The following is a 60343-nucleotide window of genomic DNA, read 5'->3' on the forward strand; positions in this document are numbered from 1 at the left end:
CTTCCCCCATGTTCCATTTATAGCTTCTCGTTCCATAATGTCGTTAGCCATGTTGAAGGAGAATGTTGGCAATGCTCGTATTTCACCCAATAAGTCAGACAATTTACAGCTGGAAGAGTTAAAAAGAGAGCTGGAGCACTTAAAGAATGAGTTGGAAAATGGAAAAATCAAATTGCAGGAGTCCCGGAAAAAATACAACTCAGAACTGAAACGCTACAAAGAAACAGCAGAAAGGGATAAGAGGAAGTTGCTGGACAACTCGAAGTCCAAGTGGGAGCAGCAGAAGATACACGAGCTTCAGCAGCTGAAGGACGCAGTGCTTCGAGAGCGGGAGGTAGAAATAAGGCAGCTGCTACGATGGAAAGATGAGGAGTTAAAGGAACTTCAAGCATCTCTAGAGAGAGAACGTGACGTGGCGGTGCGTCAAGCCAGGGATCTACAAAAACAACTGGTTGATGAATTGTTAAGCAAGGGTTACGTTGGGAAGTCCAGTCCCATAAAAAAAGAGGACAGTTCTTCAAGTGGGGGTGATTGCCAGTGTAAACTTCAAGATATTTTATCCAAAGTCAGGTGGGAATATGATGGGGAACAAGCTTCCTGTATACGGCACCTGAGAAAGGAGCTTGATGTAGAGAGAAGTCTCTTTCTAAAGTACATTTTGGCCAACTCCAAAAGCAATTACTCTGCCATTTTGAATAGGAAACCAAACTCATCGAATTGCGGACGGGTAAAATATGGACGCCACTCTCTTGGTAGCGCTGTTTCCAGAGCATGGTCTGTAGAGGAAACATCCCAACCTGGAACTCCTGAAAGCCTTGACACCAGACGTTGGTCAGAAGAGATAACATCTTCTGAGACTGGGATAGCTGACTGCCTGTTGCCGCAAACGAGCTCACCCCAAAGTCCTGCTGAACAAGGGTGGTACAAGTACTCAGATAATGAACCCTTAGAAGCTTGTTCCCTACGCTTTCAGGAAGATACCTTCTCTGAGATGAGTATTTCGCTTACCGGGGCCAACAGCGACATAACTTCATGGAAGAGTTCCAGCAATGAGATGCATCAGCTTTATCTTAAGACAGATGATGAAAAGCAAGAGTCGTACGGGATGGAGAATGGGATCTGCAATCATCTGCAATCCTTTGGGACCCTAGAAAACGATACTTTGCAGCAGTGGTCTGTAAGTTGCTGTTTTGATTTTTTTCATAATACTTTTTGCTGGAAATATAATGTTGTAGAATATGCTCAGAATTTTTATGCTGGAATATGAATTTTGTCTGTAGGGTTTTTTCGCTAAAGCTAGACTTGTGGATTTAACGTCTTAATCCCTAGATAGGTATAAACATTTCTTGTGTTTAATGTCATGGAAGCCAGCAGTCTTTAGCTGGGATCTCTGGCTATCGTGTTGATGGCCTTATCGGGTCCTCTAGAAATGAAGCAATGATATTCAGAGCCAGTCAAAAGACGGCTCGGACAGGCATTCACCAGAACATGCATAGATATCATACTTTTATGGAAGTCCCCTACTTGGAATGCAGCTAAAATACTTATTACCCTTTATTAAGCTCCACTAAATTACACAAAGATGTACAATTTAATTGGAGCAGTTTAACACATACATAACAAATATACATTAATACATACAGACACATCACAAGCTGCCCGTAAACTTCCAGCCTTGGTACTTTAACACAAAGCTCCTGGTGGAAATGGGTTTATGAGGGCCCACTCAAGAGCTTACAATCTAAAGGAATAGCATGGATGACCGAAACAAGGGGCTGAGAGTAGCTCTGCTGTATCAGTAATTAGGGCTTGGTAAATAAGTGATTTTGGCATTCAAAATAGGATGTGTAAATAAAATGATCAGACGGGTGGTTGGGTGTGCTTGGTTCCAGATGGTGGTCTGCAGAGGGCATGTAAAGGGGGAAAGAGAGCGATGAATAAGTGAAGCTTAGAAAAAGGGGCGGGGTTATGGCTGTAGCATGCCAGAGGGGGAGGGGATCAAGACAGAGCAATGTACACTCCCGTTTGGCCAAAAAAAAGGGAACAATCTCCCCCCAAATACATACTTGGTACATACATGAAAGCATACATAATACAAAATATGACTTGGTAAACTTGTTTGCTGATCTGTCAAAGTCCAAATGAGGGTGAATTTATTTATTATTATTTTATTTTTTTATTGTTGCGAGGGCCTCTCTTCTGATGGCTTCAGATCTGAGCCATAGACGCAAACTGTCATTCCCCAACAGAGGTCCGACAGATCTAAAAAAAAAAGTTTCCTATAGGCTCCAGCTAATTGTCTGGGATTGTATTTTTGTTTCCCCCCATATGCCAACCAAAAGACTGGGGCAAGTGGGAAGATTTAAAACAAATGTGCACTTAACACTGGCGTACCCCAGCACTGTATCACAACGTCGGCGTGCACCCAGTTGGAACATTAGCGGGAAAAAAAACGATTATCAACTTTGTCAAATTTGTGCATAAATGCCGGTAATTCCATGGGATTCACTTGTTTTTTCTTGCCACTGTATTTGGCTTCCCTTTCTGCTGAGACTAATAGCACAATTAGTGATATGTTGGCATATGGCGGTAAATTATATGTTTTACAGGGAAAGCTATTTTTAACGTATAATGGGGCTGGCTTGCAGATGAAGCTCATGCAACAAGAGTATGCTGAGTATATAAAGTCATACGGGTGAATCTTGCTTATTGTACATGGTGCCTACGGGATGAAAGTACTTGCTATAGCCAGGGCATGCAGTTAATACTTTGCGTTATTTGACTTTTTTTTTAGATTTTCTAAAACACAGTTTACATTTTAATCGTTTATGCTGTATGGGCGGCAAAGTGGACCCTCAGGATCCAACCACATATTCCAGCCTTCTCCTTCCTTCTCAGTATACATTTTGTTAAAGTACATAAAGAATTCCGCTAAAGATTTCTACCTTGTTTTTGCACTTAAGTGTTGGGGCTTGCCCTCTATGTATGTTAAGGGATCGTGGCATAGAGCGAACAGCCTGATATAGCTGCCAGCTACCTTGGCAACCGTATTAGAAGAAAATGTGTCTGTGTGGTGGCAGCTGATCTCCATTTAGATACCATGCAGGGGTCAGACATTGTGATGAAATAATAATAATAATAAAAATACATTTAAAAAAATCTCAGGACGCTGTCATTTTATTTAAGTACAAGTATTAAAATAAAAGTAGGCAGATACAAGTTGTAGGCCACAAAAGCTTATTAGTGATGGGGGGTTATGAGAGTTGTAGTCCACAAAGCCAAGAGTACCAGAAGTGCATAAAGGTTATCATTCTTTAGATTATATATATAATATGCGCACATTTACTATGGTGCCATATCTTTTCAGAAATAAACTGGGCTTTTGGCTTATATGGAAAAAAAATTGTGAGAAAAACAATTTAAAAAACCCTTTGCATTAGTGAAATTTTATCATGTTATGTGATGTCTCAAGCTAGAGATCTGTGAATTGCCTAACTTGTCCTAAAATGTGTGTTCCCTGGGTAAAGTGTAAACTGTTTTTCCGTTATACACACACAAATACTGTGTGTGTGTGTATGTGTATATATATATATATATATATATATAATATACATATATATATATATATATATATATATATATATACATATACATACACACACAGTATTTGTGTGTGTATAACGGAAATATATATATATATTATAATCAGGAGTCAGACAAAAAATGTAGGCACTAAATAGTAATGTATTTCTTTCTTTTATTACCCCCTGGTCTGCAATAAGACATACAACACACCTTTCATCAGTGCTGCACCACTTTTTACTGTACTGCAGTTAACCCTTTCACAACAGCGGGTATTTAACACCAGAAAGACTCATGCTTGTATGTTTAACCATTATTCTTATTCTTACTCTTACACATTAACACCATAAACTAACAGACAGGCTAATGTGTTATACTCGCAAACACTAACATGCTAACACCATGCACATTCATGCTAACGCTATACTAGAACATACACAGCACCATATATACACCTACTCGCTATCCAACCACTTATACAAATATATATGTTAAATCACACTGAATCTGGCACTATACATTTTATACACACACACACAGGCTATAGACACACTGACTATGACAGTATAGTATACATGCACACACACTGACTCCAGCGCTATTCATTCACACACATTCACACTCTGACACTGCAGTACACATACCCCTACCACCACCACCTTGTAGAGACCAGCCATCTGCGTGAACCCCCCCACCAAAGTGTGACAGCGACCTGGCGCCCTCATATACACACATGCTGTATATGCTGTAAGTATCAGAGAAACTATGAAATGTCACCTTGTGACCTGGACCCCCGGGGGGGGGGGGATATGTCCTCACCTGTGACACTCAATGGGTTAATGCCAGATGTTTCTCCAAACTGACAACCAGAACCTACAGGACTTCTCTAGATTTGCTCACATTTTATGAGACCCTACCTCATGGAGAAAAGACTTGGTAACAGACATGAAGGCCATTTTGGTTCTTGAAACAGATGACCACGGATTGTTACGGGCATTTATCTTATTCCAGCAGCAGTTTAGCAGAAAAAAACCTTTCTGTTCAGTTTTTCCCCTACTTTGTGTAACTTTGGATGTCTTGATGTTGCTGACAAATCCTCGAGCTACACCTGCAGTGCTAATAAGGTTTGATGCAACACGGATACTTATGACATTTTTCAAAAGCCTCCAGCTCTTTATAATGAAGACAAATGAAGCAAGAAAGAGAGCCCTGTCTGAAATACTACTTCTTGGCATACAAATAGAAGCCATTACAGCTCCCACTGACCATTAGAATTCTTATGCAGTCTAGGTATTGCTCCATTAAGCTCTGTCAGTGTCTCTGCCTCTATCTCACGCTCTTTCGCTCATTTTCAATATTTCTCTCTGTATTTCCACAGAGATATTGGAAACAAATCAATGAGGGTAGAGATTTCTCACACCTGGAGCAAAAATGCTGCGATGTTTCTGGCCGCGTCGCGGGAGAAAACCTCTCGTAATTTTATTCACGATAATGAATGTACTTGATCGTATTGTACAATCTAGGCTTGGTCCAGCATGATTGCTGTAAAGCGCAGTGTATATCGCGATGTAATGACAATTTCCCTGTGGAAGCGAGAGCCGTCGCTGTCTGGCTGCAGCAGGTGATGTGACTGGAAGGCAGATGAGATGCGGGGAGGGGATGTCTGGCCGGATGCTGCGAGTATCGGGACCACGTACCTGGAGATGTTTGTTTTTATTATGTGTGATGGTGACTTATGTTCACCTTCTAAATACATGAATTCATGGTTTGTGTGACTAATGTTTTATTTTTGTATTTATGTATATCAAACTAATATGTGTGTGTGTGTGTGTGTATATGTGTGTGTATGTATATATATATATATATATATATATATATATATATATATATGAGTATGTTACCGCATACAGCTGTAACATAAATAATATGCTGAATAAAACATCTAATATGCGCAGCTAGCATTGAGCTGTATGTTTTGTAAATATTGGGTTTTAAATATGGTTTTTGTACACGTCTATAATGCATATTATTAAAAGAACACCTAGCTGTGATATTGTTTACTGTTTTTGGCCGGGGGCAATGCCTTGCGAGGGGCCATTTAAGAATTGTCTGTGTTGCAGCACCCTAACCTTTTATCGTTAGGCAGCAAACACTCCATTCCAGCACAGTTTCTATGGCAACCATCTGTCTCTCTTTTCATTGGTTGCCTAGCGCAAGCTATACGGATCTGGTAGGTTTAACTCCTCTATTAATATTGATGACTTCTGAAGCTAGAAGAGGTAGAATGAATTTAACTTTAAGCAGAACACCATCTCTTCCCTAATCCGAATGGCTCATGAGGGCTGATGGGGCCTTTAGACAGTAACTAATGGTAACGACGACAGTCCTGTGACTCAGGGAACGCTGCGGACATACTATGCTGTTTCCACACGTAGAACCAGGATCTCATATTGTCTCCCTCTCAGACTGGTTGCCGGATGTGTTTGAAATATGTTCTGCGGGGAAGCACGGAGAAAGATTCCACATTCTCTGCCCGAGCGAAGCGTGACAGCCCAGCAGTCTTCTATCTCATGAATATGCGGGGTCTTTTGGGGATTTTTTTCCGCTGCGCCAAAATCCACGCTCTCGGCTGTCAAGAAAACATTGACTTTATGATATTTTAATTTCACTTCAATGGAATCCAAACCGCAGGACGCTTCGTATGAGAGCTGATGGCTAGCATCATGAGCAGAGCTAGAGACGGCTCAGACGAGCCATGGGTCTTGGAGGAAGCGGCAAGATGCAGTCTCCTGCGCAAACATCTGTCGGCGGGTGCTGTCCAAAGCCAGGAGAATGACTCTGCTTCTCCCAAGGAATTACCTAGCCATGTATTTCGTCGTGTCATGGCCCATTCCCCACCAGAGTTGGACGTAGAGCCTCCTGTGGTACAGGTGCTACAATGTGCCCATCCAGTGAACCATTTAACAAACATTGGAGATTCTGGGCTCGAGTTGAAGTTGTCCGTGCTTTCTAGGAGAGATTTGTCGATGGACCCCACAAGCTCCTCAGTGGATATCCCCAAGGATATAACATGGGTTGAAGAACACGCAGGAGATCTTCCTGCCGTCCCTGCAAGCTTTGAGCTTCCCGTTACAAAGTTATCAAGGACTAAGCTGCAGGGTATTAAATGTGTTTCCGTGCCAACAGATAATCAGGAAGTGCCAGTCTGCCCTCAAGAAAATGAGATTAGGTCTCGTACTGCTGAACAGCTGCTGAAAACCTTACACGCGGTGTGCGAGCAGGACGACAAATGTGTAGCAATTAATACGGTAAGAAGCGATACATTATCCTTACATTAAATGATATAGTTCTCTACAATGTGTGTCTGCACCAGCGGCCACGCATCAGCACCACGGACAGCTCAGCAATGAGTTGCTTAACATCTTCCAGCCTGCTATTCTGTAGGAGAAGACACGTTTACGTTTCCCAGAGGAACATGCTCATCTTCATTGGGGTTATTTATTGTGTCTGTATTCTGTGCAGTTCGTGCTCCGTTCTGTCCTTTTTATCGTGTTTGTTCGAGAAGATCCGTATAATGTCTAGATCGCAAAATACTGGAATGCATCTGTGAATACGAGAGTACGTGATCCCGACTGCCTGCTACAGATTGCATTTAATATTCAGTTACATGCGAAATCCTGTGGAGAAATGGACATCATGTAGCTGTAAATCTCCCTTTTAGGTAACGCATCGTTACATCATGCCTATTACAAATACAACGCGTACGGTTCGTTATAGGTTTTAGGTAATTAAAATATATTTTGGGTAATGTGGACGCGTGCTGTATCATGAGTATCGTCTTTATCCAGTGCTGTCTACCGTTCCGGCTGTTGGGTCCTGATATCGCCAGTGATTCTGTCATCGCTTTATTTCTGTTTTAGTCGTCCTAGTTGGGCTAAACGTGCATATATCACACGGTAATGTCCGTGAATACAAAATTATTTTATTTAGGTTTTTTATTCTCTGTGTTTAATAACGTAGCTGTTTGTCCAGCGGTTTAACGCATGAGTTCAGGCCCTGTTATCTGGGTAGGATATTTATTTCTTATTGGAAGTCTTCCGCCCCATAAGTTAGTTTAGTTCAGTCTGTAACAACCTTTGTTTTATAAATATCATTTAAATACATTTAACCTCCGGTATAATGCATGCCCTAGCCAAAGTAATAGTCAAGTGCATTGTATGTTCCAGTTTATAATGGGGGAGGTTAATGGTGATGACTCAGCTGGCACCACAGGCCAAACTTTTGTTTAAATGAGTTTGAGCCCAAATTACCTTTTCTGATTCTCTGCTTGTCCGGATACCAGACTCTACATCCTTTAAATAGATCTTCCTGCTAGAATGAGTTTCATCTGAGGGCAAAGTATCTGTTGCTGGTCTTTATTTTAAACGGAAGCTGAGATGATCGATCAGCGTTTACAGTCCTAGTTTGGTTCGTAGTGAACGGTGAAACGTGGCTACCAGCACCGAGTACTTTACATCAGGAAAAATGGGCAGACCAGGCGGGAGGAATGGTTCTTATCTGCCGTCTAATTCCACGGGTCTGTGTAACAAACGGAACGCTTGGTGCGGTTTCCTTTGGGTGAAGATAAGTCTGTTCTTAATAAGTCTTTTCTCTTTTGACGTAGTTGTTGCAGGGCTAGAATGCCTGTTTCTGAGTATGGGATTCGGCCAGTTTTGTTTGTTGTCGATGAATGTACCGCCATCAAAAATATTTAATTGTTGGCCAAGACCCAAAAGCAGTGATGTTTTCTGCGTTTTGGGCACTTTGGCTCCTGTATAGTTAGCTGTGTGAATTGCTGCCCAATGCGTATTTTCTCTTCCCTTTTTACATCTTTATTAAATAAAATATATCACAGCGGCTTGCCAAGCCTTGGGAAAGTCTCCTTATTTTTCCGTTCTGCTCATTTGTCTTTAAAACACGGACTAATGTGCATCCTCCTGTCTGTATGCATTAAATGCCTCTTTCATCTGTGCAACAGTAATCGGTAACCATAGTGATTTGTACTCTTGTACTATTATTTTTTTCTTCTGTAACTAATCTTGACTGAGTTTTTGTTTTGTTTTGTTTTGTCACCAAATTGCTACCAATTAGAACATACTTTTTTTTTTTTTTTTTTTTTTTTTTCTTGGTGCTGCACTTTTGATTCATTAAATGCCAATCATACAAACATGTTTGCTTTCCCTGCGGTGTGAAATCCGTTCTATTATTTCCTGGGCCGTTCAGTTCCTTCAGTATTACACGCCAGACGTATTGGCCTTCAGGGAATAGAGCAAGGAATGTAATGGACCCCGCAGTGTTTAATAAATAGGAAAGCGGCTTCATTATCAGTAAATATTTTATGAGAGCTGCTCAGTGTGGTCGGTCTGGAGTTTCACGGTCCCTGTGGATTTCCGCCTTAACAGAACGACTCCTTCAAGCCGTTTATTTTGTTTTAATCTCACACAAATCAAGAAGGCCTGTGTGTTCCGTGACAGATAATGTCACTTCCTTTGTTATTACTCTGCTGTAGGTTTATAACGCCTTGGTCCATGTACAGAATTCACAGGGTGGCATATATGGAATTCATATAAAGATGGTGTTGTGGCTGGGGGTCTTATTCACTCTTAAAGTGGGGCTTTGCTGCTGCGTCAAACATTTTCTGAGTGGTCATCTACTTCAAAGAACATAGATGTGTGGCCCCTGTGGCCACCCTACCTTACTCTGTCCAGCATAATACACATAGTATCTAACACACATTTTAAGGACTCCCCCCCCCCCCCCCCACCTTCATAATTGTCTAAACGTTTACCAGCCTGCTCAAAGCAACCATTCACCAGCGCTTCTCCCACTGAGATGGGGAGCGCTTTTCCGGGAGACCCGCTGGAACTCTTGCGCAAGCCGCGTCCTTTATTTTTTATAGTTTTCTCTTAAGGTTGTAATCCTCCGTTTTATGTTTGGGAATCCGGAAGCAAAATCGTTGTACTAAAAACGTGCCCATTTGTTTCCAGCGGCGGAGAATGATAATCGCTGCGCGCTATTTCACAAAATGCGGGGCTCGGGTTTCTGTAATCAAACTGCTAGATCATTGGAATCTGTAATAAATGTAATTTAGGGAACATTCCACTTTATTATTCTGGCATGTATACATTTCAGATGTTACATTATCCTAATTAATCCAGCAGAGGACTGCCAGATCTGCCTTAACATAGAACGCACTTCATAGTCATTTTATCTGCTCTTAATATAAAGGGAAATCTACTCTGGTAGATATATATATAAATAGATATAGATATATATAGATATAGGTGTGTGTATGTGTATATATATAAAAAAAAAAATATATATATATGTGTGTGTGTGTTTTAATATTTATTATGTACACAGACATTTGCAGCCAAATAGTTCTAATCTGCCATCAAATTCTCTGTAAAAATCAAGGAAAGCCCATAATGGAGCCCAGCACTGTAAAGCATCCATCGCTTCTTTATTTGCTGTTGTCAGATTATTCAGGTTTGCGGGTGCCGATCCTTATATCATACCTGCCTAATTTTAATTCCGGACTGGGGGTTTAGTCTGAGAGGTAATTAACCGCAGGGCAAACTAATTAAGCGTTGTCTGTTTTTTGACTGAGGTACATAAAGTAATGTTCATGGCTTCCTTACCTGGATAATCTACTCTGTATGTTAATGAATCAGGCAATGGGCCGAATATGTGATAAATAATTATCATGCAGAGTTTTGTTTCCCATTCTTTGCCGACACACAAAGCTGCCGGTAGTTACCCCGGGATTAAATTACTTTACAGATCAGATGTGCTTGAGACGTGCCGTTCATTGTGGATACTGCTAATAAAAATCCACATAAGTATTTTCATGCTGAGGTATGTAGTGCGTTCGGATTCGTACCGATCTAATGAAACTAGCAAATGTTGTCAATTCATGCAAATCTCTGAACACGAGGAGGGAGCCTCAAGGAAACAAACAAAAATGAAGCAAAGGTCTCCGTTTGACTTTCGTTCTTTTACTCTCTCTCCTGCGCGCTCTCTCGCTCTCTCTCTCCCTCCCTACTTCCTCTGCTGACCGCTTCCATGTCCCGTCGCCTTGCCGTGCAGCTCTACTTATCTTGCATTTTCTTGGTCTTCTGTCTTTCTTTTTGGAGAAAAGGTGTAGAGGCTGTGTGTCGATGTGGGCAATTGAGATCATTTCAGCACCTCTCTCTCTCTCTCTCTCTCTCCGCGAATCTGTATTATTCTGGCCTCTGTGGACTTCTTCAAAAGGGCAGAGCCGCGGGGATAGCCTTTCCGCCAATCCGCCTTTCACCAGGAGACCGTGTCCAGTTGTCAACAGAGAAAGGGACAAAGGAAGAAGACAGAAGAAGTGGAACAGACGTAACCCTTTCAATGCTAGGATTTGGTGACTTGACAAATGTGGCGATAACTGCCCCCTCCCCACGATCAAGAAGGAAGTGCCCACGATTGCGCTACATTTACCGTGGGTCGGGGGGGGGGGGATATTGTCACTTAAACCGGTTGTCTTAAAACATATTCGCTTCTCATAAAGACACATTTAAAGTGGAAGCTTTTTCATAAAAACAGAGAAGCCATCATTTTCATCCGCCGTCACTACATCTTCTGCTGTCAATTTAGGTTATGTTCTTTAAACAGTGTCTAGTATACGTTAAAACACACTCCCTAGTTTGGGGGGCCGACAGATAACTACTTCTAAGGCATGACCAAAGGGACCTTAGATGGACTTGTGAGCTGTCCAATGCATGTTAGCTGCGAGGTCCCTTTAAATTTACTTTGTGTCCCTTCAAATGCTTGCGAAAAAGAATTTCTCTTCCACGCCTCCTGGCTATTTACCATGCAGGAGACATGTCTGACCGAACACTTATCCTTGTACCGGATATAACTATCGGCTCCGGCTCCGGCGCTGGCGCGGTGAGGGCTGTTCAGATCCCTCTGCGTGTGTGGACGGTGCTGCCGTTGATCGGCCGCTGATTGTCGGCTTCGGGCAGCCATTTGGCTGAATTGGCAAAGGGCGCATTCTTTATTGAAGCTTGCCCTTTAAAAGCTGGGTTTCCATTACTGTGGCTGGTCACGGTGCTGTGTACATGTACACATGGCATCCCATTTCTTATGACATTATTTAAAGGTAAATATCCAGGCTTTACGAACTGTATTTAAGGTTACAAGCAGTGAATGGACTTTTAAATGGACAACACGGGAGATAGCTGGGTAACCTGCTTATACCAAGCTGATGTCCTATTGCTTTTAAAATGAATGCAAATATAAGAACATGTGGTTTTCTTCAGTCAAATAACGCTAGATTTTTTTTCTTCTCAAAAACATGCATAGATAATGTAAAAATATGTCTAACAGGCTTCTTCTCCGGGGATATTGTCGTATAGATTTATGGTGGCAGCCAGGGGCTGAGTGTTGATTTGTATTGGATCTGAACAACACGAGTCCAGAGTTCTAGGTGACCATCATACAGAACTACTTATGCAATGCGACAGTAACCAGAAATGCTTTCCAGGGAAGCCTGGTCTAGGTAGGCAGCCATCTTCATATAGCAACCCAATAAGGGTGTAAAGGTGGCATTTGCGGGTACATTATGCCTCTTTCCAGTCTTTTGTAGGGTACCTCGTTTTCTCACTGTGACCGTCACATCTTCGCGTGACCAGTCCGTTTGGATAGAACGGATCCCCAAATCATGGTCTGACATTTTGGATCTCTTTGCAAACTTAAATCAAGGTCTACGCCGTGTGTATGCAAGCATCGATATTGCCATGGGCCATGACAAGCCCTAAAGAGACCCCAGGTTGTTTTGTGGTGGTCGTAATATTTGTAGGCCTGCTTCCATGATAATATAATCTTTTCCCACTTTCACCTGATTTGCCGTGTCATGTGGTGTTCACCAATGCTGCTCCCCAGTTGACACAACTGCAAGGAAAAATTTGTGAGCCCTCCCTTGTGTTTTCCTTTTGTTATTTTGTGTATAATCAATGTTTGCAGAACAAAAACAAATGTTTTGTTAATATTCTTCTTATGGCTTAAATACCTGTAATAGAAAAGTAAGGACTGGTAAAGATTTAATTGTCTCAATGTCTTGTGCAGAATGGAAGCGACCCCCCTCAATCCAAACAAGATGCCGAATTGCTAAATACATTGCAGGTTTTGGAGCAACGATATAACGATTTAAAAGCAGAAAATATCTTATTGGTGAGTCTGTTTAACTTTTTACCTCATGACAAATTATTATTTTACATAAGACTAGTGTCCATTCAGGCATGTGCTAACCATGTCATTTTAGTTTTTTAAGCACAAAAAACTTCTTATATTTGTGCGTTTTAGTCTTTACCGTACTCGCTGAAGGTTTGGGCCGCCCCTCTGTACCCGAAAGCTGAAATTCCCTGAGTAACACAATCCTTATAATACTTGGATATGTTTCGGTTGCTGATCTGACAAGTTTGCTGACCTATTTTCTCTCCAACGTTGCAGAGAAAGAACATTTTTCCAGAAACAGAAGAGAAGGTGAAAAGGCTGAAAAGGAAGAATGCAGAGCTAGCAGTCGTAGCCAAACGCTTAGAGGAGAGAGCCCAAAGGCTCCAAGAAGCAAATCTAAAAATGGTGCCTGACTCCAAATCCAGCTATAATCATATATTTCATCAGGCAAACCGTGAAACAGAAGTTTTTGTTAATTATGATTTGCTTTGATTTACAGGTTAACACTCCAGTACATCTAAAAGGAACAAACTTGGAGCTCTGTAAAAAGGCATTTGCACGCCAGCGAGCACGGGACATGAGCGAACAGGCCAGCGCTCTTTTGGCTAAAGATAAACAAATCGAAACATTAAAACAAGAATGCCACCAACTGCAGGCCAAGCTTTCGGCCGGGAAGGTAAGAGCAAATGTTTTGGGTGCTGCATAGTTTTATACTGGAGTTCTATACCACTACCTTTTTATCTGATTTTTCACTCCCTGTTATGCTCACGCTTATATATTCTTACAAATGACTGATATGCCACTGCCTGAAAACTTTATATTATGCATTAACAAGAACCAATCTATTTTAGGAGTCTTGTTATAAAAGTGCTGTACATTTGCATACATCATGTTCCGATTTAACTTCATAAAATGGTAATGATTTTAATTAAGGTGGCTGTAGTAACATTTTGGCAAATAATTTAGGAGAAATGTTCAAGTCCCTCAACAACATAATGGATCTGCTAGAATAGTTTTTTGTTTTTTAACTCCTTTCTAGCTATCAGATTCCAGTATTTTTTAACAGAGACTGCTTGTGGAGACAAACATTATGTTTCTTCTATTTACTGAAAGTAATTTGCACAAACCCATGCTTCTGTTATTTATAATTTCCCTCGATACACAGCAGGGCGTTTCACATTCCGCACATCCAATTTTCCCATCGTCTTTAGCTGCTTTGTGAAACAGATGAAACGGGTGTATGACTCGAGGCATCTGATGTCAGCTACAGGAGCTTTATTTGTCTAAAAGCCAATGTACCTATGAGACGCTTATTTTACAAATGTATAGGACTACATCTATACTCCGTGATTATATCATAAATGTAAACGCTATGCTGCATTCTTTACCATGCAATATCTAGTCTCTTCAGAAGTGTTCATTCACCTTCCATCCTGGGAACAATCCTAGGCCTGAGTGATCTGGTCCGTCAGTGGCTCAGTATAACGGCACACAGAATATACTCCGTTTAAAAAGCAATACTGGACCTACGTCTATACCTATCGATTACATACATGTAGCTTTATCACTGGCTATTGGATGTTTTTCTTCATTACAAGTAAAGAAAAATTCAATTAAAAATAGTAAAAAAAAAAGCGGAATTGTGTCCCAGTTTTTTCTTTCATTGACCCGTTTTATATATTTATCTTTGTAGCTTGCGATTATCGTATGTATCTACAACGCTATATTTCTGCATGAATGAGATAATTTTTGGTTCTATGCAGGCCAGCCAGTCCTTTTTTTTTTTTTTCTCTTTCCTTTCATAATAATTATATTAAACAGAGAATTTAGGTATTTTAATGTTATAAAACATGACCGCAACATTACATTTGCACATACTCCAGAAGCAAAGTCCCCATAACATAGTTGCAGTTTATAGAAAATACACCACCTTGCATTTAGCAGGTAAGTATCATTAATGAGATGTATAATGCATTGATATAATCAGATGTGTTATAAAAGTTTAACACACAGTCTCCACATTTTTTTACCAATGCAGCTTAATTTCTTTGATTTTGCTGCTACAAGTAATTGTAGACCACAACAAACATCAAAGCATCATAGAAAGCTATAGAAGTGACAGTGGGACTAACTGTGATTTGGATCCCTGTGTATGTACACAAGCTAAATCACGCTGATAAAATCTTTAGGATCCCTTGTTTTATTTAATGCTCTGCCAATAACTATTAATACATTGAACGTGCTCGCTGTGCATTAATTGTGTGTGTGTTTTATTTTTATTGTAATGCAGGATTTTCCGACTGGATTGAAGCTGAACGATTTAGACCGTCTATTGCATGAGTCTCAGAAGGAAGTGTTACGATTACAGAGGCAAATAGCTGTGAAACATTTAAAGGACTCTCTGCATGCATCCAGTTCAGATTCCCACGTCTCTCCTCCTCGCCCTTCCCCTCCCCTACCTGATGCCGTGTACGTTGAGACCTTAAATGGTTCCGATGAACCCATGGAGTGTGGCGACAAATCGATGAGGACAACCTCAGGAGATGTAATGAAGGTGAGAGAAGTATTTGTAGCTCTCATACTTGCATACAACTACAATTGGTGTGTGGCGGCTTTAATACCATGCTCTGACTTCTGTCTTCTAAGTGTGGTATAGTCTTATTCTCTAATGGTGCATTAATAGCTTTTATTACTACCTTTTGAAATAGGCACCCAGTTACATTTCACACGTTTAACATTATGGTAGCTTTACACCATCCATTTGGTAAATGGCGGAGATTGTGCAAAATATAAGAACTTTGGAATGTCCGAATGAGCAAGGAAAGACGTGGCATGTTTTAAATTATAAAAATAAAAAAAATATTTATTACCTCATTTGGAAATATATGCATGGATGTAAGCAAGCAGTTAGTTGCACTCCCAATAACCTCTTTACTTGTCGGCATATTCCTATTCCTGCTTGGGAAATCTAAAACCGTACTAGCGCAACCAAAAAAAGTACATCCCGCTGTACAGAGGATGCTGCCCTTTGAACTCATGAATCCAAGCATACTAGATACTGGACTTGTGCGTTCAGATTCATGCGAATTGCAATTTTAACGAAACTTCCCAATTTTGTCGATTAGTCTGAATCTTGGAAAACGAGCAGGGACCCCCAGCAAAACGAAGCAAAGAGCTCCAGATTTTCATTTGAATGTCTTTGGTTCTCTCACTCCTGCTCTCTCTCATGCTCTCTGGCATGTCTAGCTACGTGCTCGGCCAACCGCTTCCATGTCCCTGTCTTGGTGCCGCGCAGCTCCCCTGGTCGTGATCTTGGGTGAACATCCGCACAATGGTGGAGGTTCTGGGCAAATCCTCTGCCCGATTGGATGTGCGTGTAGAGGGTATGCCCGGAGGCTCCGTCCTTTGTGGACAGTGGGGCATGACCTCCCGGGTGTTCTTCCGCAGAGAAGCGGACGAAGAAAGAAGACGATATATGCCAGAGAAGAACCGGAGCTGCGAGGGACAGGGAAGTGGTCAGCGGAGAAGATAGGAAGACATTCAGAGACAGTATGAGAGAACATAAATGAAACGGTGTAAGAAAACATAGATGACGACACATTTTGTTTCTGAATCTAAATAGCCTTCCGTTTTTTGTCTAAAACGAATGGGCAGGAAATGGAATTTATTGTCTGAAAACGAATTGACCGAAAAATAAATGAAAAATTTGTTTAAATCATTTTTGGTTTATTTGCACAAGTCTACCAGATACCTTTTAATACGGCATACATGGAAGTGTATTACACCGTTTATTTAATAACTGACACTATTCAGATTCTGTAGAAAAATGGGATGGCTCCTTCTGCCTGGCTGCGTTTCACTGAGGATTAAAGATGCAATGGAATCAACGAAGGGATCTAATAAGGAAACGAGGCAAAGGAGAAGCTTTTGGTGGATTTGTTTAAGCAGGTTTAAACCTGGCATGTATTTTTCCCATTGGATGATCCCAGCACTAGTTTTGCTTGTATAGAAGGGAAATATCCACTCGCTCTTAATTGATGGATCTGGTTAGATCCTTTGGGACACAATAAGGAAAAACTCCTTTCCATGAATGTTTTCACAGAAAAATAATATACCCTGATAAGGAACGTTGTAGACGGTAAACAAGGCGTAGTCGGTGAGCGCGATATTGACCCCTCTGTTTTTACACTCTCGTAATTGTGTTAATTATTTGAAAAGTGAGTCAAATGCTAGATACCAATATTTAATTTCCCTGTGGCAATCTACAGACGGCAAAGGTTTCACCCAAAAATTGGTTGGTTTATTGTGCGGGGCAGGGCTCTGATTTCATGTTAATCCGCTGGCATAAACACTGTCGATTATTCACATTCATGCACCTTGCTTCAAGTATCACACCTTGCAATGCAAATCTTTGGTTTCTTTACACTTGGTTATTATATGTCTGAGATGTCGCACACATTTCCTCTTCTCTAGTGCTATGTTAGCATCGTATCGGTGCAAGTTTTAAAATAAAAATATAAAATCGTCAACATTACCATAGCAGCCAAGAGAATGATCCAATCTGTATGATCATTCTGTTTGGTTGTCATGGTGATGAGACTAAATAGATTTACATTATTGTTGAGGCACCGGACTTATAATGCGTTATTCGGTAAGGGGAGTACGATAATTAGTATCTGAAACCGGAATATTCTCTGCAGAACGCCACGTTTTCCTTTCCCTTGTGCCTTAAATGATTGTGGGAAGTATATTTTTAATGACTTTCCCCTTTCCTGATTTTGTTATACACTGTAGTATGGGTTTGGAAGGCACCGAGGCATGAAAAGGTTTTACCATGGAAACTAACAGATTAATTGTGAATAATTAGCGCATATGAACGTATAATTCATAATATAGGTCGATTTTCTCAATGTGCTGCTCAGGAGAGATTTATTATGAATCAAAGCTCATGTTTTATGTCTGACGTAGTGATTTTTGACCATACATCAAAACTACGGTGGCGAGATCGGCATAAATTGCTGTTAATGTGATTTTGTTCATATTTGTACCTAGCGTTTAATCTTATTTGTTCCACAAATCGCATCGGCATGTGTTTATTTTATTATTTAACCCTCTATGTAGCAAAGGGAAGCTTAGGATTTTTTTTTTATATCTATTCATTATGAGGAGCCAACAGATTTCTCAAACAGGAAGAGTTGTGTTGGCCCTGTATACTTAATTGTCCGAGGATAGTTTGGAGATACCTAATCGTTTTTCTATACATTATACAGGGCCAGCCAAGCTCTTCCTTTAGCAGAAGCCCACAGAGTTGGTCCTTCATACTGAAGCCAAGGACCTCAATCCACAACTATCCCTAGTGAATAACCCCCATTGTTTTCTGTCCCTGACTACGCCTTTGGTGGAGATTGCCACAAAACAAGCTCTCAGTTCCTCATGATTTTGTGTAAACCGAGATACCGTTATCTCTTTTTCCTTCCCGTTCATCTTCCTGTGACGGTTAATAGAGGAACTGTAGAACTTCATTGCAAAAATGGGCCATTTGAGTCTTCCCTTGTTTTTCTACCTGCTGTTAAACTTCCGACCGAAGTCCTGGTCATCTTATGTTCACCTCTTCTGCTGGTATTATCTTTTTTCTATCGCACCAGCAGTGTACGCAGCGCTTCCTACAGAACACGCATTCAAAGTGTATGACAAAACCACACCTGACAAACCGGCAAAGAGCGCCGTCCTCATAAACTTACAATCTAAGGGGATTTTTTCTTATCCGCCACCGCATAATATCTTCGTCTCAGAGCCTCCGACGTTCAATAACGAAGCATGTGATGCGTGGGCGCTAGGCGGCTGCCATGTCTGTTCTATAGAATTATTCTAGAACTTTTCCATCCCAATACCCTTTAGTGAGAGTGCAGAATGTGTTCGTGTGACTAGATCCTGTGCCTAGCACCATAATGCCATTAATATATATATTATTTAAATAAAGCATGCATAGGGCATTTTTCTACAAATATACTATGGATATTGGTTGTTTTATCCTAAGCAGAATAATAAAGCGAGAGACTTGGTGATCAGCATGTACGGCACCTCGGGTTCGGGCCCCGTAGCACTGCGCCCCCTCCGGCGTTCCTGCTCAGACCGCGGGTGCTGCGGTGAAGAGGATTTTGCGTGTGCTGTCAGTTATGACACCTGCTAAGGACAGCCTTTAGGATTTAAGCTTCTTCCACCGGTGCTGAGCAAACAGCGTATATTCACAGTTACCATTATGGGAATTAGGGCCTAGGCTGGGTCTGCTCTTACATGGCTACGCTACCGAATCACGTGTAGTGTTTTTACCTGGTATTTTTAATATTTGCTTTTGCATCGAATGCCTCGTCTGTCGTGTGTCCTCCTCCCCTGCCTGCCTTGTGGTCTGATCCACTTAATCCTTTTGGTTGCCGTGGCAGCAGGGGGATTGGACTGCTATAGCAGGTAGGGCATTCGTTCCTGTCTCCACTTCTTGCTACACTGCCAGCGTCAGGTGAAAAAAAGGCAGGTTTCAGGTAGGGGGGTATTTAACTTGTACCGCGCTTTAGAGTAAGTATGCTCGGGGGTGATACGCAGTAGAGGCCATAATCAATTGATCTGCTCTCTAGCCTATCCAGTTGTCACGTTCTACCCTTTAATCATTAGACTGCTAAGTATGTATCATTAGGTTGTAAGTAGTAGAATTATTTGTTAACTTCTACTTCTTAAGGGTTACATTTCAGTTAAACCTGCATGAATGTATTACCACCTCTTGAATATCTCTAGGGCTAAAAAAAAAAAAAAGTTATGCGTTTCGATTTTTTTTTTTATATATATATATATATATATATATATATATATATATATATATAACACTTAAACAACATTTTGCGTGGTTATTCTTAATGCTTAAAAAAGACACAAAGATACAAAGCATTCTAGAGACCATGGATGTCTTAAGAATCGACCGCTGGATGTTCAGGCCTAACAATTTCTTGCAGAAAGTGGGCACATGGGGAAGCACCTTAAAGGTTTTATATACTATTTTGCCTTACAGAGGGGTTAAATGGGACTGGTGAGAATGGAAATGTACGAAGATATGTTTTGTTATGTTAATATTTCAAGGTCTAACTTGTCTTGCCTGCCTCAGCTAGCATAGCGGAGACTTATTCTACTTCTAGGAGAATAAGGCCAGTTTTTCTTTTGTTTTAAAGCTTTTTGTAGGAAGTCTAACAAAATAAGTCTTGATGCTGTATTGAGCAATATATTGGAATGCCATGGCTTTTAACCCATTGCATGCTGTACAAAATGCTTCTTTCTTGCAGTCAGAAGATTAATGGCTGTTGGCACACACAGTAGTGTGATGAATGTATACATGTGCAATGGGCGTATTAAAGTTTAGCTGTTTAACGTAGAAAATGACAAGGTCGTACTTTGGCGTTATGCATTTCATGTAGACATTTTTGCTCGGCTTCTGCAGTCTGTAGAGCATTTTCAAACCTGGTATATGAGCTCTGGGTTGTTGTTTTTTATTTAGGAAGCTGAATTTACAGAATTAACAAAGAAACGAAAGGAATGTGAGATCTTGGAGCAAGAAGTGAAGAAAAAGCATAAGAGATGTGAAGAATTGGTAAGTAATACACAAGTCATGCTACTTTTCACACCTTAATCTTGACAATTTCAAATAATAATCGAATTATTGCCAGGGAGTGGTGTAATAAGGTCCTAGTGAGAAAACCCATGCAAGGAACATAGAAGAAATCTAGTCTTTGTGCAAAGGCTGCCTTAAATGACTCTAGACACCCTCGGGGCTTTATGGGGATTTACAGAAAAAAAGTTTAGTGGCCAGAAATCAGTAAGTCGGAGAAGACCAAGCTCTGAAGTTTCATCCGTCCTCCTGTCTCTGTTGATGGATTCGGTATTTGCTCAAGATTTGGAATAGTTGATTAAAGAAACAATATAGTGCCCCAGGCATATTACCGTATTTCCCCATGTATAAGACGCACCTTAATTTTGGGCCCGAATTTTTAAAAAAAGTACTATCTTAAAATTCATACTAATCATCCTCATCACTCCCATCCATTAACTGCCCCTAAGTAAACCCTAAAGACCCCATCAACCATAACTGGCCCTAAATTATCCCTAAGCCCACCCCATTAACCATAACTGCCCCTAAATTAACCCCCACCTCCCCTAACTTTCCACAGCCCAAATATTAATTTTATACTGAGTTGCTGTCTGAGCAGTGTGGACGCTATAGGGAAAGGGGAGGGGCCAATCGTCAGTGAGTCAGAATGGGGCGGGGCCAATTGTCAGTGACTGCAGGGCGGTACTGGGAAGTAGTAACTGCAATCTACACTCTACAACCACTGTATAAGACGCACCCAGTTTTTAGACCCCAAATTTTTCGGGGGAAAAAAATGTGTCTTATACATGGGGAAATACGGTAAAATACTTTGCAACCTGTGTGTATGCCTATCACAAAGAAGGAAACATATCTTCTGCAAGCCAGCTAGCTGGGTTGGGGAGGCCATACAGAAACGGACCTTGTGTTTGCACCTGGCCTGGGGAGCAGTTAAAGTCAAGTGGCCTCCATTGGCTATTTGCCCCCTCTCCAGCAAATCTCATGTGAAGTGGCCCACACATTTACACAAACTTACACACTTGCACACATGAATGAAAGCCCTGAAAATGTTTTGAGCTTCTGTTTCCACACCCCTTATATATTAACAGTCCCACTGTTTGTTGTCCAAATAACTATAAAATGTAAGATATTGTCCCTTAATGATAACAGAATATCACATTATTATTAAAATCCTTCACAACTTCACAAGCAACATGTCCCACCTTTCCCCCCTAAACAGCTTGTCTGTGCCACTTTTGCTTCCAAACAGATTGTGTATGCAATTTTTTCCCAAGGCAGCTTGTCTGTTCCATCTTTTTGTGCAAGCAGCTTTTCTTTGCCCCCAAACATCCTGCATTCTGCCCCCCCCCAAAAAAAACTTTGCCCTCCACCAAACATTTATACATTCATTAGGTCATTCACTCGCTCGCACTGCCTCCTGTACCCTTCTTACCTCACCTGCAGCTTTCTCTGTGGTACCTACACACTGTGGAAGCTACCTGTTTTACCACCTAGGGCAGCGGTTCTCAACCTGTGGGTCGTGACCCCTTTAGGGGTCGAACAACCCTTTCACAGGGGTCGCCTAAGACCATCGGGAAACACATTTCACAATATATAATTACATCATTTTATGATTGGAGTCACCACAACATGAGGAACTGTATTAAAGGGTCACGGCATTAGGAAGGTTGGTAACCACTGACCTAGGGGCCAGGGGTATATAATAAATACCAGGGCTTAACTAAGTCTGGTGTGTGTGTGTGTGTGTGTGTGTGTGTGTGTGTGTGTGTGTGTGTGTGTGTGTGTGTGTGTGTGTATGTGTATATATATATATATATTTATATATATATATATATATATATATATGTGTGTGTAAAAGGGTGAAGCCGTATTAGTCCAGTAGACACAATGTATGCATATTATGTAGGTTTATACAGTTTTTAAAAATGCCTCTCCCACCCTATTTATATGGGCACACATATACAATGTGCTCCTCACCAGGCAATATGGTGATGTTCAATTGATTCTTCAGTTATCTGAGAGAAACTGGAGACTTTTTTGGTTTATCATCCCCCTCTTCCAGTGCTTCATCACATGGGTTGCCTAGCAACAGATGAGCTTCAGTTGTGATGAAGCTTTGCAGGTTATGAAACTAACAATTAACGTGTTCGCTAACCGTCCCAGCATTATTACGGATTTGATATTTGGTTCAACAATATTGAATATGCGTAGGAGGAATGTCTCTGGCAGTTGGGTTTTTTCGTCCCGTTACATGAAATAGAATATGATGCGTGTGTAATGACAGAGCAGCTGCATGACTCTTGTGAATGATTATAAATATGAATAAACATCAATATTAGCAGGCTTTAGACCCCCCAGTCCACCAGGGGCTTGATTTCATTTTTTCTATATTGGTCTTGTTCCACATATTGGCCATGTTCCTGTTACATACACAAAGATAATTGTCTACACATTTATTACATGTATACAAATACAGGCACTTTAATTTGCACTTGAAATGTACAATATACAAATGATTGCCTAATGCTAAAGTAACACAGAACAGTTCAATGAGACAAATATTGTCTTCTTTGAGATCGCTAGAACTTCATGGTTAAATTTCCTGTAGACCTCTGGGTTTATTAGGTTTTTTTTTATGTTCCTGTTTGAAGAGCGAGAACGGTTTGATATTCCCACATATCGCTGCGTCTATTAATTGATAACGCGTGGCAGGTTTTTCCTTGTTCTTTGTACGGCAGCCAACACATCTCATCTGCCCCTTAGATCATCTGTCGTTTCCTTAAATATATGTTGGTGTGCCCTATTTTTTTAGTATCTACATATATTTGCATAGTGTGGCCGGTTTACCATCCTCTGCCTAGTCCTGTCCATGCATGCTACAATCGTATGAATGTACCCTGTTTCCTAGAGTCCTAGCAGTCTGCCGTTGCCCCTCTAGGGTTGTCTTATATGCTTGTGAAGCTGCTTTTTCTGCTTATACGTTAGATCATCATGATGAATGTCATCTCTGACCGCGTTAGGCGTTACACCTGTAAATCCTGTGCTACACATACCTGTCTCAGACCTGGATAGTAATTGGAATGTGGTCCACATGGGGCTGATCATCGTGTTAAAAAGTTCTGTCTCCATCGCTGCTCACCCCCACCCGTTTACCTTCATAAAGGAAAGCGCACTTACAGGCCTAGTAATCAGTGGTGTAGCAAGATCTGCCGCTCAGCCAGTAACGGCTCATTAGAAATGACATTGGATCATGATACATTTAACCTCGTTTCCTCAAACCATTACAAACACGTGGTTTGCTGCGGATCAGAAGAGAGGTCTGTGCCAAAAGAAACGGATTGCAATGGGGTTCCAAGCACCTCTTCCAATCTGATCCCTTTATGATAAAAATTTGTGAAAACCATAGGAAGGGATATATGGGCAGAATTAGAAGTAAAGTTGGTGTAGAGGAGAAATATGTGCATGATGTACAACTCTGGGTATAGTTGGAGGAGTTGGGAACAAAGAATGTCAATATAGAAAAAACAATAAAGGGTATGCATAGACCACCAGCTTAGATTCTCCAGTAAAGGTAATCTTTGTTTTCATGCGATATAACCCGTTACCAACTGTCCCTAGTCTGTTATGGCAGTATAGAAAAGAAGACGGGCACTCGTAACGGCATTCATGCTTCCAATACTAAAGGTGAGAAACTGAGGAGACAATTCTCCTGTTGGGCAGGCACTTAGACGCCATTAAAGCTCATCCCTCCGCTAGTAACAGATACACAATACTTTTCGATATGAAACGATGTGCTAAGTGATTTCCATGCTTTCTAATAATACATTTCACATTGTGTGATTTCAACAGGAAATTAAGCTTCAGGAGGTCCAGGCTGAGAATGCACGTCTTGTGGAAGAGAACTCAAGATTGAGTAACAAAGTAAAATGGACAGGCAAGGTAAAGCAAATGTTTAAAATTCCAAATAGATTTATCCAGGTGTGTTTAACAAAATAAAAGGGGCAATCGAAGCGAGTATTCAATATTGCTGCCTGAAGAGCAGTATTTTTAGACGCTATGAATCTTATTGTGGGCAGGTTGACGCTGAAAATGCTGACCTGAGGGTGCATTTGAATGAAGTAATTCAGCAAAGAGATTCCGCCCTGAAGGAGAGCCATCAACTGCAGAGCAAGCTGGAGAACCTAGAGCAAGTGCTGAAGGTGAGCTCGGGCCAATGCTACCAGAATGGAGAGATTTTTTTTGACCATATTACCAGTATGTTACATAGAAATAGGCCAAATGGTTCTCATCTTCTATCTAGTTTGCCCATTTATCCTGATGTAATGACTCGACAGTCTGGTCTTAGATTTAGGATAGTCTAGGATATTTGCCTATCCGATGCATGTGTGAATTCCCTCACTGTATTAATCTCTACCGCTTCTGCATAGAGGCTGTTCCACTTAATGCAGTGAAACTTACGTTCCGTCTAACCTACTAAACCTCTCATTTTTGATTATGACCTCCTTGTTCCTCCCTCCCTTTGAAAACGGAATCCTGTGGTCGATATAAGCGGATATAATTCTATAAACAATGTGTTTATATTGCAGCACATGCGAGATGTGGTGGAGAGAAGGCAGCAATTGGAGAAAGATCATGAAGATGCTTTGATTGCACTTAAGACGAGACAAGAGGAAGTAAAACGTCTCCAACTGGTAATTGTTTTATTTATTTTTCACACAGTTGACTAGTCCAAGAAATCTTGCCTGAGAGAGACAAAATTGGGCTTCAGTGCCGAAATCATGTCTGTGTGGGCATGTTCCATTTCCGTTGCAAATAGTGTGTTTTTTAATGCGTAAGAGACAGTAATGTTTACACGTGGCTTCAGCTGAATGAGAATTTCAAACATGTATTAAAAGCCATGGAACTTTCATGTTTTGTGTTACTACTACCCCATATCCTGGTCACTCTAATTTCAGATATGCCTGCTGTTTTAACATTATCCGCTCTTTCTAAAATGCTGCAGTAAAAGGCAAATCAGGCAAGTTCCATACATATTTGAACTTCTCTCAGTGTGCAAGTTTGTAATACGGCTTTACTGCCCCTGGCTTTTTGCCTACCTATACAATCCACCTCTCGGATAACTGCTTTTTTCCAGGGGGGAACAGCATATAGCATATAGCTCAGGGTCCGGACATCCACCGTTCACAAAGGATTTACATCGGTCTGATTGCTACATATGGATGCCTTTTAACATCTCTATGTACATTTGTCTAACTCTGATTTAGATAAGATGTTGGAATGCTCAGAGGCTGCACTTTATCATGTAGTACTAGACTTAAGTTAAGGAAAACTATGATCTGTTTATTTTGTTTGTTTTTTTAAAGGCCCAAGTAGAAGCTAAGAAAGAACATGAAGGAGCAGTTCAGTTGCTAGAGGTATTATGTTGTTAAAATATTATTTTGTTTTGTAATAATACAATACAAGACCCCGATAATTCCATTAAAGTTTCTTAAAACTGGTAACTTTTTTTTTTCTCATTTTATCTATGCTCAGAACACCTTGGATAATTTGCAGGTATTGTCAAACAAAGGTCTAAAGCCCTAATACGTTAACCCTTCTGTACGTTGTTAGATTTAGCTGTCTGTTCAACTAGCTGTTTTTAGAACATTTTCTGTGAAAGACCAAATTGCTTGTGTTGGGAATTTGCTTTGATAAGGGTGGGAGTTCTTGATAAATTTGCCAGGTGCCAGACTACATGTGTTTTTAGATGGTTGGGGGGTCATTACGAAGGATCCCCCCCCCCCCCTTCTCATTAGGAACTCTGCTGACCTGACCAGTCCGCATCTGTACCGTCGGAATGATCTTCATATGCAATGGTTTGTTCCTTCCAGGCTAAAGTGAAGCTGTTGGAAGAGAAATGTCGCAGTCAGACGGAGCAGTTCAGCCTCTTGTCTCAGGAGCTGGAAAGATTTCGTCTGCAAACCGGGAACATCGATCTCCTCACTTCTACCTTGGTGACCCATGAGCTGCCCCCACCTCAATGCTGCTCTACACCTGAGCGGCCTCAGGATGAAAGAGGAGCCCATTCTTTTGGTGAGTGGTGCTAACGGGAAGCTTGTCAGCCTATGGATTTAAGAAGACTCTCCAAAAACACATATTTAAATCATTGTTTATTAAGTAGGCTCCTATATCTGTGGGCTCTAGTTCTTATCGAGAAATAATCAGCCTATAATATAAACATATGTCTGCTGGGTAATATTTAGTTTGCAATCATGCAATCACTAATCTGCTTGTGTTTGGTTTACCCTTACATGGCAACCGGTTCCAAAACTGACAAACTGATGAATGTTAATGTTCTGTTTATTTTAACAAACAGCATGCTCATAGCCTTTAATGTTTTCTTAATTCTCATTTTGTAACATTTTCAGTGATCTAACCTAAATGGCTGCGGTGGTCCACTGTACAAATGTGATCACCTATCTGTATTATTGGACAGTCTGTCTCTTTAAATTTCCTTTTTATAAATCAAACCCCACTCCCCAGCCCTAAAGCAAATTATAATTTATACTTAGCCGTTCAAGTGAATAAAGCTAAAGATTTGACTTCCGGTGCTAATGACTTGACCTTAACTTGCTTTTTTTTCCATAGATGAGTTCTCATCTTGGGATGTGATCAGTTGGGTAGACATTAGTCTGGATGACAGCAGCTGCAGTTTTATATACCTCTCAATGGAGGGTACTGACATTTATTGTGTAAATACCACCTGGTGTTGGAACATGGGGCTGTAGCCGGCTCTGGGTGTAAGATAACCGTCGGAGTGGCTTGTTTGTGTTGTGGTGAGCACTGGGCACCAAAGTACGAAACTGTGACACAAGACACAAAGCCAGCCGGTTATATGCAGGGTACAAAGTCTCACTGGTGCAATGGTTTTACGCATGATTATCTCACTACAAGACTTTTATGGGTCTGTTAAGCTTGGTCTTAAACCCCTCCTTTTTTTTCTGTGGGTATTTACTCTCTAAAGCAGCAGTCCATCCTGATAGTATTGTTTAAATCCAAAAAGAGAAATGCAACTATTCCAACACTACAGATTCTTTCACTAATAAAGTATATTTAGCATCTGAATAACTGGTCTACTCAGGTTGAGCTCGGTACTAGGGAATAGGGAATCAGTCTCAAAATAAAGGACTAGTTTCCTTGTTATAAAATCTTCAAAGAGTGGATACTAGAGTTAACTTTGTGCTGTGGTGCTTCCAAATATCAGTTCTTATTTTAAGAAAATCCCATTTATAAGACGGACCGCTGCTTTACCTGTTTCTGTATTTTTTCTTAATGTAAAGTCCTGCTGCGGCTCCTCTTTTTATTGAAGCTGGTTGAAGTGTGAAAGAACAGTTTGCGTTTATGGCTAGATTTGGCTATGCATGCTTTTTGAATCACTGCTATGTGTGTCCCTGTCCTAAGCGAAGGTTTATGTGATTTCAGAGGTGCCAGGACCTGGTGTACCCGATCTTCAAGAAAAGAACAGAGAGGGAGAATCTAAAAAGGAAAAAAAGTTACCTCACCCACCAAGCCCAAGCTGTGAAGTCGGCAGCGCTGAGGCCCAAAATAATGCATCTGCCAAAGAGAAACGGAAGACGGGGACGCCCAATGCTTCGTCAAAATCTGAATCTGCTCATGAGAGTTCCAAGTCTTGCCCCACACCAGAGGCAAGGCGTTGCTTTTAACTTTATTTCATGGTGTAAACTTATATCCATGTGTATGTAAATGATTTGTACATTAAAGTGGCTGAGATGTGCTCAGGTTAAGAGTTTTCAGTGTGTGAGTTCTCTTCAGTTTGTTAGTCGCCATAGATGATGATTAGTGAGCGAGGCTGAGAATGGTCACACTTACTCATGCAGACTCAGGCACATTGACCATGCTTACCCACAGAAAGGTCAGCTAAAGGAAGACAGGTGGTGTGGCATTAATGCATACCTTTGCAGGTGTCCTTAAAGAAGGGGGTGTTGAGGGATTTTTTTTTTTTTTGAAGGACCGAAGCCGGGGGGGCAGCCCTTGAGAAATCTTGCAAGCTCGCATGAGAACTAGAAATCGGAGCACATGCTAGACGCAGCTCATAAGCTGCGGATGAGTGGAGAGACCGGTTAGGGGTGTATTTAGAGATAAGCTGGGAGATGTTGGTAGGGGAACTGCTTTGAGTAAAACGAATCCTGAAGCACAATGACAGAGAGAAGAGGTGTTAGTAAGGCAATAGGAGAGGAAGGCAAGTCTGGCAGTGCCGTTCAAAGTGGATTGCAGAGGGGCTAGACGGGAGACCAGCCAAGACAGAGTTACAGTAGTCAAGGCGGGAGATAATGAGTGCATGAACAAGAGCCTTAACACCGTCTTGTGTCAAGAAGGCACAAATGTGGACAATGTTTTTAAGATGCAGGCAGAAGAATGGATGTGGGGCCCAATGAAAGGTGTGGAGTCAAGGGTGACGCCAAGGCAAGCGAGCGCGAGGGGTTGTGGATATATATGTCATACATATAGATAGAATGTATCAGTACCTGTGTGCACTCCACTATATTGTGTACATTAAAAAAATGATCAATTCATTACGTTAAGTTACATCCACCCATGAAGCCCACAATACTACTTTGTGTTCCTGTTCATCCAATCAGTTTCCCTCATTTAACAACTTGTACTTTGTTAGGTGGACACTGCCAGTGAAATGGAGGACTTGGAAGCGGATAGCGTTTCACTGAATCCAGAACCAGAAGCTCGGGCTCCTGCTAAGTTGCAGGTCTTTCTTGCCAGATACAGGTGCGATCACTCGCTATGCATCAGTCTTTCTTGTTCATTGATGCGAGGGTTAATCTGTGTCACTGATTGCCATCTCTGTAAAATCAGAGGGCTGTTTTCTGGCTTTTAAAATCTCCCCTTGCTGATGGATTCCGGGTTTAATCCTGCCATGGTTCAGAGGTGCTATTTAAACACTAGCATATTAGACATGTGCCCTGCAGAGTGTTTCACATAGAAACGCCTCAATCTGTAGACAATGCTATTCCCGCTGTGTTTTAGTGTACGTTGCAAATGCACTTTCCCTTTACGTTCTGTCTCTAAACACAGGGATTCCAATGCAGCAAAACATGCAGTACTCAAATGCATTTGCTAAAACGCTTATGTATGTTCCTTGCAAATGCCTTAAAGGCTAAGATACACAAATTGTTAATGTAAGGCTGGTATGTAACTTTTGCTTAATTGCTGAAAACCCAGCTCTTCATGTGTCTGTCGTCCCATTGCATTGGGGTCTAAGATGCTCCATGATAGGAAAATTGGAGCGGAATTCACCCTGTGAAGGTTTTGCATTGGTACTGAACGATTGTGTGTCTTGGAAACCGGGCCTACTTTATGCATAGCTTTTTATATTGTTCTTAAATAATCCATTCAGTTACAATCCATTTGATGGACCAAATGAAAACCCCGAAGCAGAACTGCCTCTAACTGCTGGAGAATATATTTACATCTACGGAGACATGGACGATGATGGATTTTTTGAAGGTGGGTTACACGGAGCACCTCTGTGGAGTCATGCTGTGTGAAAACACTGTGTGTGCACTTAGGCCCAAAGATATGCGGCCCAAAGTGCAGATGCTGACGTATACTTGTCCTATTACGAATGGCAATGGAAAGGCGTGATAACTACATGTGTAACGCCATTGCACAACAATATATATGGATTAACCATATATTTATTGAGTTGAGATTTTATATGTTAAGGTTTGTGATCGTCCACGTTTGCTTTATTTACTAAATCTTTGCATGTTTCAACAGGAGAGCTGATGGATGGAAGGAGAGGTCTTGTACCTTCTAACTTTGTGGACCGTGTGTCAGACGACGGTCTGATGGCCTTTCAGCCGGCTGAGACCCATGATCTTTCTCAAAGCTCTTTGCAAGACATCAGCTTTTTGAGTGGAAGCAGCATTGAGAGAAGTGAGGAGGATGATGATGATGAGAGCAGCCTCAGTCAGTTACCGTGTCCATTGCAAGGAATTAGCGAAGGGACTGCAAATGTTTCAGCCGTGCCTTATCCTCGTAAGCTAACGCTTATAAAGCAGCTGGCTCGCAGTATGGTGGTCGGGTGGGAACCTCCTCTGGTAACGGCAGGGAGCGCAAATATCTTAAGTTATAATATCTATGTGGATAACGAACTTCGACAAAACGTAAGGTGCGGAGGACAGACTAAAGCTTTGATTGAGAAGCTGGAGCTGAAAACCCGGAGTTACCGTATCTCTGTACAGAGCATGACGGAGCGGGGCTGCTCGGACAGGACGCGATGTACTTTGCTGGTCGGTCACGGCTATTCTCTTGCCCCGACGCAGCTGCGCGTTCGAAACCTTTCGGCCACGTCTGCTGAGATCACATGGCAGCCTTGCAACAGCAACTATTCACATGCCTTGTATCTGAATGAGGAGCCGTACGGTGTGGCCAAGGCAGGGACTTACTGGTACAACTTCAGCAGCCTGCGGCCCAGTACCTTGTATAATGTAAAAGTCGAGGCCCGACCTCAGAGGATTCCCTTTGAGTTGCCACTTGAGAGGAGAGAACAGAAAACAACGGTTATGCAGCTGACAACTCCTGCTGCAGGTAAGTTGACTATACTGAAAACCCTTTCAATCTATCTTTTTGTCTCTGTATCGCTCAGGTTATACTTACAATAGCGGCATAAGTTTTATTGTATCAGGGTGCTCCAGTTAGGAATAATAAACCCTTTCCTGTTAGGTTATTCTTTTTAGGGTCACATTTTTCCTTTTGTATAAATAAACGTATGTATAGTTTTTTTATTAAAGACTAAGAGATTTACTTAGCGCAGTTTACATATAATAAATGCAGAGATATGAGGAATCTGCAGACATTTTGATTAAGGTATAATTGAGTACATGAGAAAAGGAGGTCTTGTGGAGCTTAGTCTAAGTTGTAGTAGTAGTAGTAAACTGGATGGACATGCAGATAGCCTACCATGAAATACTTAGATGGACGTTCGCCAAGGGCTGGAGTAGAAAACCAAAAGAATTAGAAGACCTTTAAAAACATTTCGCCGCACTAACTACTTTCATGAGTATGTAAAAAAACAGCGAAGATGCAATGTGTTTGTAATGATTGATGACGGCTATGTATAAAGGTTGAAATACTAATTATCTTCCATTTATTTGGGTCACAGGTCCTCCGGATGCCCCGCTTGATGTTCAAGTAGAATTGGGTCCGACTCCAGGTGTTCTGCTTATTAGCTGGTTGCCAGTAACCATCGATGCAGCAGGAACCTCAAATGGAGTGAGAGTCACTGGCTATGCTGTCTATGCAGATGGACAGAAAGTATGTAAAAGTGGTGGCACACTGAAAAAAACATTAACATTTAGCAATTTTAAAAGATTCCTACAATCGATAGTCTTTGTGCATTTGTTTTGGGTTTTTTGTATGTGAGTAATAGTGTCATCCAATCATTAATCAGGGTAACCTTTAAATTATACCATAAATTAAGAAATACATAATTGAAATATCATCTAAAATAAAACATAACTTTTAGTACTGTAATAAACTTTAAACTAATTATACCAAAAGAAAAAGATGCTAGCCAAAAATTAAGCTAAAAAGACACTGGAAATCTCATCCTTGACAGAGCTGTCTAAATCGGGTTATGGGTGACGGCTGAACGAGTAGCTGTATAACGCTGCTGATTTTAGTTCAGCTGGTGCTTGTCTGCTCATTTTTTCCTTTTCATTTGGTTTGTCTGCTTGATATTATACATTAAGTGCAAAAATACCTTCTTTTGAATACATATCACTAGCTTAAGACGGTATTAACCTTATTTAGGCAGCTACATCGCAGATGAGATTTCTAGCGTCTTTAGTTTCATTTTTGGCTAACATCTATTTCTTGTGGTATCATTGGGGGTTTTTTTTTGGGTTTTTTTTAAGACTGTATTGATTAAAAGTTTTGTTTTACTTTAGATGAAGTTCTAATCATGTATTTCTCAGTTTCTTTTTTTTTTTTAATTATAAATATGCCTGATGACTTATCAAGTTGCTGCTTCTTTCCATAAAACCACATTATGGCTTTGCTTCCACAGATGACTTAAAACAAAATGAATTGCTTGTGAACCTTGACGTCTATTATTATTCATGATTGACTACTCAAAGTTAACATTACAATGGAAAAAACCTTTTTATGATAGCCGTTCAACCCACCATTCATGGAACCATGCTGTAGACCTTTTGGTCAAACATATAATTACATATCAACTACATTCTAAAGGTTATTTAATGTATTGTAACTGCTTGAACCATATTTAAAAATGTTTTTACGCTCTGTTGGCTTATGAGTGGAAGTTTTAGGTAAAATCCGGATTGTATGCTACAAAGGTTGTAACTTTTTTGTTTTAGGTTCTTGAAGTAACATCCCCTACGGCGGGCAGTGTTCTGGTAGGCATGTCGCATCTGCAACTGCTCCAGGTTTCGCGGGAAATATCTGTAAGAACTATGTCTCCTAGTGGAGAATCCGTGGACTCTGTGCCAGCTCAGATCCCTGCTGCCTTGTTGAAGGTTCCCAACTATTCCTCCCCATTACATAACTCCAGCCTTATGTGCGAGCCAGCATCAGGGCAGCTTCTGGATTCTAGTCCCGAGAAAGTTTCTTCCACGCCTCTGACTTCGTCTTCCCCCTGCTCTCTACCTACGCCACCAGCCACCAGTTCCAAAGCCAGTTTTTCCATCCATACAAGTTGCAGTAGAGGTGAAGCCCTAGACTTTTTGCCAGTTCGGATATCATCCCAACTCCTACATTCACCGCCTTGTGCTTCTGTGGCCTGTTGCCAAGTTTCTTCTAGCCCTGAACCATCAGAGACACTAGTTCCACAACAAGCAGCAACGGAAAATCCCCCTGTGATTGTACCGCATACAGAAAGCAATCGTATCCCTACAAGCCTTCCTATTCTAGCCTGGCCCAGGTGGCCCACTGACAGCTCTACAAAAATACCCAGCAACCAATCACAAGAGAGAGGAAACAGCCTTGAGAAAGAGAGTATTGTAAGTACAATGTGTATGTCATTATACGTCATACATTACTTTTCAAAGTCATTAGTCCTTGTTGCACAGTTTTTAAATTCCTTTATCATGTAATATGAAAAGTTAAATAATCAGTGAGCAAGAAAATATCTGCCGGTTTTATGTTTTTATCACTTATGACTGAATCTCCCATTTTAGGGAAAAACTTCAGACACCAAAGAATCTCCGCTCAATGTTCAGTCGCCAAGTCTAGATCCGGGTCACGCATGGAACAAGGAAGCAGGGATAGAAGAGTGCAAAGCAGCTGCCAAAGAAGACTGCTCGAGTTCCGAGACAGCAATGTCCGAAGAGGCAGAAGACCCAAGACGCAGCGTGGGATATCGAGGGGTATCCATTGAAGACTTCTTAGAAGAAAAAGTAAAGGCCGCTCAATCAGATGGGACTAATTGTATCAAAGAAGTTGAGGTCCGTTCTAGTAAAAGTCTTAATGGTTTTGTTTGTGTAACATAGCTGACTTGATATATGTATGTTTTTCTGAGTCTATCCTACTAGTTAAAATCTGATTTAGATGCATAGAAATTCCCTTTACTGTTCAAGTGACTTTTGTAGATAATCGGGAAGAACCTGGACGTCTCTGTGTAGATAGTATTTTCTTTCCTATTTGCACCAACTCCTGCCCTTAAGGATGGGGCAACGTCACTCTGCATTAACAAAAAGAAAGTGAGGTGACCCTGCTCATGGAATGAGGCACCTCTCCAAGAAGCTGCGCCTATGTGGTGATGACTTTTCCCCCAAGACTTTGTGGCCAAATTTAAATGCTGAATTTAATATTTTCTCACACACATTTAACTTACTTTGCTTCATTAAAAAAACATCACATTATTACAAGATTGGGGACCAAAATGCCAAACCATTATAAGGCTAGTAACCATTTCTCAACTCAAACGATGCTTGTATTTTAGCACTGTGTGTTATGAGCATATTATAGTTAAATCACATGATGCTGGTTATTTGTTTTAGATTCAATGCTGATGAATCATACCTCACATAGTTGCCCACCTATTTTCAGTTTTTGATTGTACGATTTTGGTGGTGCATCCGTTTCACCTCTGTTTAAACGTATTGTGAACACAAATGCTTTAACGCATTGTATTTTTGTGTATTCTGTGGCCAATCAGGAAGAATATCTATCGTTGCCTGAAGCACATGCCGTGGTGACCCATATAGATCACAGCCGTAGCTCTAACCTCTCTGATATCCTAGAAGAAGAGGAAGAAGAGGAGCAGGATGAAGATAATCCTAATGCTATTGCCTTTGTCAAAAAGTGGGGAGAGGCTGGAGTGAGCACTGGTGGTGATGGCTTGGGGAAGGTGAGTCTTGTATATATATTTTCCAGATATCTCATATCGACTTATTTCGAAAACGGCAAGTATGGCAATGTGGGCATTCTAATATATATATTATAACACCTTCATAGTTATCCTGATATGCAGTACAAAATAGACCAACAAAAAGAATTCAGCTTTCACCAAATGCACATTGGAATCTTGTGCACAATTGTCTCGTTGTGAGAATTTCCTTCCATTCATTCCTTGGTTTAATCCTTATGGTACCCCCTGACTTATATGTAGCTTTCTCCTGTAAAGAGTAGCTCACCACTATTGTAGGTCAAGTTGTGTGGCTTGTGCCGTAGTGAACCCTGTAAGTAGTAAATCCCTCTATTCATGTTTAACACTTAGCTAAAATAATCTGTGGGACTTGTTTCTGTTTGTTATGGTTATCAAGTAGTTTCAAAACTGTCGCAGCAATGACTATATGGCACGTTTTTTTATGCTGTACTCACTACCTTTATGTTCCACCACCTCCTCCGGTTCACTTTCATTCCTTGGAAAATACCTGAAGTTGGACTCATGTGAGACGGACAGTGATGAGGAATTTCTTGAGAGGATGTTGGATCTGCCTCTTCAGAAACATTGCAGCAAGAAGCTGTTTATCATCCCTGAAGTGACTGAAGAAGAAGATGAGGAGGAGGAGGAGAACTTCACACCCACAATGGCCACCAAGAACCAAACTGGTTTGGGTGTGGAGACACAGAGCCACCAGTTGAAAAAGTCTCCCAAGATTTTTTTGAAGAAGCCAGTCGCTGAAAGCAGTGAAAACCTGTGTACAGACATACCCCGAAGAGAAAACCTTGTGAGAAACACCACCACCAAACGTGTTGAGGAAGATTGTGTTTTGCTTGACGAGGACTGGTATCTAAAAACAAAAGATCCTGTTACTCAGCCACAGCTAAACAGCCTGAAGCCAGCTGTTTTGGGAAGTTCAGCATTGAATTCGAGGAAAAGCTCAACGCTAAATGAAAGAGCTTACCATGGCACTGAGTCAAACAAAAGGCGAGTGAATGACGCCCGGGAACACTGCAGCCGTTTGGCTACAAATCCCATTCAGACTGCACCCTATGGTTCCAAATGCTATAGTTTGAAGGACCATGGAACGGTTAGTAATATTAGAGAAACTCCTCAGAACAATCACAAAAGCTGTAAAGGCAAACCCCAAATCGGGTCCTTGAAGCGTAAAACAAAACCATCCGGTCCTCGCAATTCTAGACATTTAGAAATTGACATTGAGTACGATACAGAAGATGAAGAAGAGCCTCCGTTTTCAGCACTTAATGTATCTCAAACCAAAACTAACTATTGGGAAGAATGTTCTCAAGCAGACCAAGATAGGTGGAGTGATGGTCCTAGTCAACCTGAGCCAACCAAGCATATGAGGAGGAGGAAGGAGCTGAAAAGACAATTTAAAGTACAAACAAATGCCGGAGAATATAGCCGTGAAAGCATTCCTCTACTCCATGGGGGCGATTGTCAAAGAACCAAGCGTGACAGCTGGCCAGATGATAAGCTGTTGAGCAATAACGCTGTACGGACAGCTCATTTGGACTGTCATGGAAAGGTGATATCTAATTTCATAGTGGATATAAGAGTGTGACGGGCTGCTTGCCTCCACATCTCGACTTTAGATGCGGTTTGTAGTGGCTGTAGCCGTGTTACCGCTGTCTTCCCTTTGTCTGCTGTATACGTGGTCTGAGCGATTCATCCCTGAGAAACCTGGCAGCTGGAAATATGGAGGAATGGAGAGCTTGCACTGCTACTCATTCACAGCTTTTCCATCGAGTGCATTGTAATCTGTGCCGGTGCGACTTCACATGCAGTGTCCCGCCTGCCATAATTTATCTAGACCATACAATTTCTAGCACTATATACATACGTCCCACGTAATACTCTCGTTATAAACGGCAAAAGTAGGAGGAGTTTTGTTTCTTTTTGATGTTTTTAAATGAATTTATTCTGCTTATATATTTGACATTAGCTTAATTTCTTCACTTTAATTGCCGTGAAAACATATTGTGTGTGTATTGCGCACACTGCGAGTGATTATATGTAAATTATGATGGAGGAATACTGCATATGAACCCAGCACCCTGGCACATGTTTAGTTACAGTATGCAATATATTGTGCTTGCTTGGCTATAAATTCACAATAACGGTACATGCGACAGGTATGCTAACACTCTTCACACTGTTCTAGGACGACTGGAATGGCAACTCGAGATCATCGCAAACTGGTCTTACTGAAGTACCTGCTTCTGTGAAGAAAAACCGATCTAGTCAACTGCCTCCAGACAAAGAATCAGGTCCTCTTTTACTTTCATATATAAGTTTAAAACATATATGTTGGCTGCTGTGTATTGCCATGTGCATCATGATATTTTTCATCCCAATGAAATGTCTCTGTTCTTCTGTAGCAGCTGGCCGTTGTGCCTCACCAGAATTTTGTCGGACGAGCAGCCCGCAGGAAGACGAAAGCTCTTCAAAACACCAGGATCTGGAAACCGTGCGAATATTTGTTGCCCGTTTTGACTACGATCCCGAGACGATGTCACCTAATCCTGATGCGTACGAAGAAGAGCTTCCGTTCAAAGAAGGACAAATTTTACAGGTATTGTAAATAAAATACATATAAATGTGTGTTACTGCTTGAGTGGAGGATGTTAATACTAATGCTAAATAGTAAACAAATATCGGAAAGGTGCACTTAACTTTTATTATTGAAGACCTTTCAAATATCCCTAATGCACTTAACTACACTTTGGTACCTTTCTACAAATGGATACAAACAATCAAGAGCTGAATTTTACTTGTTTGGAGGGCATAAGACAGGCGGTTAAGTTAACTGTAGGCCAGATTGCCAGCTCACAAAAGCAGGGCATTCATTCCCTTCTTGTCTTACATGTGCTCAGGTTTTTTGTTTTTTTTAAATAATAAAAATGTTCTTCCTGGAGCAGCCAATCCAGTGACAGGAAAGCACTCCCATTGAAATCAATAGACCCCTGCCAACAGTGGCATTTGTATATGGGGGGATTCTGCATACCCCCATATATGTCTGGAGTGTCCCTTTAATTGGTGCTAGGTCTAAACAAATACCCCGAAGTAGAGAGCCATGCAGCCCAAAAAGGAATATTTCACAAATGTTAGTGCTCACTCACCCTACTTACGCTGTGTGTAATGTCACTGGCCTGTTCATTTTTCTTTTGGCAGTTTCAAAGTTTTATAGTCCTGCATAATATTAATAATAATTGTGAAAAGCGTCATTGGAATTTATATTTTTAATATAATTGTGTTATACTGCTCCCTAAGGTGTCTGACATAATCTGCATGCTACCTCCACATGTACATTCTGCCTAGTGCTCCAAATAAACAAACCCATGAACACAACAAAGTGCTACAGCGACAGTTATTGTGATATTTCAGGTGTTTGGAGATAAGGATGCAGATGGATTTTATTGGGGGGAATACGCCGGGAAATCCGGATACATCCCGTGTAACATGGTGTCCGAGTTACACGTCCAGAATGAAGACATGAAACTAGAGCTGGTGCGACAAGGGAGCTTCAAGTCCTTATCCAATGACATGGGTGAGCTTATTTTTTCCGTTTTTATCCCTTTGTATCATTTTCTGTACTGTGCATTCTGGTTGATTTCTTTTAAAGGGGAAGTCCCACAGAAAATATTTTTTTTTCCCTGGAGCATAACATCCAATGCTGTATACACTAATGTAGGTTAGCATTAACAAAAGCATGCCTTTATCTCATTTTATTCAAATAAACGTCCTTTATCTGCAGACCTGGACGCTGCCATTATCAGTTGTTGGATATTTTCTCATGACCTTACCTGCTTAACCTGAGCTGATTCTAGGGATGCTAATGAAGTTTGTTCCTTCATAGACTTTTATCCGCCAGAATGTCTTTCTGGGTGATTAAAGGGATAGTTTAATGTCACTGACAACCCCATTTTATAAGAATGCATATTGAAGTACTTTGTCAATATGTTCCTACCCTGAACGTTTCACGAAGCTGTCTTGGGCGAATGCATATGGACACAACAAACATTTAAAGGTGCATGTGATGGCTGGAACGCCCCTTTAAGGACTAACATGAAAATTAGAGCGCTAATAAAATCAGTAGGCTAGTTGACTAAATATTTTAAATATGAAAAAGTAGGTAAAAATGCTACATTCATTAAAAAAATAAATGCAAATAAAACAAAAAAAAATATATAGAAAGCACTTACCTGAGACAGAAGGCGCGGAGGAGAAAATTTGCTCCAGGGCTGAGGTCCCACTATTCTTGGCATTGAATGGCCGCTCAAAGCAGTTAATCGGTGTCAGGAAACCGCTCACTATGAAAAATCAATGGGAGCACCTTCTAGGCATGTCCCGTCACATTACGCTCGCTTCTTTGGTGTCACCCTTAGTTCCAACCTTTCCTTCACATCCATTCTATTTAAAAAAATTCTTTGCCCACATTTCTCCCTACCTAACAAGATGCTGCTAAGGCTCTTGTCCATGTCCTCAGTATCTCCTGTTTTGACTATTTTAACCCTGTCTTAGCCGGTCTCCCTCATACCCGTCTTGCCCCTCTACAACCCACCATGAACGCTGCCACCAGACGTACCCTCCTCACCCATCGGTTTACTAACAGCTCTCCTCTGTCAGCCTCTTCACTGGCTGCCTTGACGCTTCAGGATTCATTTCAAAATCCTGACTCTCGTAGCTCTTCATAGTGGTTCCTCTGCTTACATCTCCTCACTCATCTCAACCTACACTCCTACTCATCTCTCCGCTCATCCGATGATCTCTGTCTGTCCCGTGCTCTGATTTTTAGTTCTTGTGCATGCTTGAAAGAATTCTCCAGGGCTGCCGCTGTCGTCTTTCTCTCTAGATTGTAAGCTCATTTGAGCAGGGCCCTCCTCTATCTACTCTTGTTTCTGTAAGTCAAATTATTGTGTTACGCTCTACTTATGTCCCGTTTTACGCATTGTACAGGGCTGTGCGGGTCTATATACTAAATGTCTGCAGATCTGTTCACCCGTTCACATCTCCTGCATGCTGTAGAGTTGGACAGTGGGGCAAATGCACATGGGAATTCTCCCATACATTTGCAGCAGGGACCACACATGGATTTAATGGGACCTGTCAGCTACCATGTGCATAAAGTAGGTTTGATGGCTGGAGTGTCCTAATATCAAAAGAAACACCTGCTTATAAAACTACATAGAAATGTCCGGGTTGCATACTGCTTAATTCAAGCACATTAAGCAGTATGCAACCGGACATTAAGAAAAGGGAACCAAGTATACTTCCCAACCTACTGTGGTATTCTTCAGAAAAAGGTGTGGACGTATTATAGATAACGAGGCTGTTTCAATTGTAGACATACAGCGGCATCTGCAATAGGTAACAAAGATTGTGAGGCAAGCTATTGCTTTGTTTGAAAGTGCTTAAGGTGATAGGAAGATAGGGCTACCGTTTACAGCTTAAACACAAGGAGGTTAACGCTGCAGAAATAGGGTGCTGGTGCAATTAACCAGGCAAGACTAGTCTTTAGGTACAACAAGAACTGATTTATTTTAGACACAGACTGGCTGGATATATCCAGCAAAACACACATTAACATAAAACAAGATACAAACCACCCCCTTAATCTGCATCCCAGAGACAACAGGGGCAGTAAAGGGATTAACAATGCAAAAGGATCCCAACCTCCACTATCTTTTACTGGCCAAAACCAGTTACAAGGTTTGGCCGGGCTAAATGTCTGTAGGGATGGGAGGAGGGGGGAGACAACATCCTACTTTCTAGGCTGAATTTAGTGTATGCGGTTTGCATAATGATTGTAAATATAACCAGGGTCAGTCACCTCCATGAACAACTACTGGCAGTTACTCACACATGTCATCTGTTCTGAGTGAGGCTCTGAGAGCTGTTAAAAGGAAAATCTCTCGGTCATGTGAAACACAGGACGTAATATTACATCCACGGGCCTTAAATGGTGTTTTGCAGTGCATACTTTTCTAAATTTCATTCCGATCCATGAAACATGATTTGCCTCTTACTCCAGTCCTTGCTCAATGAAAAGTGAGCTAAAGTAAAACTTTGATCATACAGACTCTGGTACCCGTCTGAAAATTATTTGTGTTGATTTTAATGTCTAAGTTGTTATTTTTAAGCTATGCGCTGCTGTCGGTAGCGGCAGCGAGATTTTGGAATAGGTGAACATGTGCCAGGGCATGAATCCCATCTTAGCATGCTATATGAACAAGAACAGAACTCTGTTATCAAGGTTTCATATCAAGGAAGAAAATGTGACTTTCTACAACAGGTAAAAAATACTTTCACTGCTAACCTCGTGTCTGCTGTGCATACATTAATTGCATAGCGTGAAAGTATTGAAACACTGCATAAAATCGGGCTAACAGGCTTTTAAATGATTACATGTCACTTGAGGGTGCATGCATTCATTGGAATGTATTTGTCATGCTCATCTAAAGAAGCTCTGCATATGCTTTTAACGCCCTTTGTTCTGTGTGCTGCTACTTATTATTACTTGGATGTCTTGTAGAGATCAGAGCTTTCTCTCCTCCTTCTTCTCCTCTTCCTTCTCCTTGTCCTTGTCCTTCTGGCCGCCTCCCGCCTCCAAAACCCAGGCGCTCAAAGAAAGGTCTGTTGTTCACTTCTGCTATGTATTTTATTTTTATTATTTGTGTGCTTTATGTGCAGTTTTATGTCTTCATCTATTACTTTAGTCACAAAATACTCTGACTGTTCACAAGCAGTACCATTAAAGCATCTCAGCAATACTGGCATGGATAGGATTAGCCAATGTTATTGGGAAAATGTATGTACTGAGTCAAACCAGGTGTGTTAATGTTGGCCACAAACTTCTTTTAAGCTGTTTTTTTTGTTTGTTTTTTTAATAGAATCATTTCAAAGATGAATATATTGAGATCACTATGTTTCTTGTCTGTTTAAAAGGAAAATGTAATAAGTGATGCAAATAAATTACATGTAAGCTTTAAGCAACTGTTTTGTGAGCTTACTGCTTTTGTTTAAAAGAGATCCATATTTTCCATGTCACTCCAGTAGTAGACATTAGGAGATGGCTACGCCTATCCAAATAGGGCAGGAGATTAAAACCCTGGAGCCTCGCTTTCCCTTGAGTGTATTTTTCTGCCCTCGCCTCCGTAACAGTGTCTTCTCTGGGGTTCCTAATGGTCACAACCTCAGGATCTTGTCTTCTGGAAGAAAGGTTCTCTGTGAGATAGACCAGACTCTCCTCGTCTGTTTTAAGAAGTCACATGTGCAGGTTAAGGCAGCTAGGACTGGTGACTACTTCCAGACAGGGGCTACCCTGGGCACTTCTGCACATGAAGCATCTCCAGTGGGGTTTATCCTGGTGGTTTGGGACCGGTCAGTTAAAGATGAAGGTTGTACTTCCTGAAGTAGTATTTTACTCAGGCGTGGTGGCTACAAGGAAATAGACTAGAACAGGGCATGCAGTGCTTCAGGATGGGGCTATGTTCTTCCTCCTCTACCCCTTATAGCCAAGGTCCTGAGGAAGATCCGAAGAGAGGTGCCTGGTGGTGATCCAGATAGCAACAGGATTTGGTACCCAGAGTTGAGTCAGTGACAAAACCTATAACATTGGAAGTCATGCCAGACATGCTGTGGCAAATACAGATACTTCATTCAAATCCGGTATATTTGAAGTTGACGGCCTGGCTTTTAAGGGGAGAGATTAATCAGGCCAGCTCTCTCTCTCCGAAGAACTTGCTGACACCATGATGCAGAGTGGGAAGAAGGTTAGAAACCTGCTTTACAGCAAGATCAGCTCTTGGTGTTCATTCAGGCAGAAGATATCTGTCGACCAGATCCTGGCCTTTGTACAGCTGTGCTTCTGTGAGGGACTTTCGCCGGATACTGTGAGGTTGCACATCACTGCTTTAAGTGCCTTTCTAAACAAACGTTGGTACTTACATCCTTCAGTCAAACGTTTTTACTGGCCGTCTCTTATATCTGACCTTTCAAGAGAACCTTGGTGCCTACTTTGGATTTCTGTTAAGTTCTGTGCAGTCTCACGAATGATCCCTTCGAACCTTTAGAAGAATTCTCCCTGAAGCTGCTTACCTTAAAGACAGTCGTGGCATCGGTGAACAAGATTAAAACACTATCGACTTTGAAGCCTTACCTTCAATTCTTTGAAGATATAGTGGTCCTTTTGTACCCCTATTTGTGCATAAAGACCCCATCAACCACAACTGCCACTAAATTAACCCTAAAGACCCCATCAATCACAATTAACCCTAAACACCCCACTAACTAGAACTGCCCTTAACTTTAAGCAGCCCAAATATTTTACCACCAGTTAGATGAGTTTGTGAGCCATGTGGACGCTATAGGAAACGGGCGGGGCCAATAGGCACCGATTGGCCCCGCCACTTTATTTCTCCCTGCAGTCACTGTCGATTGGCCCCGCCCCTTTCTCCCTGTCCCTCCTTGCAGCCAATCGGCAGTGACTGCAGGAAGGGACTGGAACAAGGAAGTGGGCGGGCCAATTGGCAGTGACTGCAGGGAGGAACTGTAAGTAGGAACTGCTGCTGTGAGTCAGTAAAACGGATTATAAAAAAAAAAACGAAAAATCCTAATTTTATTATCGATAAAAATCGATTCAACTAATCGATAATGAAATTCGTTGGCAATGATTTTCATTATCGCTTTTATCGATTAGTTGTTGCAGCCCTAGGTGACATAACAAGTATTGCAGACCGAAGATCCCAAATTTGGTAAAGAGTGCTGCAAGCTGGGGCTTCCTAGCCCATGCAGTAGCTTTGTTATATCTGCTACCGGGAGCGACATAGAAACTGTCAATTCTTGCTAGAGAATTTATTTTCCTTGTCACTTCCCGGTAGGTTGCCCTCCCTGATAAATATGGTGTATTCTGTCTTGTGCATTCACTGAATGGAAGGGGACGTTCCGGGGTTTTTATTTCCTACCCTACCTGGATAGGCAGAGCAATCTCCTAATGTCCGCTACCGGGACGTGACAAGAAAGGATATTCGCAGGTAAGATTTCACTGTTTAATAGGAGAAAGGCAGGTGTGCTGTATGTATGGTTGCCATAGCAGCCATTTTTGTTCCTGGATGACAACTGATTTAATTAAATCTGGGAAAGCACTTTATTGGCGTTTTGGACGTGTTCAGGGAGACACGGCTGATACGGGAACCTTAATTACACTGGCACTTAATGATGTCGGTAGCTTCGATCGGATCTTGCTCTCTCAAACCTCTGATTTAGTAAGTTACTATATTTTCAACACAACAAATTGTTTCGTTTCATATTTCCAGTGCAACTGACTGCTGCTGCTGTGGATGAACAAAATACACCAGGTGATTTTTCCATCTCTCATGTGTGTTCGTAGCTCTAGGTTATGAAGAAGTAATCATTTTGGGTTCTATGATCTGTGTCGTGAAACAAATTTGATTGCATGTGTCCTGAAATCCAGACATTTGTCCTTTGCTCCATACACCAAGTGAGCTGTCTGTGCCTGTCTGTGTCTATTTGTCTTTTGGAATATCACACACAAAAATCGTGTGGTCTCAACAATACCGGATTTTTTATCCTATTTGCAGAAAAGAGAAGGATCGACAAGTGTGATTTCAGCAGTGCCAGACCAATGGTGGCCATATTTGATTACAACCCTAAAGAGAGTTCTCCAAACATGGATGTTGAGGTATTCCTCTTTAGTCCCTGCTTATCAGTATGTATTATTGTTTATATGAGGTGATAAGAATCTGTCTCCTGGGTGCAAAACTGATAACATTCATACCTCATTTTTATTGTTTCATTGTTGTAATTTTGAATACATCTTATTGTCTCGCTCCCATCAGGCAGAGCTGAGTTTCAATGCCGGTGATGTCATCACTGTTTACGGACAAATGGATGAAGATGGCTTTTATTATGTAAGTTGCATCAAACATTGTAAGCGTTATGATGTGATTTATTTAATGGGCTGTGAAATAACCATGAACCTTTTATAGATAAATCAGCATCGCCTGTGTTATCAGAATGTCCCAATGAAAACACAACTCATGCTCTGTAAGGGGCTGTGTGTCTGGATGTCTGTTAACCCCTTAATGACAATTGCCGGTCCTGGCACGGCACGGAAAAGCATGTGCTTTACGACAATTGACGTGCCAGGACCGGCACGTCTTTAAACGGGTGCAGAAAGCGATCTACTATCGCTTTCTGCACCCAAAAAGCGTTGCTGAATGCCTCGACCTCGAGGCATTCAGCAACGCCGCGATCGGCACGAAGGGGCCATCTCTGGCCCCTCCACGGGGCGTCAACATCCGCCATACTTTGTATGGCGGCGGACGCCCGTTTTAAAAGCGTTTAGGAGGCGATCGACGATCGCTTCCTAAACTTAAATGGTGTCGCTGGAATGCCTCGATCAGGAGGCATCCAGCGACACCAAACACTAACCTTTTGATGGGCTGTGACCGCTCCGGAGAGCGGTCACAGCCGCAGCTGCCGGCAATCTTCGCCATCAAGGAAGATGGCCGCCGTCCTGTAACAGGAACCACAAATTTTAAAAGTTCGCTAGATAGTCCAGACCATCTAGAGAACTTTGGCTCCACTTGCAGGTTGAATACAGGTACTGCATTCACCATGCAAGTCAATGGAGCCCAGCTTTCTAATCACAGTGTGATTAGTAAAAATAAATTAAAAAATAAAATAAAATTAATAATAATTAGAAAAAAATAGTAAAAAAACAGTAAAATGTAAAAATCATTTCCCACTGATGTCACTATCAGGGGAACCTCCAAGTTGAAAAAAAATGTTAAATTTTTTTTTTAAAAAAAATAAAAAAAATATATATATATATATAAAAAATATATTTTTGTGAGCAAGTCCTAAAATTAGCATATTAGCTTAAAACAATTCTCGCATGGAAAGAGTTAAAATACTGGCATATTAAATGCCCGTGGGGTGTCTACTTTTAAAAAATGTATGATTTGATGGGGTAAATTGAATGGGCCAGGTTCAACAACGTCCCAATTAACACGGGGGGAAGGATGGCCACACATCTAATTTCCAATTAGAAAAATGCACACGTACCAAATGTGGCCTTTTAGTTCCCCCAAAAAATGACACACCCATGCATGTGGGGTATCACTGCACTCAGGAGATGTTGCTGAACACATTATGGGGTGTCGTGTGACAGCGGCATATACCAGGAGCTGTAAATTCATACATAAAGTAGGTGTGTGTGGGAAAAATACACACACAAAAATATTACTGCAAACTTTGAAAAAATGCTGGTGGTAAAATATGTGCATGCAAAGAGTTAAAATACCAGCATTTAAAATACCCTGTGGTGTCTAGTTTTGAAAAATATATGGTTTTGTTGGGCACACTGAAATGGCCCGGCTCAAAGATGTACCAAATAGGGCATGGGCAGTGGATCCCAAATGCCAAAGTTCAACATTGAAAAAAGCGCATGCCCCAAATGTGGCCCTTTTGCCCCAAAACAGCCAGGCAAAATCATTCATGTGAGGTATCGCTGTACTCAGGAGATGTTGCTGAACACATATTGGGGTGTTTTGTGATAGTGACATATACGAGAACATTTTAATTCATACCTGAATTAAAATGTGTGTGGAAAACCAAATGCAAAAAAATGACTACCACAAAGTTTGACAAAGACTGGTGGTAGATATGGTGCATGGAAAGAGTTAAAATACTAGCATTTGAAATACCCTGGGGTGTCTAGTTTTCAAAAATATATGGGTTTATTGGGCACACTGAAATGGCCCGGCTCAAAGATGTACCAAATAGGGCATGGGCAGTGGATCCCCAAATGCCAAAGTTCAACATTGAAAAATGCGCATGCCCCAAATGTGGCCCTTTTGCCCCCAAACAGCCAGGCAAAATCATTCATGTGGGGTATCGCTGCGCTCAGGAGATGTTGCTGAACACATATTGGGGTGTTTTGTGATAGTGACATAAACTAGAACATTTTAATTCATACCTGAAGTAAAATGTGTATGACAAAACAAATGCAAAAAAATGACTACCATAAAGTTTGACAAAGACTGGTGGTAGATATGGTGCATGGAAAGAGTTAAAATACTAGCATTTGGAATACCCTGGGCTGTCTAGTTTTCAAAAATATATGACTTGATGGGGTAAATTGCATTGGCCGGGTTCAAAGATACCCGAAATGGCACATGGGGGGAAGAATTACCAGATTTGGAAAAAATGGCTTTGAAATAGCAAAACGCTACCTGTACTTATTGCCCCATAATGGGTAGAAAAAAGCAAAAAAACATAAAAACATTGGGTATTTCTAAACTCAGGACAAATAGTAGAATCTATTTAGCAGGTTTTTTCATTACCTTTTATAGATGAGTAAAAGATTTTTCAACTAAAAGTTAGAAACAGTCATTTTTTTCTAAATTTTTCACCATATTTTATAATTTTTTTAATAGTAAATAATATGATACAATCAAAACAATGTCATCTAAAGAAAGCCCTTCTTGTCCTGAAAAAAACAATATCTAATGTGTGTGGGTTCAGTAAACGGGAAAGAAGAAAATTACAGCTAAACACAAGCAGCGCAGAAATGTTAAAAAGGCCATTGTCACAAAGGGTACAAAAAGTAAAATCAGCCTTTGTCTCGAAGGGGTTAAAGATCATACTTTTAACCTGGTGAATAGAGTAAATCAGAGTAGTAGTAGACGATTCTTCTTAGGTTATCGAGGCGGCAGTGCCAGGTTGGTACACATTCAGAGGTGCGGCTACATTTCCCCATTGTCATTGACTTAATCCTGACTGAAACTGGCCTTATTACTAGCACAAGAAAAGCACTAACTTAAGTGCCCAACACAACTTTTTGGTAGTCAAGTCGCTCCAAAGAGGGTGTCTCTACTCCCTGAACTTCACAATGTATTATAGAAGGCCAACCTCAGCGAGCTTTTCATGCAAGATGCGCTTGGTTTATCCCGTGTAATGCGTAACGGTATCAGAGAGCCTTCATGGCTCGAGGCCGTAAGTGACATCAGAGAATGAAGACTGCAACCCTCCTGCAAACTCCCATTTCAGAGAATAAACTCTGAACAAAGTATAAAAACAAATGCCAGTGTTTAATTTATGCTCATTTCATATGCAGAAAATTGAATATCGTATCTAATATATTGTAGTTTGACTCTAAGAGGTCACATACTGGATGTTGAGTAGCTGTGTATGCATGTATGTCTTCAGGAACAAGCTTGATATTCTGCTAGATGATACAAACCGTTACTGGAGGGTAATCATGTTATAAAGCGGTATTTCACTGATGTATAGATATTGAATAGGTAACATGATGAATGCAGAAATTCGTGCCATGTTCAATGGAGTCATTTATAGTCTCTTTCCTCTCTGCAATATATATATATAATATATTTATCAATGTATTTAGTGATTTCAGACAGATGTCTCCGGGACGTCATGAGATGATTTAACAATTTAAGAGGTGCTTAATGTTGAGTTAGTGGGAAATCCTATACATATTCCCTTCTCATAGATCAAATCTGGTAACTTTAAGTTAAACGGAATAATTAAAGCATGCTGGTGACTCTTTTAAAGCATGGATATGATATTGCTTATAAATCTACATCAATCGTGATTCCTGTTTCATTAGGGGGAGCTAAATGGACAAAGAGGACTCGTACCATCTAATTTCTTGGAGGCTTCCCACACAGAGGCAGAGAAAGCAAGATCACAAGAGCCAGTCCATGTAACCGGAGAAATGAAGGTGAGGACCCACACGTAACCAGTGGTTTGTTTCTAGCTTCTCAGTATGCATCTTTATCAGATATCACACTGTCATCACCTGTTTCTGACATATTAAATAAATTGGTGACCGGGATCTCATGTCAGTGCTTTGTGTGTGGCAGATGCCGATGTAGATGTACGCCATAGCGTGCTTCTCACCTTTTCAGTAGATTTCATATGTCAGCACCTTGTACACTCCATGCCCTAATTTCAGTCTAGAAAAACAATAAGTGCTATAGAATTCGCAAGCCTGAAACCATTTCATACATAACGCCACTTCATAAAAAATCCATTAAATACAGCATAGATTTAACCGAAGAACACTAAGGGTGCAAACTCAGTCTGTCTGTTTTACCAATTAATTTTCCTACAAATCTTCACACTGATCTCACAAAGCAGCATGTGCTGTATATTGGATGGGCATTTTTTTACATGAGCGCGTGTACATTTTTTCTTGTTTCGTTTTATTTTTGCTGTTTTGGTAGCAAAAATAAAAAAAAATACTGATAAATAAAATAGATGTAATGAGATAATTGTATTTGTAGAATAGGTGTTATTTAGTAAAGTTTAGTTTGTACAACAATGTAAGAATATCTCACAGATTTAGCCATCAAGGAGCAGCTGAAGAATTCCAAGTAATATCATCAAAAGATATTAGGTGTCTGGTCGCTAAGGGTTACAAGAAGACGGAAATCCTTCAGGCGTTTGTTTTGTGAACCACTAAAAACATAAAGCAGGGTTAAGAAGGAGAAGAGGGAGGTTGGATTAGATAATTCCGTCTGCAGGGACCACTCCTGCCAAATATTATAATGTGGCAGAGTTTGGGAGCGAGTGTGGGTACATCTCTAACTGCTGGGTAGGATTCCAAGATCAAAGGAGCTTGCCATGTTTTCCACGTTTTTGCTGTGAGAGTACCCGAGAGAATGCCATTTCTGGGTTTACAGTAAATGGAGTGCCAAAATGTCTCGCAAGCTGTCCACCTGCAGCCACCTTTGGGCAATTACAAGGTCATGCCACCAAATGTAGCCTCTGGGTTATGTGATTTTTAAAACCGGATATAAGAAATCTGGTGGGATATAGATTCCTACCCCTCTTTTCAGATAGTATAATAGCACCCAGATATAGTTTATCAAAATGGATTCAGAGTATCATTAGTCGCCCAAAGACAAAATAGTAACTGGGCCCTTAATGGCTACAGTGACGGGGTGTTAGAAATGGCTAGAGCGAGGCATCTCGGCACGGCTCGATGTGACGTAACGAAATCTGCGGCATTTTCTATACTGAACAATAGGCTTCCATAAAGGGGGGGGGGGGGTCCTTGCATTCTAGTCTGTAAGTTTCAGATCACAAGAAGTCCTCACAGAATACTATTTTATGTTTGAGTAACTGTACATCATCCTCTGATTAACAAAAAAAAAGCAAAGATGACTGTTCTCAGCAAACTTAGTTTCAACTAAGACGAGTCTTTTTTTTTTTTTTTTTTTACTTTTTGACATAATTTAAGTGTGCTAGTCTGCCAATAGTTTATCGGTAATCTTCTGATTTCTATCAGTGCGTAATGTTTATCCTTAAAGTAGACCAATCAAGGGCTTTGGAATGTTGTCAACTTTATATTATTGGGTCAATGACTAGGTCACAATATTCTAAGTATGAATGTAGCTGTAACTGGCAGTTATGGGATTACGCTGTGGTGTGATAGATCCTTGAATAATATGAACTAAAAGGTGATTTGGCAAATAAATCTGATCTGTAGAATGAGCACTGTCTTTAATGACTTTGTGTGGAAATGTTGGTCATACCGTAATCTGTGTTATCTCTTTGTCTGTGCCTGTGTGTTTCACTCTGGATATCGACAGAGGTTGAAAAGAAGAACCAAGTGGTAGATTTAATAGAAAGGGACAGACAGACATGTAAGTGAGAACTCCTCTCCTTGCCTCACCAGCATAGCTGTAGACGTGATGCACTCCCTCCCTTTCCCGTGTGTAGGTGAAATAGTTATACCCAGTAAAACCCTTCTAGAAATCCTCAACTCTTCTTTAAAGTAATCTTTTCCTCGGCATCTGAAAACCGCTAAACGTTACCATATTCTGTTATTGTAATTGGACGTTAAGCTAAAAGGATTGTCTATAACAGAGTCTGTTGTGCTGTTGGATCCTCGCTGTCAAATGAGGATCCCACAGTACTTTATGAACACAGTCGGCTTATATGCTGTCAGAGAACGGCTCCGCTGTAAGGAACGGGCTTTTTCATCTAATCTCTTAAGAAAAGGATTGTGCAAACCCTAGTTTTGCCTAATCGTTTTTTTTTATTGAATTAAAATGTTGCCGCTGGTTAAACGGTGTAGTGTGAGGAGTGATGTGGCGGACTTTTGGCATCTGGTATATCACGAGGATGTATCGCAGGAAACCGTCACTGGGTGTCAATTCTAACTTTTCTAAATGGCTTGTCGATGTGGTTGGTAAAAGTTATTGCACTCGGTATGTTTCACTTTGAGGGGGAAACTAGTAAACTGCTTTGGTTTTATTTGCATTCATCCAGCGTCATGAATTTACAATTCTTTTGATTAATGTGTTATTGGTCAATACGTTTGGTGGATTTGCAAAGTAATTGTTATCGCTAAAATTGTAAATGGATAAACACCACAATGGTTATGTTACATTTTTGACTTGGTCGTTTATAAAGTATCTGCTTTATTTCTTGTGGCTATGCTTCATATTAGTTATGTAACTTGATGGCTTGTCTCGTCTACAGTTTAGCTTTGATGTGTCCATGGACCAGCCAGACTCGCCACCAGAGGATTATATCTGCAACCAAGCCGATGACTTCAAACTGGTCTGCACGACGTCCGATCCACATCAAGGCGTCATATCCGGCAAGAAAAAGAAGAGCTTCTTTTCGAAGGGGAGAAGGCTCTTTAAAAAGCTTGGGTCTTCTGGAAAAAATGTGTAGATCTGACTTTTCCTCCCCCTGCTATATCCAGCAATAATCCAATATCTAAACGTGTGAGCAGAGATACGGTTCTGTCCATCACGATTCCTCTGCTGGAACTTACGACGTCGGTCGGTGTTGCTATTTGTAAATAGTATTTATTGTTAAATGGTTTGTGAACAATTTCTTGATGTCTGTGACAGCAAGAGGAAACTATGAATGTAAATGGATGGTGTCTGCAAACAGAACAAGTGCAGAAGGTGGAACCGAGAGATCCAAAAGGGATTTTAGGAAAGCCTGGCTTTTCCCAAACGCGAGCTAATGTAGTTCCCCTGGCTTGTCACTTTTGCACTAGATCAGTGACTATGCCTTTTAGGACGACAAGGAATGTTTGCACTATACATTCTCCCAGATCCTATGCCACGTTCTTGGAAGTGCAGTATGTTCCAAACGAAATGGGAGACCACAAGCGCCAACGTATATAAGATTTGGCATGAGTTTAATAGCGCTTTCCCTTCCCCCCAGAAACTTACATCAGCTCTGTTGTGTTGCGCGCATGTTGGAAGAGAGTATTCATTTGCCTTATTTTTACCTGGTTCAACGTTTTACTTGTTTACAATGTTCTACATTTTTTGTGACGGGATAACAGAATCGTTGGGTTGCTGTGATATGTAGGTGGCAGCTCAGAGGGTGTTTAATTTCATTGTCCCTGTCGCTGACATATCCTCTCCCAACATCCGAGCCATTACTGTGTGCACACGCGACCAGCATTTTGTACCACCGATCCAATATTTTGACGCTTTTAGTGTCCATATAATTTATTTTGCATGTTTCACGAAATAATAAAATACAACATTGTTTGGAGGGTTTGGGTGAACAGCCAGTGTGTTCGGAAACACTAAGTGACGCCCGTTGGTGTTGCAACATGTTCATTGTTTACAAATGCAAATACATTTTATTATAATAAAGTATATTTTCACAGTTTTGTGGCTTTTCATTTAAATATAGCAATCTGCTTAGACTATATGCTGCAATCTGCTTAGACTACTACTGGTCTCATCAGTAGAAAGGCTATACTGCTAGTAAAACAAGAGGGATGTTCATTTTAGGAGAGGAGAACTGTTAGAACAAGAGGCCATGATCTAAAACTAGAGGGTCAGATGTTTAAAGTTAAGGCATTTTTACTTTACTCATAGGGTGGTACATAAATGAAAGCGCTTCCCAGCAGAAGTGGTAGGCATTAACACAATAATGCGAGTGAAACATGCATGGGGAGGAGACCAAGAACTGCCCTAAAAGTAGATTTTGTTTTTGTGTGATCCAATCTTAACTGCAAAGAATCAAATGACAGGAATGCTTAACGTTAACTTTCTCTATAAGTGGGACAGCACCTTTAAATGCATACTAGTAGTTTGCGAAGATAACAGAAGAACCCATGGATGCCTAAAGCCTGCATGTGTCAGATCCTGAGTGTAATTCTGTCACAACCCAAAGGCCATTGTAGAGAGAAACGTCAATGGATTCCTTTACGGTGAAAGTCAGGTTTAAAACATTCCTGGCCCCTTCATTTACAATATCACTTAGCTGTGTACTGCTGGATAAAAGGGGGCATTAACCCCTTAGCGACCTTTGCCGGTTCAGGGCCGTCATGACAAGAAGGTCACTAAATGACCTTTGACGGTCCTGAACCGTCAAAAAATTAAATAAGCTTAGAAAGTGATCAACGATCACTTTCTTCGCTTAAACGGCGTTACTGTAATGCCTCGATGTCGAGGCATTCAGTAACGCCGAGATCGGCATTGGGGGCCATGTCTGGCCCCTCCCTGGGGCGTCAACAGCCGCCATACATTGTATGGCGGCGGACGCCCGTTTTAAGAGCGTTTAGGAGGCGATCAACGATTCAACTCTGGCTCCACTTGCAGGTTGAATACAGGTACTGCACTCAACCATGCAAGTCAATGGAGCCCAGCTTTCTAATCACTATGTGATTAGTAAAATATTCCAAAAAAAAAATGTCCTAACATTTAAAAATAATTATGCAGTGATGTCACTTGATGAACCATCCAGTACCATTAAAATGTGTAAAAAAAAATATAAAAAAAAGTATTAAAAAAATTAAAATAAAAAAATAAAGTTTATTATTTTGAGCAAGTGCTAAAATTTCTCAAAAATCTCAACAAAGAGTTAAAATAAAGGCACTTCAAATACCCAAGGGGTGTCTAATATATAAAAAAAATGGCTGATGGGGTGAATTGGAGTGGCCGAGCTCAAAGATAGGGCATAGGTACAGACTGACCAAAATGGAGAAAAAAAGCGCACTTCCCAAATGTGGCATTTTAAATCTCAAACAACCCGACAAACCCATGCATGTCGGGTATCACTGCACTCAGGAGATGTTCCTGAACACACATTGGGGTGTTGTTTGACAGTGACATATACCAGAACCTGTATATCTATAACTAAAGTACAATTTGTGTGAAAACAAAGTTTGACAAAGTGTAGTTCTATAATTGGTGCATGGAAAGGGTTAAAATAACAGCATTTGGAATACCCTGGGGTGTCTAGTTTTCAAAAATATATGGTTTGAATGGGTTAAATTGAGTTAACCGGCTTCAAAGATGTTCCAAAGAGGAGATGGAGGCAGAATGACCAGATTTGTTAAAAAAGATTTGGAAATCATAAAACGCTGCTTGTACTTATTGCCCTATAACCTGCAAAAAAACATAAAAACATTGGGTATTTCTAAACTCAGGACAAGTAGTAGAATCTATTTAGCTAGTTTTTTTACTTGCTTTTTTAGGTGAGTAAAAGATTTTTCAAATAAAAGTCATAAAATGTGTTTTTTTTCAATTTTTCACCATGTTTTTTTAATTTCTTTTATAGTAAATAAGATGATACGATCAAAATAATGGTATCTGAAGAAAGCCCATCTTGTCCGGAAAAAAACAATATATAACTTATGTGGGTACACTAAATGGGTGAGGAGAAAATTACAGCTGAACACAAGCACCACAAAAGTGTCAAAACAGCCTCGGTCCCACAGGGTACAAAACGAAAAATGAGCCCGGTCCTTAAGGGGTTAAAGGAACACCTCGAAGACTTCTAATAAGCCGTGTGTGGTTTTTTTTTATTGTTGACCTTATTTGCTTGCGCCTACCCAGAATCCCTTGTGGCAGCACCATGAGATTTCTGGGGGAAAAACAAGCCTTCTGGCTTGTCTGATAGATGTGGATGAGTGTTTAATAATACTTCTACTATCCCTATTTTTATTATCAATGTATTAAAATTAGTCACTTGGGGAACTGTACTTAGAGCCCATGCAGGCAATATTCCTGCTGACTGCTTGAGCCGTCGTGCCCGGTTGGGTGAAAGACTGTCAGATATAGTATTTTCAGGATCCCTGTGAGGAACGTACCTTTTAGAGTGTTTTCATTAAATCCAAACTGTGCATTATATAGGGGGTGAATTTGGCCCTTTTGCTTCAATTTATCAGAGCGGTATTCACTATGCATAGCGAAATATGAGAAGTTAATTTTATCATTAATGAGTAGTCCTCTGCATACAGTGCACAGTCGAGCCTTTATTTTGTTTTACATTTATAATCCAACATGCACTTAATACATTTTGATACTTATTCACGGTCATGTCGGAGCAGAAAGCGGCAGCGGCTTATAGCAGCCCAACTTCAAAGCGTAAAATTAACATGAAAACCGGGGGATGATCTGGTAACTTCATGTTGCAGAAAAGCTACTAGTGGAAGACTCTGCGTCTCTAAATGTAAAGATTAAATCTGATGATATATTGCTGTTTATTTTTATTTAGTATATAGTGGAAGGAATACACCGTCTAGAATCAGCTTAGAGTTTTAGGCTTAGATATGCCATGGTCTCGCTGTGTGGAATTATTCACTGTTTTACAGATCAGCGATAAGTCTTTCACCTGAAGGAAAGCAGATGGCATTCATAGCGCAGAAGTGTAATGTATGGATTCAGAACACAGTAAGAGATATTCTGCGAGTGGTGCCCACTCTAGACCAAATTGTGGAATGGGAAAAATAGCCTTGAGCATTATCATCCCATAGATTCATTCACAACACCATAACCCACTATAAAGTCTCTTTAATACGATTGAATGAAACCGAGCAGCAGCTTATGAATTACAATTGCGAAGACGACCACCTCCCAGTTACCACTTAGTCCTTGGCGTGGATATAAGTTTTGAAGTGGAGACGGATGGTCGGTATAGCCATGGGGCTTTGCTGCAGCAGAGATAGAATGCAACAGAAACCAGCTTTTCTGAACCTAAAACTGCCACTTGAATAAGGAAGTTTTCCAAATTTATGGTTGTTCAAGTTTGCATTGTTTTTACGGTGTGGTTTTAGTTGAGAAATGTTTTTTGACATCTTACTCTATATCCTTTAAATTTAGAGATAATATTTCTCTGTGAAATTACAAAAGACTCTTTGTGACCTGGCACATAGATTATTACTCCGTTCAGTCCAGGGGGGTTTTCATAACCAAAGGACCAAAATATTTTTATTAAAGCATGATTGCCCTATTAGTTGAACCCGCACAGATTATGCATGACAGGCGCTTAGTCGAATGTGCCCCCAGGATGACCGTACCCACAACCCCAACATCTACCCCCAAAAAGACGCGCACACCTTTATTGAGTGCAAATATAATTTCCACAGCTTTATTAACATTTACAATATTTAAAGGTCATTGTCAAAACAGACCATCACAATTAAACAGAGATAACATATTTCCCCTTCATAAATGACAATGACCCCCCCATTATAAGCATATTAACCGTATAACATTGGCACCACCAAATACCAGGTGCCTCCACATTAACCAATTGACCACTGTAGGGGCATACCAAGACACCCCTACACCACCGAATAACCAATGTAGGGGCATACCGAGACACCCCTACACCACCAAATTAACCAAATAACCAATGCAAGGGCATAGCGAGACACCCCTACACCACCAAATTAACCAAATAACCGATGCAAGGGCATAGCGAGACACCCATACACCACCCCAGGTTCTGCGAAACCTAACAAACGAACTTGAATCAAATTAGTAAAACCAAACCAAAACCCAGTGTACCAAAACAATTATCCCCAACTATCCCCGTCGCTGTGAAATAACGGAGAAGTCACCCCCACAACCCAATGGCTCCCAATGAAATACCCTTAGTGTTAACCCCAACATAACAAAATTGCACCAATTAAACCCACTCCATTAAGCTGAGCTGATTCATGGGCTTCATTATTTTGTTCAGGAGAAGTAGGGCATTCTTTCAAAATAATAGAAATTGATAAAACCCAATAATTATTAATCATAATAAATACAAAAAAATATACAAAAATAGAAAAAAAACCCCACAGTTTCGCAATATTACTTACATTCTCTTCTATAAGTGCCATAGCTGAACAATGACCCGATTTATGTTCAGCAACATTTCATTTACAGTCATGTCACGACTGTTTTATGTATTATTATTTTTTTGGAAGGGGGATAAATTACCCCCCCCCCCTCCTCCTCCTGATCTGTTTGTGCTGATTACAATGTGATCAGCAAGCAGGGCTTCATAGCAGGTAGCACTGTTCTAAAATCACAGGAGCAATGTCCTCTTTAAGGGTATGTAATATTAGTAATTCTAATCAGCAGAGCATGTCCGCGCCACACATCTAAACCTATGCGCGTTTCAACAGTTTATATGCCAGCTTCGTCAGGGGCATAGGAGGGCACATAAAAAAGGAGCTCTGCTTAAATAGACGGGAGAAAAAGCGTAGTTGCCAAAGGTATCCTTTAAGACAATAGCTCGCGGTGCGTAATGAAATCTGTATTGTGATCTCCGTATTCTCCAAATCTACTACCTAGTGAACAGCGTGGTAGACCTTCATACAGTCATGACATCACTCTGTGCCCGCTATACTTCTGGTGCATGGATTACATACACCAGAAACATGTTAAAGAACCAGATTACAGAGGATCACACGGCCCCGTTCACTGCCGATACCAAAGTAACGACCCGTGATCCGGGCTGCTATCTGTCTTATGATCTCTGTGCTTTCCAAGAACACAATGCAACGATCAGCAATAATTCTACATAACACAGAGCATCACGCTGAAAAAAACATAATTCACAAAACGTCACCGCATTGACAATATACATGCTCATTACACCCACTAAATCTGATTAATGTAGCATTTAGGAGATGCCCCTAATAAAGTCACTAGACTTTAACTAATGTGCAGCATTGTACACAAACTATTACATAAATGGCAAAAAATTATCATATTGATCCTGATTGCTCACAGTAAGTGATGTTGTATTATATCATTTTAGTTTTTAATATTTTATGAGTTTTAACTGTAGTTTTAGGTTAATCAGTTGCATATTGTAAATATTTCTGATGAATACGTTATTATTAGATGATCAGTTAATAACGTATTTATTTCAATTAGTCAGTGTTTTTTTTAGCTGGTATGAAATCTAGTAGAATTACACTCACTGGCCACTTTATTAGGTACACTTTGCTAGTACCGCGGTGGACCCCCTTTTGCCTTCAGAACTGCCTTCATCCTTCGTGGCATACTTTCTACAAGGTGCTGGAAACGCTCCTCAGAGATTTTGGCCCATATGGACCTGATGGCATCACGTAGTTGCTGCAGGTTTGTCGGCTGCACATCCATGATGTGAATCTCCCGTTCCACCACCTCCCAAAGGTGCTCTATTGGATTGAGATCTGGTGACTGCGGAGACCATTGGAGTACAGTGACCACACATTTGTGACATGGTTCATTATCCTGCTGGAAGTAGCCATCAGAAGATGGGTACACTGTGGTCATAAAGGGATGGACATGGTCAGCAACAATACTTGGGTAGGCTGTCACAAATTTGCCAACAAAATGTCCCCCACACCCTTACACCACCACCAGTTGAACCATTGAAACAAGGCAGGATGGATTCATGATTTCATGTTGTTTACGCCAAATTCTAACCCTGCCATCTGAATGTCGAAGCTGGAATCGAGACTCATCAAAGCAGGCAACGTTCTTCCAGTCTTCCATTGTCCAATTTTGGTGAACCTGTACAATTGTAGCCACTGTTTCCTGTTCTTAGCTGACAGGAGTGGCACGCGGTGTGGTCTTCTGCTGCTGTAGCCCATCCGCTTCAAGGTTCGACGTATTTTGCCTTCAGAAATGGTATTCTGCATACCTTGGTTGTAATGAATGGTTATTTGAGTTACTGCCCATTCTCCTCTGAACTCTGACATCAACAAGGTATTTTCGTCCACACAACTGCCACTCACTGTATATTTTCTCTTTTTCTAGTCAAATCCTACTAAACTTTTGTGTCCATAAGTCCCAATTATTAAGGGATATTCATTATGTTTTGCCTATTCTACAGCGCTGTGGAATAGGATGGCACTATATACAAATCAATAAATAATAATAAGATCACCATTCAAACGTTGCCTCAAATATCATTTAGTTCTAGGTTACTTAACGGAGAACTTCTGCTTTAGCAGTTATTTCCAATATCAAAATATCCAATGTGCCGGTTACCATTGTACTACGGGCTTACCTAACAATAAAAAAACTCCTATCACACTCAACAGCCTACAGTTACTCAAGTATAAAGTGAGGAAGCTTACACGTTAGTTTTTTTTCCACTATCCTAACCAACTTCCCCCATCCCAGGCTTACTTAATCACAGGGTTATGTCAGCCTGTCCTGCACATATTGATTCTCTAGATAAGGAGGTTTCTTAATTGATTTAGCCAATGTTGTAAGATCCTTACAGCAGAATTCTTCATTTAAATTGCCTAGTACGTTAACTATTTCAGCGCTAAAGTATCATTTAAAAAGTACATTTTACAAGATTGAATAATGCACAAAAGGGGCATTGTCTGCTAAGTGTGTTTCAGCTGCTTTATTATCAAAGCACTTGGTCAAACTTACTTCCTGGGCTGAATATTGCTGGATAGGATAACCAGTCCATTTTGTGCGGGACGGATATATGTTGTATGTATAACTGGGTAATTGATTCCTTTCTGTCGGTTCATACAACTCACATATTGCAGGGGGCAGCACTTTACATGTACTGGCCGGCAACATGTGACATTTGTATGTGTAATGTAAAACATGGCTGATCCCCCATGACCAGCCTTCCCATAAAGGCCAAGTGCTGTTCTCCTAAGCATCACATTCTCTGCCAGCCTGGTAAATATGATAATTTAGAAATTAGAAATAATAATGCTTGCATGATTGAGTTATTTATTTCTGATTATTTCTTTCTTTGGCTGAGTAACATTAAAAGTGATTTTTCAAAATATTGGGTTTTTTTTTTGTTTTGCTTTTAAAGTTCAAGTTGCTTTACATAAGAAAAAAGGTTTCCAGGCAGTGTCCTTATTTTAGCCCAATCTACAAGACAAACGACCTGATTGTTTATCATACTGTCTCTTGTCAACAATTGAACGGCTCAGTCTTAATCGCCCAGCCAGACATTCTGACTACTGGAAGTCTATGGAGGAACAGACTTCATTAGCATTGTCATGAAGAATGGAGTGCGGGGAGGGCTAGGCCTAAATACAGGGAAAACCACACAAAATATCACATGGCCAACAACAAATGCAGTGTCCTAATCTGAAGATAAGTTTTATAAAACAACATTAAATAAAACCAAGT

At 40.8% G+C, this 60343-nt stretch overlaps 1 protein-coding gene across 1 annotated transcript; it reads left to right on the forward strand.

The window, feature by feature from the left end:
- Positions 1 to 6305: 6305 nt before the first annotated feature.
- Positions 6306 to 57762, forward strand: LOC149289729 (peripheral-type benzodiazepine receptor-associated protein 1-like). The gene is made up of 31 exons (XM_089490248.1): positions 6306 to 6890; positions 12718 to 12822; positions 13102 to 13230; positions 13325 to 13501; positions 15116 to 15292; positions 18125 to 18181; positions 19334 to 19354; positions 20363 to 20455; positions 24320 to 24409; positions 24547 to 24669; positions 25057 to 25161; positions 25834 to 25884; positions 26003 to 26023; positions 26341 to 26542; positions 27911 to 28155; positions 29142 to 29251; positions 29880 to 29989; positions 30263 to 31075; positions 31650 to 31801; positions 32869 to 33510; positions 33688 to 33906; positions 34668 to 34859; positions 35278 to 36444; positions 37081 to 37186; positions 37298 to 37491; positions 38304 to 38483; positions 44524 to 44619; positions 44777 to 44848; positions 48574 to 48687; positions 51459 to 51579; positions 57530 to 57762. Exons 1-31 carry the CDS (start codon positions 6306 to 6308, stop codon positions 57760 to 57762), a joined length of 6702 nt encoding a protein of 2233 aa, XP_089346374.1.
- The last annotated feature ends 2581 nt before the right edge of the window (positions 57763 to 60343 follow it).

The sequence above is a fragment of the Sceloporus occidentalis genome, unplaced genomic scaffold, assembly GCF_023333645.1.
Source record: "Sceloporus occidentalis isolate IW3139 unplaced genomic scaffold, rSceOcc1.0.p SCAF_43, whole genome shotgun sequence".
Lineage (NCBI taxonomy): Eukaryota > Metazoa > Chordata > Lepidosauria > Squamata > Phrynosomatidae > Sceloporus > Sceloporus occidentalis.

Coding starts and splice junctions, on each gene's coding strand:
- LOC149289729 (XM_089490248.1), top strand. CDS start 6,306: ATGAGCAGAGCTAGAGACGGCTCAGACGAGCCATGGGTCTTGGAGGAA. Junction 6,891..12,717: donor AATGTGTAGCAATTAATACG/GTAAGAAGCGAT, acceptor TGTCTTGTGCAG/AATGGAAGCGACCCCCCTCA. Junction 24,670..25,056: donor ACCTAGAGCAAGTGCTGAAG/GTGAGCTCGGGC, acceptor TTTATATTGCAG/CACATGCGAGATGTGGTGGA.